Consider the following 70,852-nt stretch of genomic DNA (forward strand, 5'->3'; position numbering starts at 1 on the left):
TGCACCGAGGGCTAGGGTTAGGGTTAAGCCTAGGGTTAGGGTTCAGAAAACTGCAAAGCCCAGAGCTCCAGGGACGCTGACAATGCGAAAGACATGCCCAGGGGAGCGCGGCATTGCCCCAACATTGCATCCGCTGTGGCTTTCTCATTGCAACCCGGCTAAGCCTAATGCTCTTTCTTAGGCTGCGCCTAGAGCTAGGGTTAGGGTTACGCCTAGGGTTAGGGTTCAGAAAACTGCAAAGCCCAAAGCTCCAGGGACACTGACAATGCGAAAGGCATGCCAAGGGGAGCGCCATACTGCCCCAACATTGCAGCCTCAGTGATTTCCTCATTAGAACCCGACTAAGCCCAAGGCTGTTTCTTAGGCTGCGACTAGGGCTAGGGTTAGGGTTACGCCTAGGGTTAGGGTACAGAAAACCTAAAAGCCCAGAACATCAGAAACACTGCCATTGTGAACGGCATGCCAAGCCGATCACAGGAGTCACCCAGTATTGCAGCCTCAGTGATTTCCTCATAAGAACCCAGCTCAGCCCAATGCTCTTTCTTAGGCTGCGCCTAGAGCTAGGGCTAGGGTTAGGGTTATGCCTAGGGTTAGGGTTCAGGAAACCACAAAACCCAGAGCTCCAGGGACGCTGACAATGCGAAAGACATGCTCAGGGGAGCGCTATATTGCCCCAACATTGCAGTCTCAGTGGCTTCCTCATTGGAACCCATCTCAACCCAATGCCCTTCCTTAGGCTGTGCCTAGGGCTAGGGTTAGGGTTACGCCTAGGGTTAGGGTTCAGAAAACCACAAAGCCCAGAGCTCCAGGGACACTGACTATGCGAAAGGCATGCCAAGGGGGGCGCCATGCTGCCCCAACATTGCACCCTCAGTGTCTTCCACATTGGAACCTGACTAAGCCCAACGCTCCTTCTTAGGCTGCGCCGAGGGCTTGGGTTAGGGTTACGCCTAGGGTTAGGGTACAGAAAACCTAAAAGCCCAGAACATCAGAAACACTGCCATTGTGAACGGCATGCCAAGCTGAGAACAGGAGTCACCCAGCATTGCAGCCTCAGTGATTTCCTCATAAGAACCCAGCTCAGCCCAATACTCTTACTTAGGCTGCGCCTAGAGCTAGGGCTAGGGTTAGGGTTATGCCTAGGGTTAGGGTTCAGGAAACCACAAAACCCAGAGCTCCAGGGACGCTGACAATGAGAAAGACATGCCCAGGGGAGCGCAGTACTGCCCCAACATTGCAGCCTCACTGGTTTCCTCATTGGAACCTGCCTCAGCCCAATGCTTTTGCTTAGGCTGCGCCTAGGGCTAGGGTTAGGGTTACGCCTAGGGTTAGGGTTCAGAAAACCACAAAGCCCAGAGCTCCAGGGACACTGACTATGCGAAAGGCATGCCAAGGGGAGCACAGAAGTCACCCAGTATTGCAGCCTCGGTGATTTCCTCATTAGAACCCGACTAAGCCCAAGGCTTTTTCTTAGGCTGCGACTAGGGCTAGGGTTAGGGTTACGCCTAGGGTTAGGGTACAGAAAACCTAAAAGCCCAGAACATCAGAAACACTGCCATTGTGAACGGCATGCCAAGCCGATCACAGGAGTCACCCAGTATTGCAGCCTCAGTGATGTCCTCATAAGAACACAGCTCAGCCCAATGCCCTTACTTAGGCTGCGCCTAGAGCTAGGGCTATGGTTAGGGTTATGCCTAGGGTTAGGGTTCAGGAAACCACAAAGCCCAGAGCTCCAGGGATGCTGACAATGCGAAAGACATGCCCAGGGGAGCGCTATATTGCCCCAACATTGCAGCCTCAGCGTCTTCCTCATTGGAACCCATCTCAACCCAATGCCTTTGCTTAGGCTGCGCCTAGGGCTAGGGTTAGGGTTACGCCTAGGGTTAGGGTTCAGAAAACCAGAAAGCCCAGAGCTCCAGGGACGCTGACAATGAGAAACGCATGCCAATGGGAGCGCCATACTGCCCCAACATTGCAGCCTCAGTGATTTCCTCATTAGAACCCGACTAAGCCCCATTCTCTTTCTTAGGCTGCGCCTAGGGCTAGGGTTAGGGTTAAGCCTAGGGTTAGGGTTCAGAAAACTGCAAAGCCCAAAGCTCCAGGGACACTGACAATGTGAAAGGCATGCCAAAGGGAGCGCCATACTGCCCCAACATTGCAGCCTCAGTGATTTCCTCATTAGAACCCGACTAAGCCCAAGGCTGTTTCTTAGGCTGCGACTAGGGCTAGGGTTAGGGTTACGCCTAGGGTTAGGGTACAGAAAACCTAAATGCCCAGAACATCAGAAACACTGCCATTGTGAACGGCATGCCAAGCCGATCACAGGAGTCACCCAGTATTGCAGCCTCAGTGATTTCCTCATAAGAACCCAGCTCAGCCCAATGCTCTTTCTTAGGCTGCGCCTAGAGCTAGGGTTAGGGTTGTGCCTAGGGTTAGGGTTCAGAAAACGGCAAAGCCCAGAGCTCCAGGGACACTGACAATGAGAAAGGCATGCCAAGGGGAGCGCGGTACTCCCCCAGCATTGCAGCCTCAGCGTCTTCCTCTTTGGAACCCAACTAAGCCCCATTCTCTTTCTTAGGCTGCACCGAGGGCTAGGGTTAGGGTTAAGCCTAGGGTTAGGGTTCAGAAAACTGCAAAGCCCAGAGCTCCAGGGACGCTGACAATGCGAAAGACATGCCCAGGGGAGCGCGGCATTGCCCCAACATAGCATCCGCTGTGGCTTTCTCATTGCAACCCGGCTAAGCCTAATGCTCTTTCTTAGGCTGCGCCTAGAGCTAGGGTTAGGGTTACGCCTAGGGTTAGGGTTCAGAAAACTGCAAAGCCCAAAGCTCCAGGGACACTGACAATGCGAAAGGCATGCCAAGGGGAGCGCCATACTGCCCCAACATTGCAGCCTCAGTGATTTCCTCATTAGAACCCGACTAAGCCCAAGGCTGTTTCTTAGGCTGCGACTAGGGCTAGGGTTAGGGTTACGCCTAGGGTTAGGGTACAGAAAACCTAAAAGCCCAGAACATCAGAAACACTGCCATTGTGAACGGCATGCCAAGCCGATCACAGGAGTCACCCAGTATTGCAGCCTCAGTGATTTCCTCATAAGAACCCAGCTCAGCCCAATGCTCTTTCTTAGGCTGCGCCTAGAGCTAGGGCTAGGGTTAGGGTTATGCCTAGGGTTAGGGTTCAGGAAACCACAAAACCCAGAGCTCCAGGGACGCTGACAATGCGAAAGACATGCTCAGGGGAGCGCTATATTGCCCCAACATTGCAGTCTCAGTGGCTTCCTCATTGGAACCCATCTCAACCCAATGCCCTTCCTTAGGCTGTGCCTAGGGCTAGGGTTAGGGTTACGCCTAGGGTTAGGGTTCAGAAAACCACAAAGCCCAGAGCTCCAGGGACACTGACAATGAGAAAGGCATGCCAAGGGGGGCGCCATGCTGCCCCAACATTGCACCCTCAGTGTCTTCCACATTGGAACCTGACTAAGCCCAACGCTCCTTCTTAGGCTGCGCCGAGGGCTTGGGTTAGGGTTACGCCTAGGGTTAGGGTACAGAAAACCTAAAAGCCCAGAACATCAGAAACACTGCCATTGTGAACGGCATGCCAAGCTGAGAACAGGAGTCACCCAGCATTGCAGCCTCAGTGATTTCCTCATAAGAACCCAGCTCAGCCCAATACTCTTACTTAGGCTGCGCCTAGAGCTAGGGCTAGGGTTAGGGTTATGCCTAGGGTTAGGGTTCAGGAAACCACAAAGCCCAGAGCTCCAGGGACGCTGACAATGAGAAAGACATGCCCAGGGGAGCGCAGTACTGCCCCAACATTGCAGCCTCACTGGTTTCCTCATTGGAACCTGCCTCAGCCCAATGCTTTTGCTTAGGCTGCGCCTAGGGCTAGGGTTAGGGTTACGCCTAGGGTTAGGGTTCAGAAAACCACAAAGCCCAGAGCTCCAGGGACACTGACTATGCGAAAGGCATGCCAAGGGGAGCACAGAAGTCACCCAGTATTGCAGCCTCGGTGATTTCCTCATTAGAACCCGACTAAGCCCAAGGCTTTTTCTTAGGCTGCGACTAGGGCTAGGGTTAGGGTTACGCCTAGGGTTAGGGTACAGAAAACCTAAAAGCCCAGAACATCAGAAACACTGCCATTGTGAACGGCATGCCAAGCCGATCACAGGAGTCACCCAGTATTGCAGCCTCAGTGATGTCCTCATAAGAACACAGCTCAGCCCAATGCCCTTACTTAGGCTGCGCCTAGAGCTAGGGCTATGGTTAGGGTTATGCCTAGGGTTAGGGTTCAGGAAACCACAAAGCCCAGAGCTCCAGGGACGCTGACAATGCGAAAGACATGCCCAGGGGAGCGCTATATTGCCCCAACATTGCAGCCTCAGCGTCTTCCTCATTGGAACCCATCTCAACCCAATGCCTTTGCTTAGGCTGCGCCTAGGGCTAGGGTTAGGGTTACGCCTAGGGTTAGGGTTCAGAAAACCAGAAAGCCCAGAGCTCCAGGGACGCTGACAATGAGAAACGCATGCCAATGGGAGCGCCATACTGCCCCAACATTGCAGCCTCAGCGTCTTCCTCATTGGAACCCAACTCAGCCCCATTCTCTTTCTTAGGCTGCGCCTAGGGCTAGGGTTAGGGTTAAGCCTAGGGTTAGGGTTCAGAAAACTGCAAAGCCCAAAGCTCCAGGGACACTGACAATGTGAAAGGCATGCCAAAGGGAGCGCCATACTGCCCCAACATTGCAGCCTCAGTGATTTCCTCATTAGAACCCGACTAAGCCCAAGGCTGTTTCTTAGGCTGCGACTAGGGCTAGGGTTAGGGTTACGCCTAGGGTTAGGGTACAGAAAACCTAAATGCCCAGAACATCAGAAACACTGCCATTGTGAACGGCATGCCAAGCCGATCACAGGAGTCACCCAGTATTGCAGCCTCAGTGATTTCCTCATAAGAACCCAGCTCAGCCCAATGCTCTTTCTTAGGCTGCGCCTAGAGCTAGGGTTAGGGTTGTGCCTAGGGTTAGGGTTCAGAAAACGGCAAAGCCCAGAGCTCCAGGGACACTGACAATGAGAAAGGCATGCCAAGGGGAGCGCGGTACTCCCCCAGCATTGCAGCCTCAGCGTCTTCCTCTTTGGAACCCAACTAAGCCCCATTCTCTTTCTTAGGCTGCACCGAGGGCTAGGGTTAGGGTTAAGCCTAGGGTTAGGGTTCAGAAAACTGCAAAGCCCAGAGCTCCAGGGACGCTGACAATGCGAAAGACATGCCCAGGGGAGCGCGGCATTGCCCCAACATTGCATCCGCTGTGGCTTTCTCATTGCAACCCGGCTAAGCCTAATGCTCTTTCTTAGGCTGCGCCTAGAGCTAGGGTTAGGGTTACGCCTAGGGTTAGGGTTCAGAAAACTGCAAAGCCCAAAGCTCCAGGGACACTGACAATGCGAAAGGCATGCCAAGGGGAGCGCCATACTGCCCCAACATTGCAGCCTCAGTGATTTCCTCATTAGAACCCGACTAAGCCCAAGGCTGTTTCTTAGGCTGCGACTAGGGCTAGGGTTAGGGTTACGCCTAGGGTTAGGGTACAGAAAACCTAAAAGCCCAGAACATCAGAAACACTGCCATTGTGAACGGCATGCCAAGCCGATCACAGGAGTCACCCAGTATTGCAGCCTCAGTGATTTCCTCATAAGAACCCAGCTCAGCCCAATGCTCTTTCTTAGGCTGCGCCTAGAGCTAGGGCTAGGGTTAGGGTTATGCCTAGGGTTAGGGTTCAGGAAACCACAAAACCCAGAGCTCCAGGGACGCTGACAATGCGAAAGACATGCTCAGGGGAGCGCTATATTGCCCCAACATTGCAGTCTCAGTGGCTTCCTCATTGGAACCCATCTCAACCCAATGCCCTTCCTTAGGCTGTGCCTAGGGCTAGGGTTAGGGTTACGCCTAGGGTTAGGGTTCAGAAAACCACAAAGCCCAGAGCTCCAGGGACACTGACAATGAGAAAGGCATGCCAAGGGGGGCGCCATGCTGCCCCAACATTGCACCCTCAGTGTCTTCCACATTGGAACCTGACTAAGCCCAACGCTCCTTCTTAGGCTGCGCCGAGGGCTTGGGTTAGGGTTACGCCTAGGGTTAGGGTACAGAAAACCTAAAAGCCCAGAACATCAGAAACACTGCCATTGTGAACGGCATGCCAAGCTGAGAACAGGAGTCACCCAGCATTGCAGCCTCAGTAATTTCCTCATAAGAACCCAGCTCAGCCCAATACTCTTACTTAGGCTGCGCCTAGAGCTAGGGCTAGGGTTAGGGTTATGCCTAGGGTTAGGGTTCAGGAAACCACAAAACCCAGAGCTCCAGGGACGCTGACAATGAGAAAGACATGCCCAGGGGAGCGCAGTACTGCCCCAACATTGCAGCCTCACTGGTTTCCTCATTGGAACCTGCCTCAGCCCAATGCTTTTGCTTAGGCTGCGCCTAGGGCTAGGGTTAGGGTTACGCCTAGGGTTAGGGTTCAGAAAACCACAAAGCCCAGAGCTCCAGGGACACTGACTATGCGAAAGGCATGCCAAGGGGAGCACAGAAGTCACCCAGTATTGCAGCCTCGGTGATTTCCTCATTAGAACCCGACTAAGCCCAAGGCTTTTTCTTAGGCTGCGACTAGGGCTAGGGTTAGGGTTACGCCTAGGGTTAGGGTACAGAAAACCTAAAAGCCCAGAACATCAGAAACACTGCCATTGTGAACGGCATGCCAAGCCGATCACAGGAGTCACCCAGTATTGCAGCCTCAGTGATGTCCTCATAAGAACACAGCTCAGCCCAATGCCCTTACTTAGGCTGCGCCTAGAGCTAGGGCTAGGGTTAGGGTTATGCCTAGGGTTAGGGTTCAGGAAACCACAAAGCCCAGAGCTCCAGGGACGCTGACAATGCGAAAGACATGCCCAGGGGAGCGCTATATTGCCCCAACATTGCAGCCTCAGCGTCTTCCTCATTGGAACCCATCTCAACCCAATGCCTTTGCTTAGGCTGCGCCTAGGGCTAGGGTTAGGGTTACGCCTAGGGTTAGGGTTCAGAAAACCAGAAAGCCCAGAGCTCCAGGGACGCTGACAATGAGAAACGCATGCCAATGGGAGCGCCATACTGCCCCAACATTGCAGCCTCAGCGTCTTCCTCATTGGAACCCAACTCAGCCCCATTCTCTTTCTTAGGCTGCGCCTAGGGCTAGGGTTAGGGTTAAGCCTAGGGTTAGGGTTCAGAAAACTGCAAAGCCCAAAGCTCCAGGGACACTGACAATGTGAAAGGCATGCCAAAGGGAGCGCCATACTGCCCCAACATTGCAGCCTCAGTGATTTCCTCATTAGAACCCGACTAAGCCCAAGGCTGTTTCTTAGGCTGCGACTAGGGCTAGGGTTAGGGTTACGCCTAGGGTTAGGGTACAGAAAACCTAAATGCCCAGAACATCAGAAACACTGCCATTGTGAACGGCATGCCAAGCCGATCACAGGAGTCACCCAGTATTGCAGCCTCAGTGATTTCCTCATAAGAACCCAGCTCAGCCCAATGCTCTTTCTTAGGCTGCGCCTAGAGCTAGGGTTAGGGTTGTGCCTAGGGTTAGGGTTCAGAAAACGGCAAAGCCCAGAGCTCCAGGGACACTGACAATGAGAAAGGCATGCCAAGGGGAGCGCGGTACTCCCCCAGCATTGCAGCCTCAGCGTCTTCCTCTTTGGAACCCAACTAAGCCCCATTCTCTTTCTTAGGCTGCACCGAGGGCTAGGGTTAGGGTTAAGCCTAGGGTTAGGGTTCAGAAAACTGCAAAGCCCAGAGCTCCATGGACGCTGACAATGAGAAAGCTATGCCCAGGGAAGCGCAGTACTGCCCCAACATTGCAGCCTCACTGGCTTCCTCATTGGAACCTGCCTCAGCCCCATGCATTTGCTTAGGCTGCGCCAAGGGCAAGGTTAGGGTTACGCCTAGGGTTAGGGTTCAGAAAACCACAAAGCCCAGAGCTCCAGGGACACTGACTATGCGAAAGGCATGCCAAGGGGAGGACAGAAGTCACCCAGTATTGCAGCCTCAGTGATTTCCTCATTAGAACCCGACTAAGCCCAAGGCTTTTTCTTAGGCTGCGACTAGGGCTAGGGTTAGGGTTACGCCTAGGGTTAGGGTACAGAAAACCTAAAAGCCCAGAACATCAGAAACACTGCCATTGTGAACGGCATGCCAAGCCGATCACAGGAGTCACCCAGTATTGCAGCCTCAGTGACTTCCTCATAAGAACCCAGCTAAGCCCAATGCTCTTTCTTAGGCTGCGCCTAGAGCTAGGGCTAGGGTTAGGGTTATGCCTAGGGTTAGGGTTCAGGAAACCACAAAGCCCAGAGCTCCAGGGACGCTGACAATGCGAAAGACATGCCAAGGGGAGCGCGGCATTGCCCCAACATTGCATCCGCTGTGGCTTTCTCATTGCAACCCGGCTAAGCCAAATGCTCTTTCTTAGGCTGCGCCTAGAGCTAGGGTTAGGGTTACGCCTAGGGTTAGGGTTCAGGAAACCACAAAACCCAGAGCTCCAGGGACGCTGACAATGCGAAAGACATGCCAAGGGGAGCGCTATATTGCCCCAACATTGCAGTCTCAGTGGCTTCCTCATTGGAACCCATCTCAACCCAATGCCCTTCCTTAGGCTGTGCCTAGGGCAAGGTTAGGGTTACGCCTAGGGTTAGGGTTCAGAAAACGGCAAAGCCCAGAGCTCCAGGGACACTGACAATGAGAAAGGCATGCCAAGGGGGGCGCCATGCTGCCCCAACATTGCAGCCTCAGTGTCTTCCACATTGGAACCTGACTAAGCCCAATGCTCTTTCTTAGGCTGCGCCGAGGGCTTGGGTTAGGGTTACGCCTAGGGTTAGGGTACAGAAAACCTAAAAGCCCAGAACATCAGAAACACTGCCATTGTGAACGGCATGCCAAGCTGAGAACAGGAGTCACCCGGTATTGCAGCCTCAGTGATTTCCTCATAAGAACCCAGCTCAGCCCAATACTCTTACTTAGGCTGCGCCTAGAGCTAGGGCTAGGGTTAGGGTTATGCCTAGGGTTAGGGTTCAGGAAACCACAAAACCCAGAGCTCCAGGGACGCTGACAATGAGAAAGGCATGCCAAGGGGAGCGCGGTACTCCCCCAGCATTGCAGCCTCAGCGTCTTCCTCATTGGAACCCAACTAAGCCCCATTCTCTTTCTTAGGCTGCACCGAGGGCTAGGGTTAGGGTTAAGCCTAGGGTTAGGGTTCAGAAAACTGCAAAGCCCAGAGCTCCAGGGACGCTGACAATGCGAAAGACATGCCCAGGGGAGCGCGGCATTGCCCCAACATTGCATCCGCTGTGGCTTTCTCATTGCAACCCGGCTAAGCCTAATGCTCTTTCTTAGGCTGCGCCTCGAGCTAGGGTTAGGGTTACGCCTAGGGTTAGGGTTCAGAAAACTGCAAAGCCCAAAGCTCCAGGGACACTGACAATGCGAAAGGCATGCCAAGGGGAGCGCCATACTGCCCCAACATTGCAGCCTCAGTGATTTCCTCATTAGAACCCGACTAAGCCCAAGGCTTTTTCTTAGGCTGCAACTAGGGCTAGGGTTAGGGTTACGCCGAGGGTTAGGGTACAGAAAACCTAAAAGCCCCGAACATCAGAAACACTGCCATTGTGAACGGCATGCCAAGCCGATCACAGGAGTCACCCAGTATTGCAGCCTCAGTGATTTCCTCATAAGAACCCAGCTCAGCCCAATGCTCTTTCTTAGGCTGCGCCTAGAGCTAGGGCTAGGGTTAGGGTTATGCCTAGGGTTAGGGTTCAGGAAACCACAAAACCCAGAGCTCCAGGGACGCTGACAATGCGAAAGACATGCTCAGGGGAGCGCTATATTGCCCCAACATTGCAGTCTCAGTGGCTTCCTCATTGGAACCCATCTCAACCCAATGCCCTTCCTTAGGCTGTGCGTAGGGCTAGGGTTAGGGTTACGCCTAGGGTTAGGGTTCAGAAAACGGCAAAGCCCAGAGCTCCAGGGACACTGACAATGAGAAAGGCATGCCAAGGGGGGCGCCATGCTGCCCCAACATTGCACCCTCAGTGTCTTCCACATTGGAACCTGACTAAGCCCAACGCTCCTTCTTAGGCTGCGCCGAGGGCTTGGGTTAGGGTTACGCCTAGGGTTAGGGTACAGAAAACCTAAAAGCCCAGAACATCAGAAACACTGCCATTGTGAACGGCATGCCAAGCTGAGAACAGGAGTCACCCAGCATTGCAGCCTCAGTGATTTCCTCATAAGAACCCAGCTCAGCCCAATACTCTTACTTAGGCTGCGCCTAGAGCTAGGGCTAGGGTTAGGGTTATGCCTAGGGTTAGGGTTCAGGAAACCACAAAACCCAGAGCTCCAGGGACGCTGACAATGCGAAAGACATGCCCAGGGGAGCGCAGTACTGCCCCAACATTGCAGCCTCACTGGCTTCCTCATTGGAACCTGCCTCAGCCCAATGCTTTTGCTTAGGCTGCGCCTAGGGCTAGGGTTAGGGTTACGCCTAGGGTTAGGGTTCAGAAAACCACAAAGCCCAGAGCTCCAGGGACACTGACTATGCGAAAGGCATGCCAAGGGGAGCACAGAAGTCACCCAGTATTGCAGCCTCGGTGATTTCCTCATTAGAACCCGACTAAGCCCAAGGCTTTTTCTTAGGCTGCGACTAGGGCTAGGGTTAGGGTTACGCCTAGGGTTAGGGTACAGAAAACCTAAAAGCCCAGAACATCAGAAACACTGCCATTGTGAACGGCATGCCAAGCCGATCACAGGAGTCACCCAGTATTGCAGCCTCAGTGATGTCCTCATAAGAACACAGCTCAGCCCAATGCCCTTACTTAGGCTGCGCCTAGAGCTAGGGCTATGGTTAGGGTTATGCCTAGGGTTAGGGTTCAGGAAACCACAAAGCCCAGAGCTCCAGGGACGCTGACAATGCGAAAGACATGCCCAGGGGAGCGCTATATTGCCCCAACATTGCAGCCTCAGCGTCTTCCTCATTGGAACCCATCTCAACCCAATGCCTTTGCTTAGGCTGCGCCTAGGGCTAGGGTTAGGGTTACGCCTAGGGTTAGGGTTCAGAAAACCAGAAAGCCCAGAGCTCCAGGGACGCTGACAATGAGAAACGCATGCCAATGGGAGCGCCATACTGCCCCAACATTGCAGCCTCAGTGATTTCCTCATTAGAACCCGACTAAGCCCCATTCTCTTTCTTAGGCTGCGCCTAGGGCTAGGGTTAGGGTTAAGCCTAGGGTTAGGGTTCAGAAAACTGCAAAGCCCAAAGCTCCAGGGACACTGACAATGTGAAAGGCATGCCAAAGGGAGCGCCATACTGCCCCAACATTGCAGCCTCAGTGATTTCCTCATTAGAACCCGACTAAGCCCAAGGCTGTTTCTTAGGCTGCGACTAGGGCTAGGGTTAGGGTTACGCCTAGGGTTAGGGTACAGAAAACCTAAATGCCCAGAACATCAGAAACACTGCCATTGTGAACGGCATGCCAAGCCGATCACAGGAGTCACCCAGTATTGCAGCCTCAGTGATTTCCTCATAAGAACCCAGCTCAGCCCAATGCTCTTTCTTAGGCTGCGCCTAGAGCTAGGGTTAGGGTTGTGCCTAGGGTTAGGGTTCAGAAAACGGCAAAGCCCAGAGCTCCAGGGACACTGACAATGAGAAAGGCATGCCAAGGGGAGCGCGGTACTCCCCCAGCATTGCAGCCTCAGCGTCTTCCTCTTTGGAACCCAACTAAGCCCCATTCTCTTTCTTAGGCTGCACCGAGGGCTAGGGTTAGGGTTAAGCCTAGGGTTAGGGTTCAGAAAACTGCAAAGCCCAGAGCTCCATGGACGCTGACAATGAGAAAGCTATGCCCAGGGGAGCGCAGTACTGTCCCAACATTGCAGCCTCATTGGCTTCCTCATTGGAACCTGCCTCAGCCCAATGCTTTTGCTTAGGCTGCGCCTAGGGCTATGGTTAGGGTTACGCCTAGGGTTAGGGTTCAGAAAACCACAAAGCCCAGAGCTCCAGGGACACTGACTATGTGAAAGGCATGCCAAGGGGAGCACAGAAGTCACCCAGTATTGCAGCCTCAGTGATTTCCTCATTAGAACCCGACTAAGCCCAAGGCTTTTTCTTAGGCTGCGACTAGGGCTAGGGTTAGGGTTATGCCTAGGGTTAGGGTACAGAAAACCTAAAAGCCCAGAACATCAGAAACACTGCCATTGTGAACGGCATGCCAAGCCGATCACAGGAGTCACCCAGTGTTGCAGCCTCAGTGACTTCCTCATAAGAACCCAGCTCAGCAAAATGCTCTTTCTTAGGCTGTGCCTAGAGCTAGGGCTAGGGTTAGGGTTATGCCTAGGGTTAGGGTTCAGGAAACCACAAAACCCAGAGCTCCAGGGACGCTGACAATGCGAAAGACATGCCCAGGGGAGCGCTATATTGCCCCAACATTGCAGTCTCAGTGGCTTCCTCATTGGAACCCATCTCAACCCAATGCCCTTCCTTAGGCTGTGCGTAGGGCTAGGGTTAGGGTTACGCCTAGGGTTAGGGTTCAGAAAACGGCAAAGCCCAGAGCTCCAGGGACACTGACAATGAGAAAGGCATGCCAAGGGGGGCGCCATGCTGCCCCAACATTGCACCCTCAGTGTCTTCCACATTGGAACCTGACTAAGCCCAACGCTCTTTCTTAGGCTGCGCCGAGGGCTTGGGTTAGGGTTACGCCTAGGGTTAGGGTACAGAAAACCTAAAAGCCCAGAACATCAGAAACTCTGCCATTGTGAACGGCATGCCAAGCTGAGAACAGGAGTCACCCAGTATTGCAGCCTCAGTGATTTCCTCATAAGAACCCAGCTCAGCCCAATACTCTTACTTAGGCTGCGCCTAGAGCTAGGGCTAGGGTTAGGGTTATGCCTAGGGTTAGGGTTCAGGAAACCACAAAACCCAGAGCTCCAGGGACGCTGACAATGAGAAAGGCATGCCAAGGGGAGCGCGGTACTCCCCCAGCATTGCAGCCTCAGCGTCTTCCTCATTGGAACCCAACTAAGCCCCATTCTCTTTCTTAGGCTGCACCGAGGGCTAGGGTTAGGGTTAAGCCTAGGGTTAGGGTTCAGAAAACTGCAAAGCCCAGAGCTCCATGGACGCTGACAATGAGAAAGCTATGCCCAGGGGAGCGCAGTACTGCCCCAACATTGCAGCCTCATTGGCTTCCTCATTGGAACCTGCCTCAGCCCAAGGCTTTTGCTTAGGCTGCGCCAAGGGCTATGGTTAGGGTTACGCCTAGGGTTAGGGTTCAGAAAACCACAAAGCCCAGAGCTCCAGGGACACTGACTATGCGAAAGGCATGCCAAGGGGAGCACAGAAGTCACCCAGTATTGCAGCCTCAGTGATTTCCTCATTAGAACCCGACTAAGCCCAAGGCTTTTTCTTAGGCTGCGACTAGGGCTAGGGTTAGGGTTACGCCTAGGGTTAGGGTACAGAAAACCTAAAAGCCCAGAACATCAGAAACACTGCCATTGTGAACGGCATGCCAAGCCGATCACAGGAGTCACCCAGTATTGCAGCCTCAGTGACTTCCTCATAAGAACCCAGCTCAGCCCAATGCTCTTTCTTAGGCTGCGCCTAGAGCTAGGGCTAGGGTTAGGGTTATGCCTAGGGTTAGGGTTCAGGAAACCACAAAGCCCAGAGCTCCAGGGACGCTGACAATGCGAAAGACATGCCAAGGGGAGCGCGGCATTGCCCCAACATTGCATCCGCTGTGGCTTTCTCATTGCAACCCGGCTAAGCCAAATGCTCTTTCTTAGGCTGCGCCTAGAGCTAGGGTTAGGGTTACGCCTAGGGTTAGGGTTCAGAAAACTGCAAAGCCCAAAGCTCCAGGGACACTGACAATGTGAAAGGCATGCCAAGGGGAGCGCCATACTGCCCCAACATTGCAGCCTCAGTGATTTCCTCATTAGAACCCGACTAAGCCCAAGGCTGTTTCTTAGGCTGCGACTAGGGCTAGGGTTAGGGTTACGCCTAGGGTTAGGGTACAGAAAACCTAAATGCCCAGAACATCAGAAACACTGCCATTGTGAACGGCATGCCAAGCCGATCACAGGAGTCACCCAGTATTGCAGCCTCAGTGATTTCCTCATAAGAACCCAGCTCAGCCCAATGCTCTTTCTTAGGCTGCGCCTAGAGCTAGGGTTAGGGTTATGCCTAGGGTTAGGGTTCAGGAAACCACAAAACCCAGAGCTCCAGGGACGCTGACAATGCGAAAGACATGCCCAGGGGAGCGCTATATTGCCCCAACATTGCAGTCTCAGTGGCTTCCTCATTGGAACCCATCTCAACCCAATGCCCTTCCTTAGGCTGTGCCTAGGGCAAGGTTAGGGTTACGCCTAGGGTTAGGGTTCAGAAAACGGCAAAGCCCAGAGCTCCAGGGACACTGACAATGAGAAAGGCATGCCAAGGGGGGCGCCATGCTGCCCCAACATTGCACCCTCAGTGTCTTCCACATTGGAACCTGACTAAGCCCAATGCTCTTTCTTAGGCTGCGCCGAGGGCTTGGGTTCGGGTTACGCCTAGGGTTAGGGTACAGAAAACCAGAAAGCCCAGAACATCAGAAACTCTGCCATTGTGAACGGCATACCACGCTGAGAACAGGAGTCACCCGGAATTGCAGCCTCAGTGATTTCCTCATAAGAACCCAGCTCAGCCCAATACTCTTACTTAGGCTGCGCCTAGAGCTAGGGCTAGGGTTAGGGTTATGCCTAGGGTTAGGGTTCAGGAAACCACAAAACCCAGAGCTCCAGGGACGCTGACAATGAGAAAGGCATGCCAAGGGGAGCGCGGTACTCCCCCAGCATTGCAGCCTCAGCGTCTTCCTCATTGGAACCCAACTAAGCCCCATTCTCTTTCTTAGGCTGCACCGAGGGCTAGGGTTAGGGTTAAGCCTAGGGTTAGGGTTCAGAAAACTGCAAAGCCCAGAGCTCCATGGACGCTGACAATGAGAAAGCTATGCCCAGGGAAGCGCAGTACTGCCCCAACATTGCAGCCTCACTGGCTTCCTCATTGGAACCTGCCTCAGCCCAATGCATTTGCTTAGGCTGCGCCAAGGGCAAGGTTAGGGTTACGCCTAGGGTTAGGGTTCAGAAAACCACAAAGCCCAGAGCTCCAGGGACACTGACTATGCGAAAGGCATGCCAAGGGGAGCACAGAAGTCACCCAGTATTGCAGCCTCAGTGATTTCCTCATTAGAACCCGACTAAGCCCAAGGCTTTTTCTTAGGCTGCGACTAGGGCTAGGGTTAGGGTTACGCCTAGGGTTAGGGTACAGAAAACCTAAAAGCCCAGAACATCAGAAACTCTGCCATTGTGAACGGCATGCCAAGCCGATCACAGGAGTCACCCAGTATTGCAGCCTCAGTGATTTCCTCATAAGAACCCAGCTCAGCCCAATACTCTTACTTAGGCTGCGCCTAGAGCTAGGGCTAGGGTTAGGGTTATGCCTAGGGTTAGGGTTCAGGAAACCACAAAGCCCAGAGCTCCAGGGACGCTGACAATGCGAAAGACATGCCAAGGAGAGCGCGGCATTGCCCCAACATTGCATCCGCTGTGGCTTTCTCATTGCAACCCGGCTAAGCCAAATGCTCTTTCTTAGGCTGCGCCTAGAGCTAGGGTTAGGGTTACGCCTAGGGTTAGGGTTCAGAAAACTGCAAAGCCCAAACCTCCAGGGACACTGACAATGCGAAAGGCATGCCAAGGGGAGCGCCATACTGCCCCAACATTGCAGCCTCGGTGATTTCCTCATTAGAACCCGACTAAGCCCAAGGCTTTTTCTTAGGCTGCGACTAGGGCTAGGGTTAGGGTTACGCCTAGGGTTAGGGTACAGAAAACCTAAAAGCCCAGAACATCAGAAACACTGCCATTGTGAACGGCATGCCAAGCCGATCACAGGAGTCACCCAGTATTGCAGCCTCAGTGATTTCCTCATAAGAACCCAGCTCAGCCCAATGCTCTTTCTTAGGCTGCGCCTAGAGCTCGGGCTAGGGTTAGGGTTATGCCTAGGGTTAGGGTTCAGGAAACCACAAAACCCAGAGCTCCAGGGACGCTGACAATGCGAAAGACATGCCCAGGGGAGTGCTATATTGCCCCAACATTGCAGTCTCAGTGGCTTCCTCATTGGAACCCATCTCAACCCAATGCCCTTCCTTAGGCTGTGCCTAGGGCTAGGGTTAGGGTTACGCCTAGGGTTAGGGTTCAGAAAACGGCAAAGCCCAGAGCTCCAGGGACACTGACAATGAGAAAGGCATGCCAAAGGGGGCGCCATGCTGCCCCAACATTGCAGCCTCAGTGTCTTCCACATTGGAACCTGACTAAGCCCAACGCTCTTTCTTAGGCTGCGCCGAGGGCTTGGGTTAGGGTTACGCCTAGGGTTAAGGTACAGAAAACCTAAAAGCCCAGAACATCAGAAACTCTGCCATTGTGAACGGCATGCCAAGCTGAGAACAGGAGTCACCCAGTATTGCAGCCTCAGTGATTTCCTCATAAGAACCCAGCTCAGCCCAATACTCTTACTTAGGCTGCGCCTAGAGCTAGGGCTAGGGTTAGGGTTATGCCTAGGGTTAGGGTTCAGGAAACCACAAAACCCAGAGCTCCAGGGACGCTGACAATGAGAAAGGCATGCCCAGGGGAGCGCAGTACTGCCCCAACATTGCAGCCTCACTGGCTTCCTCATTGGAACCTGCCTCAGCCCAATGCTTTTGCTTAGGCTGAGCCTAGGGCTAGGGTTAGGGTTACGCCTAGGGTTAGGGTTCAGAAAACCACAAAGCCCAGAGCTCCAGGGACACTGACTATGCGAAAGGCATGCCAAGGGGAGCACAGCAGTCACCCAGTATTGCAGCCTCGGTGATTTCCTCATTAGAACCCGACTAAGCCCAAGGCTTTTTCTTAGGCTGCGACTAGGGCTAGGGTTAGGGTTATGCCTAGGGTTAGGGTTCAGGAAACCACAAAACCCAGAGCTCCAGGGACACTGACAATGAGAAAGGCATGCCAAGGGGGGCGCCATGCTGCCCCAACATTGCACCCTCAGTGTCTTCCACATTGGAACCTGACTAAGCCCAATGCTCTTTCTTAGGCTGCGCCTAGAGCTAGGGTTAGGGATACGCCTAGGGTTAGGGTTCAGAAAACTGCAAAGCCCAAAGCTCCAGGGACACTGACAATGCGAAAGGCATGCCAAGGGGAGCGCCATACTGCCCCAACATTGCAGCCTCAGTGATTTCCTCATTAGAACCCGACTAAGCCTAAGGCTGTTTCTTAGGCTGTGCCTAGGGCTAGGGTTAGGGTTACGCCTAGGGTTAGGGTTCAGAAAACGGCAAAGCCCAGAGCTCCAGGGACACTGACAATGAGAAAGGCATGCCAAGGGGGGCGCCATGCTGCCCCAACATTGCACCCTCAGTGTCTTCCACATTGGAACCTGACTAAGCCCAATGCTCTTTCTTAGGCTGCGCCGAGGGCTTGGGTTAGGGTTACGCCTAGGGTTAGGGTACAGAAAACCTAAAAGCCCAGAACATCAGAAACTCTGCCATTGTGAACGGCATGCCAAGCCGATCACAGGAGTCACCCAGTATTGCAGCCTCAGTGATTTCCTCATAAGAACCAGGCTCAGCCCAATGCTCTTTCTTAGGCTGCGCCTAGAGCTGGGGTTAGGGTTATGCCTAGGGTTAGGGTTCAGGAAACCACAAAACCCAGAGCTCCAGGGACGCTGACAATGCGAAAGACATGCCCAGGGGAGCGCTATATTGCCCCAACATTGCAGTCTCAGTGGCTTCCTCATTGGAACCCATCTCAACCCAATGCCCTTCCTTAGGCTGTGCCTAGGGCAAGGTTAGGGTTACGCCTAGGGTTAGGGTTCAGAAAACGGCAAAGCCCAGAGCTCCAGGGACACTGACAATGAGAAAGGCATGCCAAGGGGGGCGCCATGCTGCCCCAACATTGCAGCCTCAGTGTCTTCCACATTGGAACCTGACTAAGCCCAATGCTCTTTCTTAGGCTGCGACTAGGGCTTGGGTTAGGGTTACGCCTAGGGTTAGGGTACAGAAAACCTAAAAGCCCAGAACATCAGAAACTCTGCCATTGTGAACGGCATGCCAAGCTGAGAACAGGAGTCACCCGGTATTGCAGCCTCAGTGATTTCCTCATAAGAACCCAGCTCAGCCCAATACTCTTACTTAGGCTGCGCCTAGAGCTAGGGCTAGGGTTAGGGTTATGCCTAGGGTTAGGGTTCAGGAAACCACAAAACCCAGAGCTCCAGGGACGCTGACAATGCGAAAGGCATGCCAAGGGGAGCGCGGTACTCCCCCAGCATTGCAGCCTCAGCGTCTTCCTCATTGGAACCCAACTAAGCCCCATTCTCTTTCTTAGGCTGCACCGCGGGCTAGGGTTAGGGTTAAGCCTAGGTTTAGGGTTCAGAAAACTGCAAAGCCCAGAGCTCCATGGACGCTGACAATGAGAAAGCTTTGCCCAGGGGAGCGCAGTACTGCCCCAACATTGCAGCCTCACTGGCTTCCTCATTGGAACCTGCCTCAGCCCAATGCATTTGCTTAGGCTGCGCCTAGGGCTAGGGTTAGGGTTACGCCTAGGGTTAGGGTTCAGAAAACCACAAAGCCCAGAGCTCCAGGGACACTGATAATGCGAAAGACATGCCAAGGGGAGGACAGAAGTCACCCAGTATTGCAGCCTCAGTGATTTCCTCATAAGAACCCAGCTCAGCCCAATACTCTTACTTAGGCTGCGCCTAGAGCTAGGGCTAGGGTTAGGGTTATGCCTAGGGTTAGGGTTCAGGAAACCACAAAGCCCAGAGCTCCAGGGACGCTGACAATGAGAAAGGCATGCCCAGGGGAGCGCAGTACTGCCCCAACATTGCAGCCTCACTGGCTTCCTCATTGGAACCTGCCTCAGCCCAATGCTTTTGCTTAGGCTGCGCCTAGGGCTAGGGTTAGGGTTAAGCCTAGGGTTAGGGTTCAGAAAACCACAAAGCCCAGAGCTCCAGGGACACTGACTATGCGAAAGGCATGCCAAGGGGAGCACAGAAGTCACCCAGTATTGCAGCCTCGGTGATTTCCTCATTAGAACCCGACTAAGCCCAAGGCTTTTTCTTAGGCTGCGACTAGGGCTAGGGTTAGGGTTACGCCTAGGGTTAGGGTACAGAAAACCTAAAAGCCCAGAACATCAGAAACACTGCCATTGTGAACGGCATGCCAAGCCGATCACAGGAGTCACCCAGTATTGCAGCCTCAGTGATTTCCTCATAAGAACCCAGCTCAGCCCAATGCTCTTTCTTAGGCTGCGCCTAGAGCTAGGGCTAGGGTTAGGGTTATGCCTAGGGTTAGGGTTCAGGAAACCACAAAACCCAGAGCTCCAGGGACGCTGACAATGAGAAAGGCATGCCAAGGGGAGCGCGGTACTCCCCCAGCATTGCAGCCTCAGCGTCTTCCTCATTGGAACCCAACTAAGCCCCATTCTCTTTCTTAGGCTGCACCGCGGGCTAGGGTTAGGGTTAAGCCTAGGTTTAGGGTTCAGAAAACTGCAAAACCCAGAGCTCCAGGGACGCTGACAATGAGAAAGGCATGCCCAGGGGAGCGCAGTACTGCCCCAACATTGCAGCCTCACTGGCTTCCTCATTGGAACCTGCCTCAGCCCAATGCTTTTGCTTAGGCTGCGCCTAGGGCTAGGGTTAGGGTTATGCCTAGGGTTAGGGTTCAGGAAACCACAAAACCCAGAGCTCCAGGGACGCTGACAATGAGAAACGCATGCCAAGGGGAGTGCAGTACTGCCCCAACATTGCAGCCTCACTGGCTTCCTCATTGGAACCTGCCTCAGCCCAATGCTTTTGCTTAGGCTGCGCCTAGGGCTAGGGTTAGGGTTACGCCTAGGGTTAGGGTTCAGAAAACCACAAAGCCCAGAGCTCCAGGGACACTGACTATGCGAAAGGCATGCCAAGGGGAGCACAGAAGTCACCCAGTATTGCAGCCTCGGTGATTTCCTCATTAGAACCCGACTAAGCCCAAGGCTTTTTCTTAGGCTGCGACTAGGGCTAGGGTTAGGGTTACGCCTAGGGTTAGGGTACAGAAAACCTAAAAGCCCAGAACATCAGAAACACTGCCATTGTGAACGGCATGCCAAGCCGATCACAGGAGTCACCCAGTATTGCAGCCTCAGTCATTTCCTCATAAGAACACAGCTCAGCCCAATGCCCTTACTTAGGCTGCTCCTAGAGCTAGGGCTAAGGTTAGGGTTATGCCTAGGGTTAGGGTTCAGGAAACCACAAAGCCCAGAGCTCCAGGGACGCTGACAACGCGAAAGACATGCCCAGGGGAGCGCTATATTGCCCCAACATTGCAGCCTCAGCGTCTTCCTCATTGGAACCCATCTCAACCCAATGCCTTTGCTTAGGCTGCGCCTAGGGCTAGGGTTAGGGTTACGCCTAGGGTTAGGGTTCAGAAAACCAGAAAGCCCAGAGCTCCAGGGACGCTGACAATGAGAAACGCATGCCAAGGGGAGCGCCATACTGCCCCAACATTGCAGCCTCAGCGTCTTCCTCATTGGAACCCAACCCAGCCCCATTCTCTTTCTTAGGCTGTGCCTAGGGCTAGGGTTAGGGTTAAGCCTAGGGTTAGGGTCCAGAAAACTGCAAAGCCCAAAGCTCCAGGGACACTGACAATGTGAAAGGCATGCCAAAGGGAGCGCCATACTGCCCCAACATTGCAGCCTCAGTGATTTCCTCATTAGAACCCGACTAAGCCCAAGGCTGTTTCTTAGGCTGCGACTAGGGCTAGGGTTAGGGTTACGCCTAGGGTTAGGGTACAGAAAACCTAAATGCCCAGAACATCAGAAACACTGCCATTGTGAACGGCATGCCAAGCCGATCACAGGAGTCACCCAGTATTGCAGCCTCAGTGATTTCCTCATAAGAACCCAGCTCAGCCCAATGCTCTTTCTTAGGCTGCGCCTAGAGCTAGGGTTAGGGTTATGCCTAGGGTTAGGGTTCAGGAAACCACAAAACCCAGAGCTCCAGGGACGCTGACAATGCGAAAGACATGCCCAGGGGAGCGCTATATTGCCCCAACATTGCAGTCTCAGTGGCTTCCTCATTGGAACCCATCTCAACCCAATGCCCTTCCTTAGGCTGTGCCTAGGGCAAGGTTAGGGTTACGCCTAGGGTTAGGGTTCAGAAAACGGCAAAGCCCAGAGCTCCAGGGACACTGACAATGAGAAAGGCATGCCAAGGGGGGCGCCATGCTGCCCCAACATTGCACCCTCAGTGTCTTCCACATTGGAACCTGACTAAGCCCAATGCTCTTTCTTAGGCTGCGCCGAGGGCTTGGGTTAGGGTTACGCCTAGGGTTAGGGTACAGAAAACCTAAAAGCCCAGAACATCAGAAACTCTGCCATTGTGAACGGCATGCCAAGCTGAGAACAGGAGTCACCCGGTATTGCAGCCTCAGTGATTTCCTCATAAGAACCCAGCTCAGCCCAATACTCTTACTTAGGCTGCGCCTAGAGCTAGGGCTAGGGTTAGGGTTATGCCTAGGGTTAGGGTTCAGGAAACCACAAAACCCAGAGCTCCAGGGACGCTGACAATGAGAAAGGCATGCCAAGGGGAGCGCGGTACTCCCCCAGCATTGCAGCCTCAGCGTCTTCCTCATTGGAACCCAACTAAGCCCCATTCTCTTTCTTAGGCTGCACCGCGGGCTAGGGTTAGGGTTAAGCCTAGGTTTAGGGTTCAGAAAACTGCAAAGCCCAGAGCTCCATGGACGCTGACAATGAGAAAGCTATGCCCAGGGGAGCGCAGTACTGCCCCAACATTGCAGCCTCACTGGCTTCCTCATTGGAACCTGCCTCAGCCCAATGCATTTGCTTAGGCTGCGCCTAGGGCTATGGTTAGGGTTACGCCTAGGGTTAGGGTTCAGAAAACCACAAAGCCCAGAGCTCCAGGGACACTGATAATGCGAAAGGCATGCCAAGGGGAGCACAGAAGTCACCCAGTATTGCAGCCTCAGTGATTTCCTCATTAGAACCCGACTAAGCCCAAGGCTTTTTCTTAGGCTGCGACTAGGGCTAGGGTTAGGGTTACGCCTAGGGTTAGGGTACAGAAAACCTAAAAGCCCAGAACATCAGAAACACTGCTATTGTGAACGGCATGCCAAGCCGATCACAGGAGTCACCCAGTATTGCAGCCTCAGTGACTTCCTCATAAGAACCCAGCTCAGCCCAATGCTCTTTCTTAGGCTGCGCCTAGAGCTAGGGCTAGGGTTAGGGTTATGCCTAGGGTTAGGGTTCAGGAAACCACAAAGCCCAGAGCTCCAGGGACGCTGACAATGCGAAAGACATGCCAAGGGGAGCGCGGCATTGCCCCAACATTGCATCCGCTGTGGCTTTCTCATTGCAACGCGGCTAGGCCAAATGCTCTTTCTTAGGCTGCGCCTAGAGCTAGGGTTAGGGTTACGCCTAGGGTTAGGGTTCAGAAAACTGCAAAGCCCAAAGCTCCAGGGACACTGACAATGCGAAAGGCATGCCAAGGGGAGCGCCATACTGCCCCAACATTGCAGCCTCAGTGATTTCCTCATTAGAACCCGACTAAGCCCAAGGCTGTTTCTTAGGCTGCGACTAGGGCTAGGGTTAGGGTTACGCCTAGGGTTAGGGTACAGAAAACCTAAAAGCCCAGAACATCAGAAACACTGCCATTGTGAACGGCATGCCAAGCCGATCACAGGAGTCACCCAGTATTGCAGCCTCAGTGATTTCCTCATAAGAACACAGCTCAGCCCAATGCCCTTACTTAGGCTGCTCCTAGAGCTAGGGCTAAGGTTAGGGTTATGCCTAGGGTTAGGGTTCAGGAAACCACAAAGCCCAGAGCTCCAGGGACGCTGACAACGCGAAAGACATGCCCAGGGGAGCGCTATATTGCCCCAACATTGCAGCCTCAGCGTCTTCCTCATTGGAACCCATCTCAACCCAATGCCTTTGCTTAGGCTGCGCCTAGGGCTAGGGTTAGGGTTACGCCTAGGGTTAGGGTTCAGAAAACCAGAAAGCCCAGAGCTCCAGGGACGCTGACAATGAGAAACGCATGCCAAGGGGAGCGCCATACTGCCCCAACATTGCAGCCTCAGCGTCTTCCTCATTGGAACCCAACCCAGCCCCATTCTCTTTCTTAGGCTGTGCCTAGGGCTAGGGTTAGGGTTAAGCCTAGGGTTAGGGTCCAGAAAACTGCAAAGCCCAAAGCTCCAGGGACACTGACAATGTGAAAGGCATGCCAAAGGGAGCGCCATACTGCCCCAACATTGCAGCCTCAGTGATTTCCTCATTAGAACCCGACTAAGCCCAAGGCTGTTTCTTAGGCTGCGACTAGGGCTAGGGTTAGGGTTACGCCTAGGGTTAGGGTACAGAAAACCTAAATGCCCAGAACATCAGAAACACTGCCATTGTGAACGGCATGCCAAGCCGATCACAGGAGTCACCCAGTATTGCAGCCTCAGTGATTTCCTCATAAGAACCCAGCTCAGCCCAATGCTCTTTCTTAGGCTGCGCCTAGAGCTAGGGTTAGGGTTATGCCTAGGGTTAGGGTTCAGGAAACCACAAAACCCAGAGCTCCAGGGACGCTGACAATGCGAAAGACATGCCCAGGGGAGCGCTATATTGCCCCAACATTGCAGTCTCAGTGGCTTCCTCATTGGAACCCATCTCAACCCAATGCCCTTCCTTAGGCTGTGCCTAGGGCAAGGTTAGGGTTACGCCTAGGGTTAGGGTTCAGAAAACGGCAAAGCCCAGAGCTCCAGGGACACTGACAATGAGAAAGGCATGCCAAGGGGGGCGCCATGCTGCCCCAACATTGCACCCTCAGTGTCTTCCACATTGGAACCTGACTAAGCCCAATGCTCTTTCTTAGGCTGCGCCGAGGGCTTGGGTTAGGGTTACGCCTAGGGTTAGGGTACAGAAAACCTAAAAGCCCAGAACATCAGAAACTCTGCCATTGTGAACGGCATGCCAAGCTGAGAACAGGAGTCACCCGGTATTGCAGCCTCAGTGATTTCCTCATAAGAACCCAGCTCAGCCCAATACTCTTACTTAGGCTGCGCCTAGAGCTAGGGCTAGGGTTAGGGTTATGCCTAGGGTTAGGGTTCAGGAAACCACAAAACCCAGAGCTCCAGGGACGCTGACAATGAGAAAGGCATGCCAAGGGGAGCGCGGTACTCCCCCAGCATTGCAGCCTCAGCGTCTTCCTCATTGGAACCCAACTAAGCCCCATTCTCTTTCTTAGGCTGCACCGCGGGCTAGGGTTAGGGTTAAGCCTAGGTTTAGGGTTCAGAAAACTGCAAAGCCCAGAGCTCCATGGACGCTGACAATGAGAAAGCTATGCCCAGGGGAGCGCAGTACTGCCCCAACATTGCAGCCTCACTGGCTTCCTCATTGGAACCTGCCTCAGCCCAATGCATTTGCTTAGGCTGCGCCTAGGGCTATGGTTAGGGTTACGCCTAGGGTTAGGGTTCAGAAAACCACAAAGCCCAGAGCTCCAGGGACACTGATAATGCGAAAGGCATGCCAAGGGGAGCACAGAAGTCACCCAGTATTGCAGCCTCGGTGATTTCCTCATTAGAACCCGACTAAGCCCAAGGCTTTTTCTTAGGCTGCGACTAGGGCTAGGGTTAGGGTTACGCCTAGGGTTAGGGTACAGAAAACCTAAAAGCCCAGAACATCAGAAACACTGCTATTGTGAACGGCATGCCAAGCCGATCACAGGAGTCACCCAGTATTGCAGCCTCAGTGACTTCCTCATAAGAACCCAGCTCAGCCCAATGCTCTTTCTTAGGCTGCGCCTAGAGCTAGGGCTAGGGTTAGGGTTATGCCTAGGGTTAGGGTTCAGGAAACCACAAAGCCCAGAGCTCCAGGGACGCTGACAATGCGAAAGACATGCCAAGGGGAGCGCGGCATTGCCCCAACATTGCATCCGCTGTGGCTTTCTCATTGCAACGCGGCTAGGCCAAATGCTCTTTCTTAGGCTGCGCCTAGAGCTAGGGTTAGGGTTACGCCTAGGGTTAGGGTTCAGAAAACTGCAAAGCCCAAAGCTCCAGGGACACTGACAATGCGAAAGGCATGCCAAGGGGAGCGCCATACTGCCCCAACATTGCAGCCTCAGTGATTTCCTCATTAGAACCCGACTAAGCCCAAGGCTGTTTCTTAGGCTGCGACTAGGGCTAGGGTTAGGGTTACGCCTAGGGTTAGGGTACAGAAAACCTAAAAGCCCAGAACATCAGAAACACTGCCATTGTGAACGGCATGCCAAGCCGATCACAGGAGTCACCCAGTATTGCAGCCTCAGTGATTTCCTCATAAGAACCCAGCTCAGCCCAATGCTCTTTCTTAGGCTGCGCCTAGAGCTAGGGCTAGGGTTAGGGTTATGCCTAGGGTTAGGGTTCAGGAAACCACAAAACCCAGAGCTCCAGGGACGCTGACAATGCGAAAGACATGCCCAGGGGAGCGCTATATTGCCCCAACATTGCAGTCTCACTGGCTTCCTCATTGGAACCCATCTCAACCCAATGCCCTTCCTTAGGCTGTGCCTAGGGCTAGGGTTAGGGTTACGCCTAGGGTTAGGGTTCAGAAAACGGCAAAGCCCAGAGCTCCAGGGACACTGACAATGAGAAAGGCATGCCAAGGGGGGCGCCATGCTGCCCCAACATTGCAGCCTCAGCGTCTTCCACATTGGAACCTGTTTCAGCCCAACGCTCTTTCTTAGGCTGCGCCGAGGGCTTGGGTTCGGGTTACGCCTAGGGTTAGGGTACAGAAAACCTAAAAGCCCAGAACATCAGAAACTCTGCCATTGTGAACAGCATGCCAAGCTGAGAACAGGAGTCACCCGGTATTGCAGCCTCAGTGATTTCCTCATAAGAACCCAGCTCAGCCCAATACTCTTACTTAGGCTGCGCCTAGAGCTAGGGCTAGGGTTAGGGTTATGCCTAGGGTTAGGGTTCAGGAAACCACAAAACCCAGAGCTCCAGGGACGCTGACAATGAGAAAGGCATGCCCAGGGGAGCGCAGTACTGCCCCAACATTGCAGCCTCAGTTGCTTCCTCATTGGAACCTGCCTCAGCCCAATGCTTTTGCTTAGGCTGCGCCTAGGGCTAGGGTTAGGGTTACGCCTAGGGTTAGGGTTCAGAAAACCACAAAGCCCAGAGCTCCAGGGACACTGACTATGCGAAAGGCATGCCAAGGGGAGCACAGAAGTCACCCAGTATTGCAGCCTCGGTGATTTCCTCATCAGAACCCGACTAAGCCCAAGGCTTTTTCTTAGGCTGCGACTAGGGCTAGGGTTAGGGTTACGCCTAGGGTTAGGGTACAGAAAACCTAAAAGCCCAGAACATCAGAAACACTGCCATTGTGAACGGCATGCCAAGCCGATCACAGGAGTCACCTAGTATTGCAGCCTCAGTGATTTCCTCATAAGAACACAGCTCAGCCCAATGCTCTTTCTTAGGCTGCGCCTAGAGCTAGGGCTAGGGTTAGGGTTATGCCTAGGGTTAGGGTTCAGGAAACCACAAAACCCAGAGCTCCAGGGACGCTGACAATGAGAAAGACATGCCCAGGGGAGCGCTATATTGCCCCAACATTGCAGTCTCAGTGGCTTCCTCATTGGAACCCATCTCAACCCAATGCCCTTCCTTAGGCTGTGCCTAGGGCTAGGGTTAGGGTTACGCCTAGGTTTAGGGTTCAGAAAACTGCAAAGCCCAGAGTTCCAGGGACACTGACAATGAGAAAGGCATGCCAAGGGGGGCGCCATGCTGCCCCAACATTGCAGCCTCAGTGTCTTCCACATTGGAACCTGACTAAGCCCAACGCTCTTTCTTAGGCTGCGCCGAGGGCTTGGGTTAGGGTTACGCCTAGGGTTAGGGTACAGAAAACCTAAAAGCCCAGAACATCAGAAACTCTGCCATTGTGAACGGCATGCCAAGCTGAGAACAGGAGTCACCCGGAATTGCAGCCTCAGTGATTTCCTCATAAGAACACAGCTCAGCCCAATGCCCTTACTTAGGCTGCTCCTAGAGCTAGGGCTAGGGTTAGGGTTATGCCTAGGGTTAGGGTTCAGGAAACCACAAAGCCCAGAGCTCCAGGGACGCTGACAATGCGAAAGACATGCCCAGGGGAGCGCTATATTGCCCCAACATTGCAGCCTCAGCGTCTTCCTCATTGGAACCCATCTCAACCCAATGCCTTTGCTTAGGCTGCGCCTAGGGCTAGGGTTAGGGTTAAGCCTAGGGTTAGGGTCCAGAAAACTGCAAAGCCCAAAGCTCCAGGGACACTGACAATGCGAAAGGCATGCCAAAGGGAGTGCCATACTGCCCCAACATTGCAGCCTCAGTGATTTCCTCATTAGAACCCGACTAAGCCCAAGGCTGTTTCTTAGGCTGCGACTAGGGCTAGGGTTAGGGTTACGCCTAGGGTTAGGGCACAGAAAACCTAAATGCCCAGAACATCAGAAACACTGCCATTGTGAACGGCATGCCAAGCCGATCACAGGAGTCACCCAGTATTGCAGCCTCAGTGATTTCCTCATAAGAACCCAGCTCAGCCCAATGCTCTTTCTTAGGCTGCGCCTAGAGCTAGGGTTAGGGTTATGCCTAGGGTTAGGGTTCAGGAAACCACAAAACCCAGAGCTCCAGGGACGCTGACAATGCGAAAGACATGCCCAGGGGAGCGCGGTACTCCCCCAGCATTGCAGCCTCAGCGTCTTCCTCATTGGAACCCAACTAAGCCCCATTCTCTTTCTTAGGCTGCACCGAGGGCTAGGGTTAGGGTTAAGCCTAGGGTTAGGGTTCAGAAAACTGCAAAGCCCAAAGCTCCAGGGACACTGACAATGCGAAAGGCATGCCAAGGGGAGCGCCATACTGCCCCAACATTGCGGCCTCACTGGCTTCCTCATTGGAACCTGCCTCAGCCCAATGCATTTGCTTTGGCTGCGCGTAGGGCTAGGGTTAGGGTTATGCCTAGGGTTAGGGTTCAGAAAACCACAAAGCCCAGAGCTCCAGGGACACTGACTATGCGAAAGGCATGCCAAGGGGAGCACAGAAGTCACCCAGTATTGCAGCCTCAGTGATTTCCTCATTAGAACCCGACTAAGCCCAAGGCTTTTTCTTAGGCTGCGACTAGGGCTAGGGTTAGGGTTATGCCTAGGGTTAGGGTACAGAAAACCTAAAAGCCCAGAACATCAGAAACACTGCCATTGTGAACGGCATGCCAAGCCGATCACAGGAGTCACCCAGTATTGCAGCCTCAGTGATTTCCTCATAAGAACACAGCTCAGCCCAATGCCCTTACTTAGGCTGCTCCTAGAGCTAGGGCTAAGGTTAGGGTTATGCCTAGGGTTAGGGTTCAGGAAACCACAAAGCCCAGAGCTCCAGGGACGCTGACAATGCGAAAGACATGCCCAGGGGAGCGCTATATTGCCCCAACATTGCAGCCTCAGCGTCTTCCTCATTGAAACCCATCTCAACCCAATGCCTTTGCTTAGGCTGCGCCTAGGGCTAGGGTTAGGGTTACGCCTAGGGTTAGGGTTCAGAAAACCAGAAAGCCCAGAGCTCCAGGGACGCTGACAATGAGAAACGCATGACAAGGGGAGCGCCATACTGCCCCAACATTGCAGCCTCAGCGTCTTCCTCATTGGAACCCAACCCAGCCCCATTCTCTTTCTTAGGCTGTGCCTAGGGCTAGGGTTAGGGTTAAGCCTAGGGTTAGGGTCCAGAAAACTGCAAAGCCCAAAGCTCCAGGGACACTGACAATGTGAAAGGCACGCCAAAGGGAGCGCCATACTGCCCCAACATTGCAGCCTCAGTGATTTCCTCATTAGAACCCGACTAAGCCCAAGGCTGTTTCTTAGGCTGCGACTAGGGCTAGGGTTAGGGTTACGCCTAGGGTTAGGGTACAGAAAACCTAAATGCCCAGAACATCAGAAACACTGCCATTGTGAACGGCATGCCAAGCCGATCACAGGAGTCACCCAGTATTGCAGCCTCAGTGATTTCCTCATAAGAACCCAGCTCAGCCCAATGCTCTTTCTTAGGCTGCGCCTAGAGCTAGGGTTAGGGTTATGCCTAGGGTTAGGGTTCAGGAAACCACAAAACCCAGAGCTCCAGGGACGCTGACAATGAGAAAGGCATGCCAAGGGGAGCGCGGTACTCCCCCAGCATTGCAGCCTCAGCGTCTTCCTCATTGGAACCCAACTAAGCCCCATTCTCTTTCTTAGGCTGCACCGCGGGCTAGGGTAAGGGTTAAGCCTAGGTTTAGGGTTCAGAAAACTGCAAAGCCCAGAGCTCCAGGGACACTGACAATGAGAAAGCTATGCCCAGGGGAGCGCAGTACTGCCCCAACATTGCAGCCTCACTGGCTTCCTCATTGGAACCTGCCTCAGCCCAATGCATTTGCTTAGGCTGCGCCTAGGGCTAGGGTTAGGGTTACGCCTAGGGTTAGGGTTCAGAAAACCACAAAGCCCAGAGCTCCAGGGACACTGATAATGCGAAAGACATGCCAAGGGGAGCACAGAAGTCACCCAGTATTGCAGCCTCAGTGATTTCCTCATTAGAACCCGACTAAGCCCAAGGCTTTTTCTTAGGCTGCGACTAGGGCTAGGGTTAGGGTTACGCCTAGGGTTAGGGTACAGAAAACCTAAAAGCCCGGAACATCAGAAACTCTGCCATTGTGAACGGCATGCCAAGCCGATCACAGGAGTCACCCAGTATTGCAGCCTCAGTGACTTCCTCATAAGAACCCAGCTCAGCCCAATGCTCTTTCTTAGGCTGCGCCTAGAGCTAAGGGCTAGGGTTAGGGTTATGCCTAGGGTTAGGGTTCAGGAAACCACAAAACCCAGAGCTCCAGGGACGCTGACAATGCGAAAGACATGCCCAGGGGAGCGCTATATTGCCCCAACATTGCAGTCTCAGTTGCTTCCTCATTGGAACCCATCTCAACCCAATGCCCTTCCTTAGGCTGTGCCTAGGGCAAGGTTAGGGTTACGCCTAGGGTTAGGGTTCAGAAAACGGCAAAGCCCAGAGCTCCAGGGACACTGACAATGAGAAAGGCATGCCAAGGGGGGCGCCATGCTGCCCCAACATTGCAGCCTCAGTGTCTTCCACATTGGAACCTGTTTCAGCCCAACGCTCTTTCTTAGGCTGCGCCGAGGGCTTGGGTTCGGGTTACGCCTAGGGTTAGGGTACAGAAAACCTAAAAGCCCAGAACATCAGAAACTCTGCCATTGTGAACGGCATGCCAAGCTGAGAACAGGAGTCACCCAGTATTGCAGCCTCAGTGATTTCCTCATAAGAACCCAGCTCAGCCCAATACTCTTACTTAGGCTGCGCCTAGAGCTAGGGCTAGGGTTAGGGTTATGCCTAGGGTTAGGGTTCAGGAAACCACAAAACCCAGAGCTCCAGGGACGCTGACAATGAGAAAGGCATGCCAAGGGGAGCGCGGTACTCCCCCAGCATTGCAGCCTCAGCGTCTTCCTCTTTGGAACCCAACTAAGCCCCATTCTCTTTCTTAGGCTGCACCGAGGGCTAGGGTTAGGGTTAAGCCTAGGGTTAGGGTTCAGAAAACTGCAAAGCCCAGAGCTCCATGGACGCTGACAATGAGAAAGCTATGCCCAGGGGAGCGCAGTACTGCCCCAACATTGCACCCTCACTGGCTTCCTCATTAGAACCTGCCTTAGCCCAATGCATTTGCTTAGGCTGCGCCTAGGGCTAGGGTTAGGGTTACGCCTAGGGTTAGGGTTCAGAAAACCACAAAGCCCAGAGCTCCAGGGACAGTGACTATGCGAAAGACATGCCGAGGGGAGCACAGAAGTCACCCAGTATTGCAGCCTCAGTGATTTCCTCATTAGAACCCGACTAAGCCCAAGGCTTTTCCTTAGGCTGCGACTAGGGCTAGGGTTAGGGTTACGCCTAGGGTTAGGGTACAGAAAACCTAAAAGCCCAGAACATCAGAAACACTGCCATTGTGAATGGCATGCCAAGCCGATCACAGGAGTCACCCAGTATTGCAGCCTCAGTGTCTTCCTCATAAGAACCCAGCTCAGCCCAATGCTCTTTCTTAGGCTGCGCCTAGAGCTAGGGCTAGGGTTATGCCTAGGGTTAGGGTTCAGGAAACCACAAAACCCAGAGCTCCAGGGACGCTGACAATGCGAAAGACATGCCCAGGGGAGTGCTATATTGCCCCAACATTGCAGTCTCAGTGGCTTCCTCATTGGAACCCATCTCAACCCAATGCCCTTCCTTAGGCTGTGCCTAGGGCTAGGGTTAGGGTTACGCCTAGGGTTAGGGTTCAGAAAACGGCAAAGCCCAGAGCTCCAGGGACACTGACAATGAGAAAGGCATGCCAAGGGGGGCGCCATGCTGCCCCAACATTGCAGCCTCAGTGTCTTCCACATTGGAACCTGACTAAGCCCAACGCTCTTTCTTAGGCTGCGCCGAGGGCTTGGGTTAGGGTTACGCCTAGGGTTAGGGTACAGAAAACCTAAAAGCCCAGAACATCAGAAACTCTGCCATTGTGAACGGCATGCCAAGCTGAGAACAGGAGTCACCCAGTATTGCAGCCTCAGTGATTTCCTCATAAGAACCCAGCTCAGCCCAATACTCTTACTTAGGCTGCGCCTAGAGCTAGGGCTAGGGTTAGGGTTATGCCTAGGGTTAGGGTTCAGGAAACCACAAAACCCAGAGCTCCAGGGACGCTGACAATGAGAAAGCTATGCCCAGGGGAGCGCAGTACTGCCCCAACATTGCAGCCTCACTGGCTTCCTCATTGGAACCTGCCTCAGCCCAATGCATTTGCTTAGGCTGCGCCTAGGGCTAGGGTTAGGGTTACGCCTAGGGTTAGGGTTCAGAAAACCACAAAGCCCAGAGCTCCAGGGACACTGATAATGCGAAAGGCATGCCAAGGGGAGCACAGAAGTCACCCAGTATTGCAGCCTCAGTGATTTCCTCATTAGAACCCGACTAAGCCCAAGGCTTTTTCTTAGGCTGCGACTAGGGCTACGGTTAGGGTTACGCCTAGGGTTAGGGTACAGAAAACCTAAAAGCCCAGAACATCAGAAACACTGCTATTGTGAACGGCATGCCAAGCCGATCACAGGAGTCACCCAGTATTGCAGCCTCAGTGACTTCCTCATAAGAACCCAGCTCAGCCCAATGCTCTTTCTTAGGCTGCGCCTAGAGCTAGGGCTAGGGTTAGGGTTATGCCTAGGGTTAGGGTTCAGGAAACCACAAAGCCCAGAGCTCCAGGGACGCTGACAATGCGAAAGACATGCCAAGGGGAGCGCGGCATTGCCCCAACATTGCATCCGCTGTGGCTTTCTCATTGCAACGCGGCTAGGCCAAATGCTCTTTCTTAGGCTGCGCCTAGAGCTAGGGTTAGGGTTACGCCTAGGGTTAGGGTTCAGAAAACTGCAAAGCCCAAAGCTCCACGGACACTGACAATGCGCAAGGCATGCCAAGGGGAGCGCCATACTGCCCCAACATTGCAGCCTCAGTGATTTCCTCATTAGAACCCGACTAAGCCCAAGGCTTTTTCTTAGGCTGCGACTAGGGCTAGGGTTAGGGTTACGCCTAGGGTTAGGGTACAGAAAACCTAAAAGCCCGGAACATCAGAAACCCTGCCATTGTGAACGGCATGCCAAGCCGATCACAGGAGTCACCCAGTATTGCAGCCTCAGTGACTTCCTCATAAGAACCCAGCTCAGCCCAATGCTCTTTCTTAGGCTGCGCCTAGAGCTAGGGCTAGGGTTAGGGTTATGCCTAGGGTTAGGGTTCAGGAAACCACAAAACCCAGAGCTCCAGGGACGCTGACAATGCGAAAGACATGCCCAGGGGAGTGCTATATTGCCCCAACATTGCAGTCTCAGTGGCTTCCTCATTGGAACCTGCCTCAGCCCAATGCTTTTGCTTAGGCTGCGCCTAGGGCTAGGGTTAGGGTTACGCCTAGGGTTAGGGTTCAGAAAACGGCAAAGCCCAGAGCTCCAGGGACACTGACAATGAGAAAGGCATGCCAAGGGGGGCGCCATGCTGCCCCAACATTGCAGCCTCAGTGTCTTCCACATTGGATCGTGACTAAGCCCAACGCTCTTTCTTAGGCTGCGCCGAGGGCTTGGGTTAGGGTTACGCCTAGGGTTAGGGTACAGAAAACCTAAAAGCCCAGAACATCAGAAACTCTGCCATTGTGAACGGCATGCCAAGCTGAGAACAGGAGTCACCCAGTATTGCAGCCTCAGTGATTTCCTCATAAGAACCCAGCTCAGCCCAATACTCTTACTTAGGCTGCGCCTAGAGCTAGGGCTAGGGTTAGGGTTATGCCTAGGGTTAGGGTTCAGGAAACCACAAAACCCAGAGCTCCAGGGACGCTGACAATGAGAAAGGCATGCCCAGGGGAGCGCAGTACTGCCCCAACATTGCAGCCTCACTGGCTTCCTCATTGGAACCTGCCTCAGCCCAATGCTTTTGCTTAGGCTGCGCCTAGGGCTAGGGTTAGGGTTACGCCTAGGGTTAGGGTTCAGAAAACCACAAAGCCCAGAGCTCCAGGGACACTGACAATGAGAAAGGCATGCCAAGGGGAGCACAGAAGTCACCCAGTATTGCAGCCTCGGTGATTTCCTCATTAGAACCCGACTAAGCCCAAGGCTTTTTCTTAGGCTGCGACTAGGGCTAGGGTTAGGGTTACGCCTAGGGTTAGGGTACAGAAAACCTAAAAGCCCAGAACATCAGAAACACTGCCATTGTGAACGGCATGCCAAGCCGATCACAGGAGTCACCCAGTATTGCAGCCTCAGTGATTTCCTCATAAGAACACAGCTCAGCCCAATGCCCTTACTTAGGCTGCTCCTAGAGCTAGGGCTAGGGTTAGGGTTATGCCTAGGGTTAGGGTTCAGGAAACCACAAAGCCCAGAGCTCCAGGGACGCTGACAATGCGAAAGACATGCCCAGGGGAGCGCTATATTGCCCCAACATTGCAGCCTCAGCGTCTTCCTCATTGGAACCCATCTCAACCCAATGCCTTTGCTTAGGCTGCGCCTAGGGCTAGGGTTAGGGTTAAGCCTAGGGTTAGGGTCCAGAAAACTGCAAAGCCCAAAGCTCCAGGGACACTGACAATGCGAAAGGCATGCCAAAGGGAGCGTCATACTGCCCCAACATTGCAGCCTCAGTGATTTCCTCATTAGAACCCGACTAAGCCCAAGGCTGTTTCTTAGGCTGCGCCTAGGGCTAGGGTTAGGGTTACGCCTAGGGTTAGGGCACAGAAAACCTAAATGCCCAGAACATCAGAAACACTGCCATTGTGAACGGCATGCCAAGCCGATCACAGGAGTCACCCAGTATTGCAGCCTCAGTGATTTCCTCATAAGAACCCAGCTCAGCCCAATCCTCTTTCTTAGGCTGCGCCTAGAGCTAGGGTTAGGGTTATGCCTAGGGGTAGGGTTCAGGAAACCACAAATGCCAGAGCTCCAGGGACGCTGACAATGCGAAAGACATGCCCAGGGGAGCGCTATATTGCCCCAACATTGCATCCGCTGTGGCTTTCTCATTGCAACCCGGCTAAGCCAAATGCTCTTTCTTAGGCTGCGCCTAGAGCTAGGGTTAGGGTTACGCCTAGGGTTAGGGTACAGAAAACCTAAAAGCCCAGAACATCAGAAACACTGCCATTGTGAACGGCATGCCAAGCCGATCACAGGAGTCACCCAGTATTGCAGCCTCAGTCATTTCCTCATAAGAACACAGCTCAGCCCAATGCCCTTACTTAGGCTGCTCCTAGAGCTAGGGCTAGGGTTAGGGTTATGCCTAGGTTTAGGGTTCAGGAAACCACAAATGCCAGAGCTCCAGGGACGCTGACAATGCGAAAGACATGCCCAGGGGAGCGCTATATTGCCCCAACATTGCAGCCTCTGCGTCTTCCTCATTGGAACCCATCTCAACCCAATGCCTTTGCTTAGGCTGCGCCTAGGGCTAGGGTTAGGGTTACGCCTAGGGTTAGGGTTCAGAAAACGGCAAAGCCCAGAGCTCCAGGGACGCTGACAATGAGAAACGCATGCCAAGGGGAGCGCCATACTGCCCCAACATTGCAGCCTCACTGGCTTCCTCATTGGAACTCAACTCAGCCCCATTCTCTTTCTTAGGCTGCGCCTAGGGCTAGGGTTAGGGTTAAGCCTAGGGTTAGGGTTCAGAAAACTGCAAAGCCCAAAGCTCCAGGGACACTGACTATGCGAAAGGCATGCCAAAGGGAGCGCCATACTGCCCCAACATTGCAGCCTCAGTGATTTCCTCATTAGAACCCGACTAAGCCCAAGGCTGTTTCTTAGGCTGCGACTAGGGCTAGGGTTAGGGTTACGCCTAGGTTTAGGGTTCAGAAAACTGCAAAGCCCAGAGCTCCAGGGACACTGACAATGAGAAAGGCATGCCAAGGGGGGCGCCATGCTGCCCCAACATTGCAGCCTCAGTGTCTTCCACATTGGAACCTGACTAAGCCCAACGCTCTTTCTTAGGCTGCGCCGAGGGCTTGGGTTAGGGTTACGCCTAGGGTTAGGGTACAGAAAACCTAAAAGCCCAGAACATCAGAAACTCTGCCATTGTGAACGGCATGCCAAGCTGAGAACAGGAGTCACCCGGAATTGCAGCCTCAGTGATTTCCTCATAAGAACCCAGCTCAGCCCAATACTCTTACTTAGGCTGCGCCTAGAGCTAGGGCTAGGGTTAGGGTTATGCCTAGGGTTAGGGTTCAGGAAACCACAAAACCCAGAGCTCCAGGGACGCTGACAATGAGAAAGGCATGCCAAGGGGAGCGCGGTACTCCCCCAGCATTGCAGCCTCAGCGTCTTCCTCATTGGAACCCAACTAAGCCCCATTCTCTTTCTTAGGCTGCACCGAGGGCTAGGGTTAGGGTTAAGCCTAGGGTTAGGGTTCAGAAAACTGCAAAGCCCAGAGCTCCATGGACGCTGACAATGAGAAAGCTATGCCCAGGGGAGCGCAGTACTGCCCCAACATTGCAGCCTCACTGGCTTCCTCATTAGAACCTGCCTCAGCCCAATGCATTTGCTTAGGCTGCGCCTAGGGCTAGGGTTAGGGTTACGCCTAGGGTTAGGGTTCAGAAAACCACAAAGCCCAGAGCTCCAGGGACATTGACTATGCGAAAGGCATGCCAAGGGGAGCACAGAAGTCACCCAGTATTGCAGCCTCAGTGATTTCCTCATTAGAACCCGACTAAGCCCAAGGCTTTTTCTTAGGCTGCGACTAGGGCTAGGGTTAGGGTTACGCCTAGGGTTAGGGTACAGAAAACCTAAAAGCCCAGAACATCAGAAACTCTGCCATTGTGAACGGCATGCCAAGCTGAGAACAGGAGTCACCCGGAATTGCAGCCTCAGTGATTTCCTCATAAGAACCCAGCTCAGCCCAATACTCTTACTTAGGCTGCGCCTAGACCTCGGGCTAAAGTTAGGGTTATGCCTAGGGTTAGGGTTCAGGAAACCACAAAACCCAGAGCTCCAGGGACGCTGACAATGAGAAAGGCATGCCCAGGGGAGCGCAGTACTGCCCCAACATTGCAGCCTCACTGGCTTCCTCATTGGAACCTGCCTCAGCCCAATGCTTTTGCTTAGGCTGCGCCTAGGGCTAGGGTTAGGGTTACGCCTAGGGGTAGGGTTCAGAAAACCACAAAGCCCAGAGCTCCAGGGACACTGACTATGCGAAAGGCATGCCAAGGGGAGCACAGAAGTCACCCAGTATTGCAGCCTCGGTGATTTCCTCATTAGAACCCGACTAAGCCCAAGGCTTTTTCTTAGGCTGCGACTAGGGCTAGGGTTAGGGTTACGCCTAGGGTTAGGGTACAGAAAACCTAAAAGCCCAGAACATCAGAAACACTGCCATTGTGAACGGCATGCCAAGCCGATCACAGGAGTCACCCAGTATTGCAGCCTCAGTGATTTCCTCATAAGAACACAGCTCAGCCCAATGCCCTTACTTAGGCTGCTCCTAGAGCTAGGGCTAGGGTTAGGGTTATGCCTAGGGTTAGGGTTCAGGAAACCACAAAGCCCAGAGCTCCAGGGACGCTGACAATGCGAAAGACATGCCCAGGGGAGCGCTATATTGCCCCAACATTGCAGCCTCAGCGTCTTCCTCATTGGAACCCATCTCAACCCAATGCCTTTGCTTAGGCTGCGCCTAGGGCTAGGGTTAGGGTTAAGCCTAGGGTTAGGGTCCAGAAAACTGCAAAGCCCAAAGCTCCAGGGACACTGACAATGCGAAAGGCATGCCAAAGGGAGCGCCATACTGCCCCAACATTGCAGCCTCAGTGATTTCCTCATTAGAACCCGACTAAGCCCAAGGCTGTTTCTTAGGCTGCGCCTAGGGCTAGGGTTAGGGTTACGCCTAGGGTTAGGGCACAGAAAACCTAAATGCCCAGAACATCAGAAACACTGCCATTGTGAACGGCATGCCAAGCCGATCACAGGAGTCACCCAGTATTGCAGCCTCAGTGATTTCCTCATAAGAACCCAGCTCAGCCCAATCCTCTTTCTTAGGCTGCGCCTAGAGCTAGGGTTAGGGTTATGCCTAGGGGTAGGGTTCAGGAAACCACAAATGCCAGAGCTCCAGGGACGCTGACAATGCGAAAGACATGCCCAGGGGAGCGCTATATTGCCCCAACATTGCATCCGCTGTGGCTTTCTCATTGCAACCCGGCTAAGCCAAATGCTCTTTCTTAGGCTGCGCCTAGAGCTAGGGTTAGGGTTACGCCTAGGGTTAGGGTACAGAAAACCTAAAAGCCCAGAACATCAGAAACACTGCCATTGTGAACGGCATGCCAAGCCGATCACAGGAGTCACCCAGTATTGCAGCCTCAGTCATTTCCTCATAAGAACACAGCTCAGCCCAATGCCCTTACTTAGGCTGCTCCTAGAGCTAGGGCTAGGGTTAGGGTTATGCCTAGGTTTAGGGTTCAGGAAACCACAAATGCCAGAGCTCCAGGGACGCTGACAATGCGAAAGACATGCCCAGGGGAGCGCTATATTGCCCCAACATTGCAGCCTCTGCGTCTTCCTCATTGGAACCCATCTCAACCCAATGCCTTTGCTTAGGCTGCGCCTAGGGCTAGGGTTAGGGTTACGCCTAGGGTTAGGGTTCAGAAAACGGCAAAGCCCAGAGCTCCAGGGACGCTGACAATGAGAAACGCATGCCAAGGGGAGCGCCATACTGCCCCAACATTGCAGCCTCACTGGCTTCCTCATTGGAACTCAACTCAGCCCCATTCTCTTTCTTAGGCTGCGCCTAGGGCTAGGGTTAGGGTTAAGCCTAGGGTTAGGGTCCAGAAAACTGCAAAGCCCAAAGCTCCAGGGACACTGACTATGCGAAAGGCATGCCAAAGGGAGCGCCATACTGCCCCAACATTGCAGCCTCAGTGATTTCCTCATTAGAACCCGACTAAGCCCAAGGCTGTTTCTTAGGCTGCGACTAGGGCTAGGGTTAGGGTTACGCCTAGGGTTAGGGTACAGAAAACCTAAATGCCCAGAACATCAGAAACACTGCCATTGTGAACGGCATGCCAAGCCGATCACAGGAGTCACCCAGTATTGCAGCCTCAGTGATTTCCTCATAAGAACACAGCTCAGCCCAATGCTCTTTCTTAGGCTGCGCCTAGAGCTAGGGCTAGGGTTAGGGTTATGCCTAGGGTTAGGGTTCAGGAAACCACAAAACCCAGAGCTCCAGGGACGCTGACAATGAGAAAGACATGCCCAGGGGAGCGCTATATTGCCCCAACATTGCAGTCTCAGTGGCTTCCTCATTGGAACCCATCTCAACCCAATGCCCTTCCTTAGGCTGTGCCTAGGGCTAGGGTTAGGGTTACGCCTAGGTTTAGGGTTCAGAAAACTGCAAAGCCCAGAGCTCCAGGGACACTGACAATGAGAAAGGCATGCCAAGGGGGGCGCCATGCTGCCCCAACATTGCAGCCTCAGTGTCTTCCACATTGGAACCTGACTAAGCCCAACGCTCTTTCTTAGGCTGCGCCGAGGGCTTGGGTTAGGGTTACGCCTAGGGTTAGGGTACAGAAAACCTAAAAGCCCAGAACATCAGAAACTCTGCCATTGTGAACGGCATGCCAAGCTGAGAACAGGAGTCACCCGGAATTGCAGCCTCAGTGATTTCCTCATAAGAACCCAGCTCAGCCCAATACTCTTACTTAGGCTGCGCCTAGAGCTAGGGCTAGGGTTAGGGTTATGCCTAGGGTTAGGGTTCAGGAAACCACAAAACCCAGAGCTCCAGGGACGCTGACAATGAGAAAGGCATGCCAAGGGGAGCGCGGTACTCCCCCAGCATTGCAGCCTCAGCGTCTTCCTCATTGGAACCCAACTAAGCCCCATTCTCTTTCTTAGGCTGCACCGAGGGCTAGGGTTAGGGTTAAGCCTAGGGTTAGGGTTCAGAAAACTGCAAAGCCCAGAGCTCCATGGACGCTGACAATGAGAAAGCTATGCCCAGGGGAGCGCAGTACTGCCCCAACATTGCAGCCTCACTGGCTTCCTCATTAGAACCTGCCTCAGCCCAATGCATTTGCTTAGGCTGCGCCTAGGGCTAGGGTTAGGGTTACGCCTAGGGTTAGGGTTCAGAAAACCACAAAGCCCAGAGCTCCAGGGACATTGACTATGCGAAAGGCATGCCAAGGGGAGCACAGAAGTCACCCAGTATTGCAGCCTCAGTGATTTCCTCATTAGAACCCGACTAAGCCCAAGGCTTTTTCTTAGGCTGCGACTAGGGCTAGGGTTAGGGTTACGCCTAGGGTTAGGGTACAGAAAACCTAAAAGCCCAGAACATCAGAAACTCTGCCATTGTGAACGGCATGCCAAGCTGAGAACAGGAGTCACCCGGAATTGCAGCCTCAGTGATTTCCTCATAAGAACCCAGCTCAGCCCAATACTCTTACTTAGGCTGCGCCTAGAGCTCGGGCTAAAGTTAGGGTTATGCCTAGGGTTAGGGTTCAGGAAACCACAAAACCCAGAGCTCCAGGGACGCTGACAATGCGAAAGACATGCCAAGGGGAGCGCGGTACTCCCCCAGCATTGCAGCCTCAGCGTCTTCCTCATTGGAACCCAATTAAGCCCCATTCTCTTTCTTAGGCTGCACCGAGGGCTAGGGTTAGGGTTAAGCCTAGGGTTAGGGTTCAGAAAACTGCAAAGCCCAAAGCTCCAGGGACACTGACAATGCGAAAGGCATGCCCAGGGGAGCGCCATACTGCCCCAACATTGCAGCCTCACTGGCTTCCTCATTGGAACCTGCCTCAGCCCAATGCATTTGCTTAGGCTGCGCCAAGGGCTATGGTTAGGGTTACGCCTAGGGTTAGGGTTCAGAAAACCACAAAGCCCAGAGCTCCAGGGACACTGATAATGCGAAAGACATGCCAAGGGGAGGACAGAAGTCACCCAGTATTGCAGCCTCAGTGATTTCCTCATTAGAACCTGACTAAGCCCAAGGCTTTTTCTTAGGCTGCGACTAGGGCTAGGGTTAGGGTTACGCCTAGGGTTAGGGTACAGAAAACCTAAAAGCCCAGAACATCAGAAACACTGCCATTGTGAACGGCATGCCAAGCCGATCACAGGAGTCACCCAGTATTGCAGCCTCAGTGACTTCCTCATAAGAACCCAGCTCAGCCCAATGCTCTTTCTTAGGCTGCGCCTAGAGCTAGGGCTAGGGTTAGGGTTATGCCTAGGGTTAGGGTTCAGGAAACCACAAAGCCCAGAGCTCCAGGGACGCTGACAATGCGAAAGACATGCCAAGGGGAGCGCGGCATTGCCCCAACATTGCATCCGCTGTGGCTTTCTCATTGCAACGCGGCTAGGCCAAATGCTCTTTCTTAGGCTGCGCCTAGAGCTAGGGTTAGGGTTACGCCTAGGGTTAGGGTTCAGAAAACTGCAAAGCCCAAAGCTCCAGGGACACTGACAATGCGCAAGGCATGCCAAGGGGAGCGCCATACTGCCCCAACATTGCAGCCTCAGTGATTTCCTCATTAGAACCCGACTAAGCCCAAGGCTTTTTCTTAGGCTGTGACTAGGGCTAGGGTTAGGGTTACGCCTAGGGTTAGGGTACAGAAAACCTAAAAGCCCAGAACATCAGAAACACTGCCATTGTGAACGGCATGCCAAGCCGATCACAGGAGTCACCCAGTATTGCAGCCTCAGTGTCTTCCTCATAAGAACCCAGCTCAGCCCAATGCTCTTTCTTAGGCTGCGCCTAGAGCTAGGGCTAGGGTTATGCCTAGGGTTAGGGTTCAGGAAACCACAAAACCCAGAGCTCCAGGGACGCTGACAATGCGAAAGACATGCCCAGGGGAGTGCTATATTGCCCCAACATTGCAGTCTCAGTGGCTTCCTCATTGGAACCCATCTCAACCCAATGCCCTTCCTTAGGCTGTTCCTAGGGCTAGGGTTAGGGTTACGCCTAGGGTTAGGGTTCAGAAAACGGCAAAGCCCAGAGCTCCAGGGACGCTGACAATGAGAAACGCATGCCAAGGGGAGCGCCATACTGCCCCAACATTGCAGCCTCAGCGTCTTCCTCATTGGAACCCAACCCAGCCCCATTCTCTTTCTTAGGCTGTGCCTAGGGCTAGGGTTAGGGTTAAGCCTAGGGTTAGGGTCCAGAAAACTGCAAAGCCCAAAGCTCCAGGGACACTGACAATGTGAAAGGCATGCCAAAGGGAGCGCCATACTGCCCCAACATTGCAGCCTCAGTGATTTCCTCATTAGAACCCGACTAAGCCCAAGGCTGTTTCTTAGGCTGCGACTAGGGCTAGGGTTAGGGTTACGCCTAGGGTTAGGGTACAGAAAACCTAAATGCCCAGAACATCAGAAACACTGCCATTGTGAACGGCATGCCAAGCCGATCACAGGAGTCACCCAGTATTGCAGCCTCAGTGATTTCCTCATAAGAACCCAGCTCAGCCCAATGCTCTTTCTTAGGCTGCGCCTAGAGCTAGGGTTAGGGTTATGCCTAGGGTTAGGGTTCAGGAAACCACAAAACCCAGAGCTCCAGGGACGCTGACAATGCGAAAGACATGCCCAGGGGAGCGCTATATTGCCCCAACATTGCAGTCTCAGTGGCTTCCTCATTGGAACCCATCTCAACCCAATGCCCTTCCTTAGGCTGTGCCTAGGGCAAGGTTAGGGTTACGCCTAGGGTTAGGGTTCAGAAAACGGCAAAGCCCAGAGCTCCAGGGACACTGACAATGAGAAAGGCATGCCAAGGGGGGCGCCATGCTGCCCCAACATGGCACCCTCAGTGTCTTCCACATTGGAACCTGACTAAGCCCAATGCTCTTTCTTAGGCTGCGCCGAGGGCTTGGGTTAGGGTTACGCCTAGGGTTAGGGTACAGAAAACCTAAAAGCCCAGAACATCAGAAACTCTGCCATTGTGAACGGCATGCCAAGCTGAGAACAGGAGTCACCCGGTATTGCAGCCTCAGTGATTTCCTCCTAAGAACCCAGCTCAGCCCAATACTCTTACTTAGGCTGCGCCTAGAGCTAGGGCTAGGGTTAGGGTTATGCCTAGGGTTAGGGTTCAGGAAACCACAAAACCCAGAGCTCCAGGGACGCTGACAATGAGAAAGGCATGCCAAGGGGAGCGTGGTACTCCCCCAGCATTGCAGCCTCAGCGTCTTCCTCATTGGAACCCAACTAAGCCCCATTCTCTTTCTTAGGCTGCACCGCGGGCTAGGGTTAGGGTTAAGCCTAGGTTTAGGGTTCAGAAAACTGCAAAGCCCAGAGCTCCATGGACGCTGACAATGAGAAAGCTATGCCCAGGGGAGCGCAGTACTGCCCCAACATTGCAGCCTCACTGGCTTCCTCATTGGAACCTGCCTCAGCCCAATGCATTTGCTTAGGCTGCGCCTAGGGCTAGGGTTAGGGTTACGCCTAGGGTTAGGGTTCAGAAAACCACAAAGCCCAGAGCTCCAGGGACACTGATAATGCGAAAGACATGCCAAGGGGAGCACAGAAGTCACCCAGTATTGCAGCCTCAGTGATTTCCTCATTAGAACCCGACTAAGCCCAAGGCTTTTTCTTAGGCTGCGACTAGGGCTAGGGTTAGGGTTACGCCTAGGGTTAGGGTACAGAAAACCTAAAAGCCCAGAACATCAGAAACACTGCCATTGTGAACGGCATGCCAAGCTGATCACAGGAGTCACCCAGTATTGCAGCCTCAGTGACTTCCTCATAAGAACCCAGCTCAGCCCAATGCTCTTTCTTAGGCTGCGCCTAGAGCTAGGGCTAGGGTTAGGGTTATGCCTAGGGTTAGGGTTCAGGAAACCACAAAGCCCAGAGCTCCAGGGACGCTGACAATGCGAAAGACATGCCAAGGGGAGCGCGGCATTGCCCCAACATTGCATCCGCTGTGGCTTTCTCATTGCAACGCGGCTAGGCCAAATGCTCTTTCTTAGGCTGCGCCTAGAGCTAGGGTTAGGGTTACGCCTAGGGTTAGGGTTCAGAAAACTGCAAAGCCCAAAGCTCCAGGGACACTGACAATGCGCAAGGCATGCCAAGGGGAGCGCCATACTGCCCCAACATTGCAGCCTCAGTGATTTCCTCATTAGAACCCGACTAAGCCCAAGGCTTTTTCTTAGGCTGCGACTAGGGCTAGGGTTAGGGTTACGCCTAGGGTTAGGGTACAGAAAACCTAAAAGCCCAGAACATCAGAAACACTGCCATTGTGAACGGCATGCCAAGCCGATCACAGGAGTCACCCAGTATTGCAGCCTCAGTGACTTCCTCATAAGAACCCAGCTCAGCCCAATGCTCTTTCTTAGGCTGCGCCTAGAGCTAGGGCTAGGGTTAGGGTTATGCCTAGGGTTAGGGTTCAGGAAACCACAAAACCCAGAGCTCCAGGGACGCTGACAATGCGAAAGACATGCCCAGGGGAGCGCTATATTGCCCCAACATTGCAGTCTCAGTTGCTTCCTCATTGGAACCCATCTCAACCCAATGCCCTTCCTTAGGCTGTGCCTAGGGCTAGGGTTAGGGTTACGCCTAGGGTTAGGGTACAGAAAACCTAAAAGCCCAGAACATCAGAAACTCTGCCATTGTGAACGGCATGCCAAGCTGAGAACAGGAGTCACCCAGTATTGCAGCCTCAGTGATTTCCTCATAAGAACCCAGCTCAGCCCAATACTCTTACTTAGGCTGCGCCTAGAGCTAGGGCTAGGGTTAGGGTTATGCCTAGGGTTAGGGTTCAGGAAACCACAAAACCCAGAGCTCCAGGGACGCTGACAATGAGAAAGGCATGCCCAGGGGAGCGCAGTACTGCCCCAACATTGCAGCCTCACTGGCTTCCTCATTGGAACCTGCCTCAGCCCAATGCTTTTGCTTAGGCTGCGCCTAGGGCTAGGGTTAGGGTTACGCCTAGGGTTAGGGTTCAGAAAACCACAAAGCCCAGAGCTCCAGGGACACTGACTATGCGAAAGGCATGCCAAGGGGAGCACAGAAGTCACCCAGTATTGCAGCCTCGGTGATTTCCTCATTAGAACCCGACTAAGCCCAAGGCTTTTTCTTAGGCTGCGACTAGGGCTAGGGTTAGGGTTACGCCTAGGGTTAGGGTACAGAAAACCTAAAAGCCCAGAACATCAGAAACACTGTCATTGTGAACGGCATGCCAAGCCGATCACAGGAGTCACCCAGTATTGCAGCCTCAGTCATTTCCTCATAAGAACACAGCTCAGCCCAATGCTCTTTCTTAGGCTGCGCCTAGAGCTAGGGCTAGGGTTAGGGTTATGCCTAGGGTTAGGGTTCAGGAAACCACAAAACCCAGAGCTCCAGGGACGCTGACAATGAGAAAGACATGCCCAGGGGAGCGCTATATTGCCCCAACATTGCAGTCTCAGTGGCTTCCTCATTGGAACCCATCTCAACCCAATGCCCTTCCTTAGGCTGTGCCTAGGGCTAGGGTTAGGGTTACGCCTAGGTTTAGGGTTCAGAAAACTGCAAAGCCCAGAGCTCCAGGGACACTGACAATGAGAAAGGCATGCCAAGGGGGGCGCCATGCTGCCCCAACATTGCAGCCTCAGTGTCTTCCACATTGGAACCTGACTAAGCCCAACGCTCTTTCTTAGGCTGCGCCAAGGGCTTGGGTTCGGGTTACGCCTAGGGTTAGGGCACAGAAAACCTAAAAGCCCAGAACATCAGAAACTCTGCCATTGTGAACGGCATGCCAAGCTGAGAACAGGAGTCACCCGGAATTGCAGCCTCAGTGATTTCCTCCTAAGAACCCAGCTCAGCCCAATACTCTTACTTAGGCTGCGCCTAGAGCTAGGGCTAGGGTTAGGGTTATGCCTAGGGTTAGGGTTCAGGAAACCACAAAACCCAGAGCTCCAGGGACGCTGACAATGAGAAAGGCATGCCCAGGGGAGCGCAGTACTGCCCCAACATTGCAGCCTCACTGGCTTCCTCATTAGAACCTGCCTCAGCCCAATGCATTTGCTTAGGCTGCGCCTAGGGCTAGGGTTAGGGTTACGCCTAGGGTTAGGGTTCAGAAAACCACAAAGCCCAGAGCTCCAGGGACACTGACTATGCGAAAGGCATGCCAAGGAGAGCACAGAAGTCACCCAGTATTGCAGCCTCAGTGATTTCCTCATTAGAACCCGACTAAGCCCAAGGCTTTTTCTTAGGCTGCGACTAGGGCTAGGGTTAGGGTTACGCCTAGGGTTAGGGTACAGAAAACCTAAAAGCCCAGAACATCAGAAACTCTGCCATTGTGAACGGCATGCCAAGCTGAGAACAGGAGTCACCCGGAATTGCAGCCTCAGTGATTTCCTCATAAGAACCCAGCTCAGCCCAATACTCTTACTTAGGCTGCGCCTAGAGCTCGGGCTAAAGTTAGGGTTATGCCTAGGGTTAGGGTTCAGGAAACCACAAAACCCAGAGCTCCAGGGACGCTGACAATGCGAAAGACATGCCAAGGGGAGCGCGGTACTCCCCCAGCATTGCAGCCTCAGCGTCTTCCTCATTGGAACCCAACTAAGCCCCATTCTCTTTCTTAGGCTGCACCGAGGGCTAGGGTTAGGGTTAAGCCTAGGGTTAGGGTTCAGAAAACTGCAAAGCCCAAAGCTCCAGGGACACTGACAATGCGAAAGGCATGCTAAGGGGAGCGCCATACTGCCCCAACATTGCAGCCTCACTGGCTTCCTCATTGGAACCTGCCTCAGCCCAATGCATTTGCTTAGGCTGCGCCTAGGGCTAGGGTTAGGGTTACGCCTAGGGTTAGGGTTCAGAAAACCACAAAGCCCAGAGCTCCAGGGACACTGACTATGCGAAAGGCATGCCAAGGGGAGCACAGAAGTCACCCAGTATTGCAGCCTCGGTGATTTCCTCATTAGAACCCGACTAAGCCCAAGGCTTTTTCTTAGGCTGCAACTAGGGCTAGGGTTAGGGTTACGCCTAGGGTTAGGGTACAGAAAACCTAAAAGCCCAGAACATCAGAAACTCTGCCATTGTGAACAGCATGCAAAGCTGAGAACAGGAGTCACCCAGTATTGCAGCCTCAGTGATTTCCTCATAAGAACCCAGCTCAGCCCAATGCTCTTTCTTAGGCTGCGCCTAGAGCTAGGGCTAGGGTTAGGGTTATGCCTAGGGTTAGGGTTCAGGAAACCACAAAACCCAGAGCTCCAGGGACGCTGACAATGCGAAAGACATGCCCAGGGGAGCGCTATATTGCCCCAACATTGCAGTCTCAGTTGCTTCCTCATTGGAACCCATCTCAACCCAATGCCCTTCCTTAGGCTGTGCCTAGGGCTAGGGTTAGGGTTACGCCTAGGTTTAGGGTTCAGAAAACGGCAAAGCCCAGAGCTCCAGGGACACTGACAATGAGAAAGGCATGCCAAGGGGGGCGCCATGCTGCCCCAACATTGCAGCCTCAGTGTCTTCCACATTGGAACCTGACTAAGCCCAACGCTCTTTCTTAGGCTGCGCCGAGGGCTTGGGTTCGGGTTACGCCTAGGGTTAGGGTACAGAAAACCTAAAAGCCCAGAACATCAGAAACTCTGCCATTGTGAACGGCATGCCAAGCTGAGAACAGGAGTCACCCAGTATTGCAGCCTCAGTGATTTCCTCATAAGAACCCAGCTCAGCCCAATACTCTTACTTAGGCTGCGCCTAGAGCTAGGGCTAGGGTTAGGGTTATGCCTAGGGTTAGGGTTCAGGAAACCACAAAACCCAGAGCTCCAGGGACGCTGACAATGAGAAAGGCATGCCCAGGGGAGCGCAGTACTGCCCCAACATTGCAGCCTCACTGGCTTCCTCATTGGAACCTGCCTCAGCCCAATGCTTTTGCTTAGGCTGCGCCTAGGGCTAGGGTTAGGGTTACGCCTAGGGTTAGGGTTCAGAAAACCACAAAGCCCAGAGCTCCAGGGACACTGACTATGCGAAAGGCATGCAGAGGGGAGCACAGAAGTCACCCAGTATTGCAGCCTCGGTGATTTCCTCATTAGAACCCGACTAAGCCCAAGGCTTTTTCTTAGGCTGCGACTAGGGCTAGGGTTAGGGTTACGCCTAGGGTTAGGGTACAGAAAACCTAAAAGCCCAGAACATCAGAAACACTGCCATTGTGAACGGCATGCCAAGCCGATCACAGGAGTCACCCAGTATTGCAGCCTCAGTGATTTCCTCATAAGAACACAGCTCAGCCCAATGCTCTTTCTTAGGCTGCGCCTAGAGCTAGGGCTAGGGTTAGGGTTATGCCTAGGGTTAGGGTTCAGGAAACCACAAAACCCAGAGCTCCAGGGACGCTGACAATGAGAAAGACATGCCCAGGGGAGCGCTATATTGCCCCAACATTGCAGTCTCAGTGGCTTCCTCATTGGAACCCATCTCAACCCAATGCCCTTCCTTAGGCTGTGCCTAGGGCTAGGGTTAGGGTTACGCCTAGGTTTAGGGTTCAGAAAACTGCAAAGCCCAGAGCTCCAGGGACACTGACAATGAGAAAGGCATGCCAAGGGGGGCGCCATGCTGCCCCAACATTGCAGCCTCAGTGTCTTCCACATTGGAACCTGACTAAGCCCAACGCTCTTTCTTAGGCTGCGCCGAGGGCTTGGGTTAGGGTTATGCCTAGGGTTAGGGTACAGAAAACCTAAAAGCCCAGAACATCAGAAACTCTGCCATTGTGAACGGCATGCCAAGCTGAGAACAGGAGTCACCCGGAATTGCAGCCTCAGTGATTTCCTCATAAGAACCCAGCTCAGCCCAATACTCTTACTTAGGCTGCGCCTAGAGCTAGGGCTAGGGTTAGGGTTATGCCTAGGGTTAGGGTTCAGGAAACCACAAAACCCAGAGCTCCAGGGACGCTGACAATGAGAAAGGCATGCCAAGGGGAGCGCGGTACTCCCCCAGCATTGCAGCCTCAGCGTCTTCCTCATTGGAACCCAACTAAGCCCCATTCTCTTTCTTAGGCTGCACCGAGGGCTAGGGTTAGGGTTAAGCCTAGGGTTAGGGTTCCGAAAACTGCAAAGCCCAGAGCTCCATGGACGCTGACAATGAGAAAGCTATGCCCAGGGGAGCGCAGTACTGCCCCAACATTGCAGCCTCACTGGCTTCCTCATTAGAACCTGCCTCAGCCCAATGCATTTGCTTAGGCTGCGCCTAGGGCTAGGGTTAGGGTTACGCCTAGGGTTAGGGTTCAGAAAACCACAAAGCCCAGAGCTCCAGGGACATTGACTATGCGAAAGGCATGCCAAGGGGAGCACAGAAGTCACCCAGTATTGCAGCCTCAGTGATTTCCTCATTAGAACCCGACTAAGCCCAAGGCTTTTTCTTAGGCTGCGACTAGGGCTAGGGTTAGGGTTACGCCTAGGGTTAGGGTACAGAAAACCTAAAAGCCCAGAACATCAGAAACACTGCCATTGTGAACGGCATGCCAAGCCGATCACAGGAGTCACCCAGTATTGCAGCCTCAGTGACTTCCTCATAAGAACCCAGCTCAGCCCAATGCTCTTTCTTAGGCTGCGCCTAGAGCTAGGGCTAGGGTTAGGGTTATGCCTAGGGTTAGGGTTCAGGAAACCACAAAACCCAGAGCTCCAGGGACGCTGACAATGCGAAAGACATGCCCAGGGGAGCGCTATATTGCCCCAACATTGCAGTCTCAGTTGCTTCCTCATTGGAACCCATCTCAACCCAATGCCCTTCCTTAGGCTGTGCCTAGGGCTAGGGTTAGGGTTACGCCTAGGGTTAGGGTACAGAAAACCTAAAAGCCCAGAACATCAGAAACTCTGCCATTGTGAACGGCATGCCAAGCTGAGAACAGGAGTCACCCAGTATTGCAGCCTCAGTGATTTCCTCATAAGAACCCAGCTCAGCCCAATACTCTTACTTAGGCTGCGCCTAGAGCTAGGGCTAGGGTTAGGGTTATGCCTAGGGTTAGGGTTCAGGAAACCACAAAACCCAGAGCTCCAGGGACGCTGACAATGAGAAAGGCATGCCCAGGGGAGCGCAGTACTGCCCCAACATTGCAGCCTCACTGGCTTCCTCATTGGAACCTGCCTCAGCCCAATGCTTTTGCTTAGGCTGCGCCTAGGGCTAGGGTTAGGGTTACGCCTAGGGTTAGGGTTCAGAAAACCACAAAGCCCAGAGCTCCAGGGACACTGACTATGCGAAAGGCATGCCAAGGGGAGCACAGAAGTCACCCAGTATTGCAGCCTCGGTGATTTCCTCATTAGAACCCGACTAAGCCCAAGGCTTTTTCTTAGGCTGCGACTAGGGCTAGGGTTAGGGTTACGCCTAGGGTTAGGGTACAGAAAACCTAAAAGCCCAGAACATCAGAAACACTGTCATTGTGAACGGCATGCCAAGCCGATCACAGGAGTCACCCAGTATTGCAGCCTCAGTCATTTCCTCATAAGAACACAGCTCAGCCCAATGCTCTTTCTTAGGCTGCGCCTAGAGCTAGGGCTAGGGTTAGGGTTATGCCTAGGGTTAGGGTTCAGGAAACCACAAAACCCAGAGCTCCAGGGACGCTGACAATGAGAAAGACATGCCCAGGGGAGCGCTATATTGCCCCAACATTGCAGTCTCAGTGGCTTCCTCATTGGAACCCATCTCAACCCAATGCCCTTCCTTAGGCTGTGCCTAGGGCTAGGGTTAGGGTTACGCCTAGGTTTAGGGTTCAGAAAACTGCAAAGCCCAGAGCTCCAGGGACACTGACAATGAGAAAGGCATGCCAAGGGGGGCGCCATGCTGCCCCAACATTGCAGCCTCAGTGTCTTCCACATTGGAACCTGACTAAGCCCAACGCTCTTTCTTAGGCTGCGCCGAGGGCTTGGGTTAGGGTTACGCCTAGGGTTAGGGTACAGAAAACCTAAAAGCCCAGAACATCAGAAACTCTGCCATTGTGAACGGCATGCCAAGCTGAGAACAGGAGTCACCCGGAATTGCAGCCTCAGTGATTTCCTCCTAAGAACCCAGCTCAGCCCAGTACTCTTACTTAGGCTGCGCCTAGAGCTAGGGCTAGGGTTAGGGTTATGCCTAGGGTTAGGGTTCAGGAAACCACAAAACCCAGAGCTCCAGGGACGCTGACAATGAGAAAGGCATGCCCAGGGGAGCGCAGTACTGCCCCAACATTGCAGCCTCACTGGCTTCCTCATTAGAACCTGCCTCAGCCCAATGCATTTGCTTAGGCTGCGCCTAGGGCTAGGGTTAGGGTTACGCCTAGGGTTAGGGTTCAGAAAACCACAAAGCCCAGAGCTCCAGGGACACTGACTATGCGAAAGGCATGCCAAGGAGAGCACAGAAGTCACCCAGTATTGCAGCCTCAGTGATTTCCTCATTAGAACCCGACTAAGCCCAAGGCTTTTTCTTAGGCTGCGACTAGGGCTAGGGTTAGGGTTACGCCTAGGGTTAGGGTACAGAAAACCTAAAAGCCCAGAACATCAGAAACTCTGCCATTGTGAACGGCATGCCAAGCTGAGAACAGGAGTCACCCGGAATTGCAGCCTCAGTGATTTCCTCATAAGAACCCAGCTCAGCCCAATACTCTTACTTAGGCTGCGCCTAGAGCTCGGGCTAAAGTTAGGGTTATGCCTAGGGTTAGGGTTCAGGAAACCACAAAACCCAGAGCTCCAGGGACGCTGCCAATGCGAAAGACATGCCAAGGGGAGCGTGGTACTCCCCCAGCATTGCAGCCTCAGCGTCTTCCTCATTGGAACCCAACTAAGCCCCATTCTCTTTCTTAGGCTGCACCGAGGGCTAGGGTTAGGGTTAAGCCTAGGGTTAGGGTTCAGAAAACTGCAAAGCCCAAAGCTCCAGGGACACTGACAATGCGAAAGGCATGCTAAGGGGAGCGCCATACTGCCCCAACATTGCAGCCTCACTGGCTTCCTCATTGGAACCTGCCTCAGCCCAATGCATTTGCTTAGGCTGCGCCTAGGGCTAGGGTTAGGGTTACGCCTAGGGTTAGGGTTCAGAAAACCACAAAGCCCAGAGCTCCAGGGACACTGACTATGCGAAAGGCATGCCAAGGGGAGCACAGAAGTCACCCAGTATTGCAGCCTCGGTGATTTCCTCATTAGAACCCGACTAAGCCCAAGGCTTTTTCTTAGGCTGCGACTAGGGCTAGGGTTAGGGTTACGCCTAGGGTTAGGGTACAGAAAACCTAAAAGCCCAGAACATCAGAAACACTGCCATTGTGAACGGCATGCCAAGCCGATCACAGGAGTCACCCAGTATTGCAGCCTCAGTGATTTCCTCATAAGAACCCAGCTCAGCCCAATGCTCTTTCTTAGGCTGCGCCTAGAGCTAGGGCTAGGGTTAGGGTTATGCCTAGGGTTAGGGTTCAGGAAACCACAAAACCCAGAGCTCCAGGGACGCTGACAATGAGAAAGACATGCCCAGGGGAGCGCTATATTGCCCCAACATTGCAGTCTCAGTGGCTTCCTCATTGGAACCCATCTCAACCCAATGCCCTTCCTTAGGCTGTGCCTAGGGCTAGGGTTAGGGTTACGCCTAGGTTTAGGGTTCAGAAAACGGCAAAGCCCAGAGCTCCAGGGACACTGACAATGAGAAAGGCATGCCAAGGGGGGCGCCATGCTGCCCCAACATTGCAGCCTCAGTGTCTTCCACATTGGAACCTGACTAAGCCCAACGCTCTTTCTTAGGCTGCGCCGAGGGCTTGGGTTAGGGTTATGCCTAGGGTTAGGGTACAGAAAACCTAAAAGCCCAGAACATCAGAAACTCTGCCATTGTGAACGGCATGCCAAGCTGAGAACAGGAGTCACCCGGAATTGCAGCCTCAGTGATTTCCTCATAAGAACCCAGCTCAGCCCAATACTCTTACTTAGGCTGCGCCTAGAGCTAGGGCTAGGGTTAGGGTTATGCCTAGGGTTAGGGTTCAGGAAACCACAAAACCCAGAGCTCCAGGGACGCTGACAATGAGAAAGGCATGCCAAGGGGAGCGCGGTACTCCCCCAGCATTGCAGCCTCAGCGTCTTCGTCATTGGAACCCAACTAAGCCCCATTCTCTTTCTTAGGCTGCACCGAGGGCTAGGGTTAGGGTTAAGCCTAGGGTTAGGGTTCAGAAAACTGCAAAGCCCAGAGCTCCATGGACGCTGACAATGAGAAAGCTATGCCCAGGGGAGCGCAGTACTGCCCCAACATTGCAGCCTCACTGGCTTCCTCATTAGAACCTGCCTCAGCCCAATGCATTTGCTTAGGCTGCGCCTAGGGCTAGGGTTAGGGTTACGCCTAGGGTTAGGGTTCAGAAAACCACAAAGCCCAGAGCTCCAGGGACATTGACTATGCGAAAGGCATGCCAAGGGGAGCACAGAAGTCACCCAGTATTGCAGCCTCAGTGATTTCCTCATTAGAACCCGACTAAGCCCAAGGCTTTTTCTTAGGCTGCGACTAGGGCTAGGGTTAGGGTTACGCCTAGGGTTAGGGTACAGAAAACCTAAAAGCCCAGAACATCAGAAACTCTGCCATTGTGAACGGCATGCCAAGCTGAGAACAGGAGTCACCCGGAATTGCAGCCTCAGTGATTTCCTCATAAGAACCCAGCTCAGCCCAATACTCTTACTTAGGCTGCGCCTAGAGCTCGGGCTAAAGTTAGGGTTATGCCTAGGGTTAGGGTTCAGGAAACCACAAAACCCAGAGCTCCAGGGACGCTGACAATGCGAAAGACATGCCAAGGGGAGCGCGGTACTCCCCCAGCATTGCAGCCTCAGCGTCTTCCTCATTGGAACCCAACTAAGCCCCATTCTCTTTCTTAGGCTGCACCGAGGGCTAGGGTTAGGGTTAAGCCTAGGGTTAGGGTTCAGAAAACTGCAAAGCCCAAAGCTCCAGGGACACTGACAATGCGAAAGGCATGCCCAGGGGAGCGCCATACTGCCCCAACATTGCAGCCTCACTGGCTTCCTCATTGGAACCTGCCTCAGCCCAATGCATTTGCTTAGGCTGCGCCTAGGGCTAGGGTTAGGGTTACGCCTAGGGTTAGGGTTCAGAAAACCACAAAGCCCAGAGCTCCAGGGACACTGACTATGCGAAAGGCATGCCAAGGGGAGCACAGAAGTCACCCAGTATTGCAGCCTCGGTGATTTCCTCATTAGAACCCGACTAAGCCCAAGGCTTTTTCTTAGGCTGCGACTAGGGCTAGGGTTAGGGTTACGCCTAGGGTTAGGGTACAGAAAACCTAAAAGCCCAGAACATCAGAAACTCTGCCATTGTGAACGGCATGCCAAGCCGATCACAGGAGTCACCCAGTATTGCAGCCTCAGTGATTTCCTCATAAGAACCCAGCTCAGCCCAATGCCCTTACTTAGGCTGCTCCTAGAGCTAGGGCTAAGGTTAGGGTTATGCCTAGGGTTAGGGTTCAGGAAACCACAAAGCCCAGAGCTCCAGGGACGCTGACAATGCGAAAGACATGCCCAGGGGAGCGCTATATTGCCCCAACATTGCAGCCTCAGCGTCTTCCTCATTGGAACCCATCTCAACCCAATGCCTTTGCTTAGGCTGCGCCTAGGGCTAGGGTTAGGGTTACGCCTAGGGTTAGGGTTCAGAAAACCAGAAAGCCCAGAGCTCCAGGGACGCTGACAATGAGAAACGCATGCCAAGGGGAGCGCCATACTGCCCCAACATTGCAGCCTCAGCGTCTTCCTCATTGGAACCCAACCCAGCCCCATTCTCTTTCTTAGGCTGTGCCTAGGGCTAGGGTTAGGGTTAAGCCTAGGGTTAGGGTCCAGAAAACTGCAAAGCCCAAAGCTCCAGGGACACTGACAATGTGAAAGGCATGCCAAAGGGAGCGCCATACTGCCCCAACATTGCAGCCTCAGTGATTTCCTCATTAGAACCCGACTAAGCCCAAGGCTGTTTCTTAGGCTGCGACTAGGGCTAGGGTTAGGGTTACGCCTAGGGTTAGGGTACAGAAAACCTAAATGCCCAGAACATCAGAAACACTGCCATTGTGAACGGCATGCCAAGCCGATCACAGGAGTCACCCAGTATTGCAGCCTCAGTGATTTCCTCATAAGAACCCAGCTCAGCCCAATGCTCTTTCTTAGGCTGCGCCTAGAGCTAGGGTTAGGGTTATGCCTAGGGTTAGGGTTCAGGAAACCACAAAACCCAGAGCTCCAGGGACGCTGACAATGCGAAAGACATGCCCAGGGGAGCGCTATATTGCCCCAACATTGCAGTCTCAGTGGCTTCCTCATTGGAACCCATCTCAACCCAATGCCCTTCCTTAGGCTGTGCCTAGGGCAAGGTTAGGGTTACGCCTAGGGTTAGGGTTCAGAAAACGGCAAAGCCCAGAGCTCCAGGGACACTGACAATGAGAAAGGCATGCCAAGGGGGGCGCCATGCTGCCCCAACATTGCACCCTCAGTGTCTTCCACATTGGAACCTGACTAAGCCCAATGCTCTTTCTTAGGCTGCGCCGAGGGCTTGGGTTAGGGTTACGCCTAGGGTTAGGGTACAGAAAACCTAAAAGCCCAGAACATCAGAAACTCTGCCATTGTGAACGGCATGCCAAGCTGAGAACAGGAGTCACCCGGAATTGCAGCCTCAGTGATTTCCTCATAAGAACCCAGCTCAGCCCAATACTCTTACTTAGGCTGCGCCTAGAGCTCGGGCTAAAGTTAGGGTTATGCCTAGGGTTAGGGTTCAGGAAACCACAAAACCCAGAGCTCCAGGGACGCTGACAATGCGAAAGACATGCCAAGGGGAGCGCGGTACTCCCCCAGCATTGCAGCCTCAGCGTCTTCCTCATTGGAACCCAACTAAGCCCCATTCTCTTTCTTAGGCTGCACCGCGGGCTAGGGTTAGGGTTAAGCCTAGGGTTAGGGTTCAGAAAACTGCAAAGCCCAAAGCTCCAGGGACACTGACAATGCGAAAGGCATGGTAAGGGGAGCGCCATACTGCCCCAACATTGCAGCCTCACTGGCTTCCTCATTGGAACCTGCCTCAGCCCAATGCATTTGCTTAGGCTGCGCCTAGGGCTAGGGTTAGGGTTACGCCTAGGGTTAGGGTTCAGAAAACCACAAAGCCCAGAGCTCCAGGGACACTGACTATGCGAAAGGCATGCCAAGGGGAGCACAGAAGTCACCCAGTATTGCAGCCTCGGTGATTTCCTCATTAGAACCCGACTAAGCCCAAGGCTTTTTCTTAGGCTGCGACTAGGGCTAGGGTTAGGGTTACGCCTAGGGTTAGGGTACAGAAAACCTAAAAGCCCAGAACATCAGAAACTCTGCCATTGTGAACGGCATGCCAAGCCGATCACAGGAGTCACCCAGTATTGCAGCCTCAGTGATTTCCTCATAAGAACCCAGCTCAGCCCAATGCTCTTTCTTAGGCTGCGCCTAGAGCTAGGGCTAGGGTTAGGGTTATGCCTAGGGTTAGGGTTCAGGAAACCACAAAACCCAGAGCTCCAAGGACGCTGACAATGCGAAAGACATGCCCAGGGGAGCGCTATATTGCCCCAACATTGCAGTCTCAGTGGCTTCCTCATTGGAACCCATCTCAACCCAATGCCCTTCCTTAGGCTGTGCCTAGGGCTAGGGTTAGGGTTACGCCTAGGGTTAGGGTTCAGAAAACGGCAAAGCCCAGAGCTCCAGGGACACTGACAATGAGAAAGGCATGCCAAGGGGGGCGCCATGCTGCCCCAACATTGCAGCCTCAGTGTCTTCCACATTGGAACCTGACTAAGCCCAACGCTCTTTCTTAGGCTGCGCCGAGGGCTTGGGTTCGGGTTACGCCTAGGGTTAGGGTACAGAAAACCTAAAAGCCCAGAACATCAGAAACTCTGCCATTGTGAACGGCATGCCAAGCTGAGAACAGGAGTCACCCAGTATTGCAGCCTCAGTGATTTCCTCATAAGAACCCAGCTCAGCCCAATACTCTTACTTAGGCTGCGCCTAGAGCTAGGGCTAGGGTTAGGGTTATGCCTAGGGTTAGGGTTCAGGAAACCACAAAACCCAGAGCTCCAGGGACGCTGACAATGAGAAAGGCATGCCCAGGGGAGCGCAGTACTGCCCCAACATTGCAGCCTCACTGGCTTCCTCATTGGAACCTGCCTCAGCCCAATGCTTTTGCTTAGGCTGCGCCTAGGGCTAGGGTTAGGGTTACGCCTAGGGTTAGGGTTCAGAAAACCACAAAGCCCAGAGCTCCAGGGACACTGACTATGCGAAAGGCATGCCAAGGGGAGCACAGAAGTCACCCAGTATTGCAGCCTCGGTGATTTCCTCATTAGAACCCGACTAAGCCCAAGGCTTTTTCTTAGGCTGCGACTAGGGCTAGGGTTAGGGTTACGCCTAGGGTTAGGGTACAGAAAACCTAAAAGCCCAGAACATCAGAAACACTGCCATTGTGAACGGCATGCCAAGCCGATCACAGGAGTCACCCAGTATTGCAGCCTCAGTCATTTCCTCATAAGAACACAGCTCAGCCCAATGCTCTTTCTTAGGCTGCGCCTAGAGCTAGGGCTAGGGTTAGGGTTATGCCTAGGGTTAGGGTTCAGGAAACCACAAAACCCAGAGCTCCAGGGACGCTGACAATGAGAAAGACATGCCCAGGGGAGCGCTATATTGCCCCAACATTGCAGTCTCAGTGGCTTCCTCATTGGAACCCATCTCAACCCAATGCCCTTCCTTAGGCTGTGCCTAGGGCTAGGGTTAGGGTTACGCCTAGGTTTAGGGTTCAGAAAACTGCAAAGCCCAGAGCTCCAGGGACACTGACAATGAGAAAGGCATGCCAAGGGGGGCGCCATGCTGCCCCAACATTGCAGCCTCAGTGTCTTCCACATTGGAACCTGACTAAGCCCAACGCTCTTTCTTAGGCTGCGCCGAGGGCTTGGGTTAGGGTTACGCCTAGGGTTAGGGTACAGAAAACCTAAAAGCCCAGAACATCAGAAACTCTGCCATTGTGAACGGCATGCCAAGCTGAGAACAGGAGTCACCCGGAATTGCAGCCTCAGTGATTTCCTCATAAGAACCCAGCTCAGCCCAATACTCTTACTTAGGCTGCGCCTAGAGCTAGGGCTAGGGTTAGGGTTATGCCTAGGGTTAGGGTTCAGGAAACCACAAAACCCAGAGCTCCAGGGACGCTGACAATGCGAAAGGCATGCCAAGGGGAGCGCGGTACTCCCCCAGCATTGCAGCCTCAGCGTCTTCCTCTTTGGAACCCAACTAAGCCCCATTCTCTTTCTTAGGCTGCACCGAGGGCTAGGGTTAGGGTTAAGCCTAGGGTTAGGGTTCAGAAAACTGCAAAGCCCAGAGCTCCATGGACGCTGACAATGAGAAAGCTATGCCCAGGGGAGCGCAGTACTGCCCCAACATTGCAGCCTCACTGGCTTCCTCATTAGAACCTGCCTCAGCCCAATGCATTTGCTTAGGCTGCGCCTAGGGCTAGGGTTAGGGTTACGCCTAGGGTTAGGGTTCAGAAAACCACAAAGCCCAGAGCTCCAGGGACATTGACTATGCGAAAGGCATGCCAAGGGGAGCACAGAAGTCACCCAGTATTGCAGCCTCAGTGATTTCCTCATTAGAACCCGACTAAGCCCAAGGCTTTTTCTTAGGCTGCGACTAGGGCTAGGGTTAGGGTTACGCCTAGGGTTAGGGTACAGAAAACCTAAAAGCCCAGAACATCAGAAACTCTGCCATTGTGAACGGCATGCCAAGCTGAGAACAGGAGTCACCCGGAATTGCAGCCTCAGTGATTTCCTCATAAGAACCCAGCTCAGCCCAATACTCTTACTTAGGCTGCGCCTAGAGCTAGGGCTAAAGTTAGGGTTATGCCTAGGGTTAGGGTTCAGGAAACCACAAAGCCCAGAGCTCCAGGGACGCTGACAATGCGAAAGACATGCCCAGGGGAGCGCTATATTGCCCCAACATTGCAGCCTCAGCGTCTTCCTCATTGGAACCCATCTCAACCCAATGCCTTTGCTTAGGCTGCGCCTAGGGCTAGGGTTAGGGTTACGCCTAGGGTTAGGGTTCAGAAAACCAGAAAGCCCAGAGCTCCAGGGACGCTGACAATGAGAAACGCATGCCAAGGGGAGCGCCATACTGCCCCAACATTGCAGCCTCAGCGTCTTCCTCATTGGAACCCAACTCAGCCCCATTCTCTTTCTTAGGCTGCGCCTAGGGCTAGGGTTAGGGTTAAGCCTAGGGTTAGGGTTCAGAAAACTGCAAAGCCCAAAGCTCCAGGGACACTGACAATGTGAAAGGCATGCCAAAGGGAGCGCCATACTGCCCCAACATTGCAGCCTCAGTGATTTCCTCATTAGAACCCGACTAAGCCCAAGGCTGTTTCTTAGGCTGCGACTAGGGCTAGGGTTAGGGTTACGCCTAGGGTTAGGGTACAGAAAACCTAAATGCCCAGAACATCAGAAACACTGCCATTGTGAACGGCATGCCAAGCCGATCACAGGAGTCACCCAGTATTGCAGCCTCAGTGATTTCCTCATAAGAACCCAGCTCAGCCCAATGCTCTTTCTTAGGCTGCGCCTAGAGCTAGGGTTAGGGTTATGCCTAGGGTTAGGGTTCAGGAAACCACAAAACCCAGAGCTCCAGGGACGCTGACAATGCGAAAGACATGCCCAGGGGAGCGCTATATTGCCCCAACATTGCAGTCTCAGTGGCTTCCTCATTGGAACCCATCTCAACCCAATGCCCTTCCTTAGGCTGTGCCTAGGGCAAGGTTAGGGTTACGCCTAGGGTTAGGGTTCAGAAAACGGCAAAGCCCAGAGCTCCAGGGACACTGACAATGAGAAAGGCATGCCAAGGGGGGCGCCATGCTGCCCCAACATTGCACCCTCAGTGTCTTCCACATTGGAACCTGCCTCAGCCCAATGCTCTTTCTTAGGCTGCGCCGAGGGCTTGGGTTAGGGTTACGCCTAGGGTTAGGGTACAGAAAACCTAAAAGCCCAGAACATCAGAAACTCTGCCATTGTGAACGGCATGCCAAGCTGAGAACAGGAGTCACCCGGAATTGCAGCCTCAGTGATTTCCTCATAAGAACCCAGCTCAGCCCAATACTCTTACTTAGGCTGCGCCTAGAGCTCGGGCTAAAGTTAGGGTTATGCCTAGGGTTAGGGTTCAGGAAACCACAAAACCCAGAGCTCCAGGGACGCTGACAATGCGAAAGACATGCCAAGGGGAGCGCGGTACTCCCCCAGCATTGCAGCCTCAGCGTCTTCCTCATTGGAACCCAACTAAGCCCCATTCTCTTTCTTAGGCTGCACCGCGGGCTAGGGTTAGGGTTAAGCCTAGGGTTAGGGTTCAGAAAACTGCAAAGCCCAGAGCTCCATGGACGCTGACAATGAGAAAGCTATGCCCAGGGGAGCGCAGTACTGCCCCAACATTGCAGCCTCACTGGCTTCCTCATTGGAACCTGCCTCAGCCCAATGCATTTGCTTAGGCTGCGCCTAGGGCTAGGGTTAGGGTTACGCCTAGGGTTAGGGTTCAGAAAACCACAAAGCCCAGAGCTCCAGGGACACTGATAATGCGAAAGACATGCCAAGGGGAGCACAGAAGTCACCCAGTATTGCAGCCTCAGTGATTTCCTCATTAGAACCCGACTAAGCCCAAGGCTTTTTCTTAGGCTGCGACTAGGGCTAGGGTTAGGGTTACGCCTAGGGTTAGGGTACAGAAAACCTAAAAGCCCAGAACATCAGAAACACTGCCATTGTGAACGGCATGCCAAGCCGATCACAGGAGTCACCCAGTATTGCAGCCTCAGTGACTTCCTCATAAGAACCCAGCTCAGCCCAATGCTCTTTCTTAGGCTGCGCCTAGAGCTAGGGCTAGGGTTAGGGTTATGCCTAGGGTTAGGGTTCAGGAAACCACAAAGCCCAGAGCTCCAGGGACGCTGACAATGCGAAAGACATGCCAAGGGGAGCGCGGCATTGCCCCAACATTGCATCCGCTGTGGCTTTCTCATTGCAACGCGGCTAGGCCAAATGCTCTTTCTTAGGCTGCGCCTAGAGCTAGGGTTAGGGTTACGCCTAGGGTTAGGGTTCAGAAAACTGCAAAGCCCAAAGCTCCAGGGACACTGACAATGCGCAAGGCATGCCAAGGGGAGCGCCATACTGCCCCAACATTGCAGCCTCAGTGATTTCCTCATTAGAACCCGACTAAGCCCAAGGCTTTTTCTTAGGCTGCGACTAGGGCTAGGGTTAGGGTTACGCCTAGGGTTAGGGTACAGAAAACCTAAAAGCCCGGAACATCAGAAACTCTGCCATTGTGAACGGCATGCCAAGCCGATCACAGGAGTCACCCAGTATTGCAGCCTCAGTGACTTCCTCATAAGAACCCAGCTCAGCCCAATGCTCTTTCTTAGGCTGCGCCTAGAGCTAGGGCTAGGGTTAGGGTTATGCCTAGGGTTAGGGTTCAGGAAACCACAAAACCCAGAGCTCCAGGGACGCTGACAATGCGAAAGACATGCCCAGGGGAGCGCTATATTGCCCCAACATTGCAGTCTCAGTTGCTTCCTCATTGGAACCCATCTCAACCCAATGCCCTTCCTTAGGCTGCACCGCGGGCTAGGGTTAGGGTTAAGCCTAGGGTTAGGGTTCAGAAAACTGCAAAGCCCAAAGCTCCAGGGACACTGACAATGCGAAAGGCATGCTAAGGGGAGCGCCATACTGCCCCAACATTGCAGCCTCACTGGCTTCCTCATTGGAACCTGCCTCAGCCCAATGCATTTGCTTAGGCTGCGCCTAGGGCTAGGGTTAGGGTTACGCCTAGGGTTAGGGTTCAGAAAACCACAAAGCCCAGAGCTCCAGGGACACTGACTATGCGAAAGGCATGCCAAGGGGAGCACAGAAGTCACCCAGTATTGCAGCCTCGGTGATTTCCTCATTAGAACCCGACTAAGCCCAAGGCTTTTTCTTAGGCTGCGACTAGGGCTAGGGTTAGGGTTACGCCTAGGGTTAGGGTACAGAAAACCTAAAAGCCCAGAACATCAGAAACTCTGCCATTGTGAACGGCATGCCAAGCCGATCACAGGAGTCACCCAGTATTGCAGCCTCAGTGATTTCCTCATAAGAACCCAGCTCAGCCCAATGCTCTTTCTTAGGCTGCGCCTAGAGCTAGGGCTAGGGTTAGGGTTATGCCTAGGGTTAGGGTTCAGGAAACCACAAAACCCAGAGCTCCAAGGACGCTGACAATGCGAAAGACATGCCCAGGGGAGCGCTATATTGCCCCAACATTGCAGTCTCAGTGGCTTCCTCATTGGAACCCATCTCAACCCAATGCCCTTCCTTAGGCTGTGCCTAGGGCTAGGGTTAGGGTTACGCCTAGGGTTAGGGTTCAGAAAACGGCAAAGCCCAGAGCTCCAGGGACACTGACAATGAGAAAGGCATGCCAAGGGGGGCGCCATGCTGCCCCAACATTGCAGCCTCAGTGTCTTCCACATTGGAACCTGACTAAGCCCAACGCTCTTTCTTAGGCTGCGCCGAGGGCTTGGGTTCGGGTTACGCCTAGGGTTAGGGTACAGAAAACCTAAAAGCCCAGAACATCAGAAACTCTGCCATTGTGAACGGCATGCCAAGCTGAGAACAGGAGTCACCCAGTATTGCAGCCTCAGTGATTTCCTCATAAGAACCCAGCTCAGCCCAATACTCTTACTTAGGCTGCGCCTAGAGCTAGGGCTAGGGTTAGGGTTATGCCTAGGGTTAGGGTTCAGGAAACCACAAAACCCAGAGCTCCAGGGACGCTGACAATGAGAAAGGCATGCCCAGGGGAGCGCAGTACTGCCCCAACATTGCAGCCTCACTGGCTTCCTCATTGGAACCTGCCTCAGCCCAATGCTTTTGCTTAGGCTGCGCCTAGGGCTAGGGTTAGGGTTACGCCTAGGGTTAGGGTTCAGAAAACCACAAAGCCCAGAGCTCCAGGGACACTGACTATGCGAAAGGCATGCCAAGGGGAGCACAGAAGTCACCCAGTATTGCAGCCTCGGTGATTTCCTCATTAGAACCCGACTAAGCCCAAGGCTTTTTCTTAGGCTGCGACTAGGGCTAGGGTTAGGGTTACGCCTAGGGTTAGGGTACAGAAAACCTAAAAGCCCAGAACATCAGAAACACTGCCATTGTGAACGGCATGCCAAGCCGATCACAGGAGTCACCCAGTATTGCAGCCTCAGTCATTTCCTCATAAGAACACAGCTCAGCCCAATGCTCTTTCTTAGGCTGCGCCTAGAGCTAGGGCTAGGGTTAGGGTTATGCCTAGGGTTAGGGTTCAGGAAACCACAAAACCCAGAGCTCCAGGGACGCTGACAATGAGAAAGACATGCCCAGGGGAGCGCTATATTGCCCCAACATTGCAGTCTCAGTGGCTTCCTCATTGGAACCCATCTCAACCCAATGCCCTTCCTTAGGCTGTGCCTAGGGCTAGGGTTAGGGTTACGCCTAGGTTTAGGGTTCAGAAAACTGCAAAGCCCAGAGCTCCAGGGACACTGACAATGAGAAAGGCATGCCAAGGGGGGCGCCATGCTGCCCCAACATTGCAGCCTCAGTGTCTTCCACATTGGAACCTGACTAAGCCCAACGCTCTTTCTTAGGCTGCGCCGAGGGCTTGGGTTAGGGTTACGCCTAGGGTTAGGGTACAGAAAACCTAAAAGCCCAGAACATCAGAAACTCTGCCATTGTGAACGGCATGCCAAGCTGAGAACAGGAGTCACCCGGAATTGCAGCCTCAGTGATTTCCTCATAAGAACCCAGCTCAGCCCAATACTCTTACTTAGGCTGCGCCTAGAGCTAGGGCTAGGGTTAGGGTTATGCCTAGGGTTAGGGTTCAGGAAACCACAAAACCCAGAGCTCCAGGGACGCTGACAATGCGAAAGGCATGCCAAGGGGAGCGCGGTACTCCCCCAGCATTGCAGCCTCAGCGTCTTCCTCATTGGAACCCAACTAAGCCCCATTCTCTTTCTTAGGCTGCACCGCGGGCTAGGGTTAGGGTTAAGCCTAGGGTTAGGGTTCAGAAAACTGCAAAGCCCAGAGCTCCATGGACGCTGACAATGAGAAAGCTATGCCCAGGGGAGCGCAGTACTGCCCCAACATTGCAGCCTCACTGGCTTCCTCATTAGAACCTGCCTCAACCCAATGCCCTTCCTTAGGCTGTGCCTAGGGCTAGGGTTAGGGTTACGCCTAGGTTTAGGGTTCAGAAAACTGCAAAGCCCAGAGCTCCAGGGACACTGACAATGAGAAAGGCATGCCAAGGGGGGCGCCATGCTGCCCCAACATTGCAGCCTCAGTGTCTTCCACATTGGAACCTGACTAAGCCCAACGCTCTTTCTTAGGCTGCGCCGAGGGCTTGGGTTAGGGTTACGCCTAGGGTTAGGGTACAGAAAACCTAAAAGCCCAGAACATCAGAAACTCTGCCATTGTGAACGGCATGCCAAGCTGAGAACAGGAGTCACCCGGAATTGCAGCCTCAGTGATTTCCTCATAAGAACCCAGCTCAGCCCAATACTCTTACTTAGGCTGCGCCTAGAGCTAGGGCTAGGGTTAGGGTTATGCCTAGGGTTAGGGTTCAGGAAACCACAAAACCCAGAGCTCCAGGGACGCTGACAATGCGAAAGGCATGCCAAGGGGAGCGCGGTACTCCCCCAGCATTGCAGCCTCAGCGTCTTCCTCATTGGAACCCAACTAAGCCCCATTCTCTTTCTTAGGCTGCACCGCGGGCTAGGGTTAGGGTTAAGCCTAGGGTTAGGGTTCAGAAAACTGCAAAGCCCAGAGCTCCATGGACGCTGACAATGAGAAAGCTATGCCCAGGGGAGCGCAGTACTGCCCCAACATTGCAGCCTCACTGGCTTCCTCATTAGAACCTGCCTCAGCCCAATGCATTTGCTTAGGCTGCGCCTAGGGCTAGGGTTAGGGTTACGCCTAGGGTTAGGGTTCAGAAAACCACAAAGCCCAGAGCTCCAGGGACACTGATAATGCGAAAGACATGCCAAGGGGAGCACAGAAGTCACCCAGTATTGCAGCCTCAGTGATTTCCTCATTAGAACCCGACTAAGCCCAAGGCTTTTTCTTAGGCTGCGACTAGGGCTAGGGTTAGGGTTACGCCTAGGGTTAGGGTACAGAAAACCTAAAAGCCCAGAACATCAGAAACACTGCCATTGTGAACGGCATGCCAAGCCGATCACAGGAGTCACCCGGAATTGCAGCCTCAGTGACTTCCTCATAAGAACCCAGCTCAGCCCAATGCTCTTTCTTAGGCTGCGCCTAGAGCTAGGGCTAGGGTTAGGGTTATGCCTAGGGTTAGGGTTCAGGAAACCACAAAGCCCAGAGCTCCAGGGACGCTGACAATGCGAAAGACATGCCAAGGGGAGCGCGGCATTGCCCCAACATTGCATCCGCTGTGGCTTTCTCATTGCAACGCGGCTAGGCCAAATGCTCTTTCTTAGGCTGCGCCTAGAGCTAGGGTTAGGGTTACGCCTAGGGTTAGGGTTCAGAAAACTGCAAAGCCCAAAGCTCCAGGGACACTGACAATGCGCAAGGCATGCCAAGGGGAGCGCCATACTGCCCCAACATTGCAGCCTCAGTGATTTCCTCATTAGAACCCGACTAAGCCCAAGGCTTTTTCTTAGGCTGCGACTAGGGCTAGGGTTAGGGTTACGCCTAGGGTTAGGGTACAGAAAACCTAAAAGCCCGGAACATCAGAAACTCTGCCATTGTGAACGGCATGCCAAGCCGATCACAGGAGTCACCCAGTATTGCAGCCTCAGTGACTTCCTCATAAGAACCCAGCTCAGCCCAATGCTCTTTCTTAGGCTGCGCCTAGAGCTAGGGCTAGGGTTAGGGTTATGCCTAGGGTTAGGGTTCAGGAAACCACAAAACCCAGAGCTCCAGGGACGCTGACAATGCGAAAGACATGCCCAGGGGAGCGCTATATTGCCCCAACATTGCAGTCTCAGTGGCTTCCTCATTGGAACCCATCTCAACCCAATGCCCTTCCTTAGGCTGCACCGCGGGCTAGGGTTAGGGTTAAGCCTAGGGTTAGGGTTCAGAAAACTGCAAAGCCCAAAGCTCCAGGGACACTGACAATGCGAAAGGCATGCTAAGGGGAGCGCCATACTGCCCCAACATTGCAGCCTCACTGGCTTCCTCATTGGAACCTGCCTCAGCCCAATGCATTTGCTTAGGCTGCGCCTAGGGCTAGGGTTAGGGTTACGCCTAGGGTTAGGGTTCAGAAAACCACAAAGCCCAGAGCTCCAGGGACACTGACTATGCGAAAGGCATGCCAAGGGGAGCACAGAAGTCACCCAGTATTGCAGCCTCGGTGATTTCCTCATTAGAACCCGACTAAGCCCAAGGCTTTTTCTTAGGCTGCGACTAGGGCTACGGTTAGGGTTACGCCTAGGGTTAGGGTACAGAAAACCTAAAAGCCCAGAACATCAGAAACTCTGCCATTGTGAACGGCATGCCAAGCCGATCACAGGAGTCACCCAGTATTGCAGCCTCAGTGATTTCCTCATAAGAACCCAGCTCAGCCCAATGCTCTTTCTTAGGCTGCGCCTAGAGCTAGGGCTAGGGTTAGGGTTATGCCTAGGGTTAGGGTTCAGGAAACCACAAAACCCAGAGCTCCAAGGACGCTGACAATGCGAAAGACATGCCCAGGGGAGCGCTATATTGCCCCAACATTGCAGTCTCAGTGGCTTCCTCATTGGAACCCATCTCAACCCAATGCCCTTCCTTAGGCTGTGCCTAGGGCTAGGGTTAGGGTTACGCCTAGGGTTAGGGTTCAGAAAACGGCAAAGCCCAGAGCTCCAGGGACACTGACAATGAGAAAGGCATGCCAAGGGGGGCGCCATGCTGCCCCAACATTGCAGCCTCAGTGTCTTCCACATTGGAACCTGACTAAGCCCAACGCTCTTTCTTAGGCTGCGCCGAGGGCTTGGGTTCGGGTTACGCCTAGGGTTAGGGTACAGAAAACCTAAAAGCCCAGAACATCAGAAACTCTGCCATTGTGAACGGCATGCCAAGCTGAGAACAGGAGTCACCCAGTATTGCAGCCTCAGTGATTTCCTCCTAAGAACCCAGCTCAGCCCAATACTCTTACTTAGGCTGCGCCTAGAGCTAGGGCTAGGGTTAGGGTTATGCCTAGGGTTAGGGTTCAGGAAACCACAAAACCCAGAGCTCCAGGGACGCTGACAATGAGAAAGGCATGCCCAGGGGAGCGCAGTACTGCCCCAACATTGCAGCCTCACTGGCTTCCTCATTGGAACCTGCCTCAGCCCAATGCTTTTGCTTAGGCTGCGCCTAGGGCTAGGGTTAGGGTTACGCCTAGGGTTAGGGTTCAGAAAACCACAAAGCCCAGAGCTCCAGGGACACTGACTATGCGAAAGGCATGCCAAGGGGAGCACAGAAGTCACCCAGTATTGCAGCCTCGGTGATTTCCTCATTAGAACCCGACTAAGCCCAAGGCTTTTTCTTAGGCTGCGACTAGGGCTAGGGTTAGGGTTACGCCTAGGGTTAGGGTACAGAAAACCTAAAAGCCCAGAACATCAGAAACACTGCCATTGTGAACGGCATGCCAAGCCGATCACAGGAGTCACCCAGTATTGCAGCCTCAGTGATTTCCTCATAAGAACACAGCTCAGCCCAATGCTCTTTCTTAGGCTGCGCCTAGAGCTAGGGCTAGGGTTAGGGTTATGCCTAGGGTTAGGGTTCAGGAAACCACAAAACCCAGAGCTCCAGGGACGCTGACAATGAGAAAGACATGCCCAGGGGAGCGCTATATTGCCCCAACATTGCAGTCTCAGTGGCTTCCTCATTGGAACCCATCTCAACCCAATGCCCTTCCTTAGGCTGTGCCTAGGGCTAGGGTTAGGGTTACGCCTAGGTTTAGGGTTCAGAAAACTGCAAAGCCCAGAGCTCCAGGGACACTGACAATGAGAAAGGCATGCCAAGGGGGGCGCCATGCTGCCCCAACATTGCAGCCTCAGTGTCTTCCACATTGGAACCTGACTAAGCCCAACGCTCTTTCTTAGGCTGCGCCGAGGGCTTGGGTTAGGGTTACGCCTAGGGTTAGGGTACAGAAAACCTAAAAGCCCAGAACATCAGAAACTCTGCCATTGTGAACGGCATGCCAAGCTGAGAACAGGAGTCACCCGGAATTGCAGCCTCAGTGATTTCCTCATAAGAACCCAGCTCAGCCCAATACTCTTACTTAGGCTGCGCCTAGAGCTAGGGCTAGGGTTAGGGTTATGCCTAGGGTTAGGGTTCAGGAAACCACAAAACCCAGAGCTCCAGGGACGCTGACAATGCGAAAGGCATGCCAAGGGGAGCGCGGTACTCCCCCAGCATTGCAGCCTCAGCGTCTTCCTCATTGGAACCCAACTAAGCCCCATTCTCTTTCTTAGGCTGCACCGAGGGCTAGGGTTAGGGTTAAGCCTAGGGTTAGGGTTCAGAAAACTGCAAAGCCCAGAGCTCCATGGACGCTGACAATGAGAAAGCTATGCCCAGGGGAGCGCAGTACTGCCCCAACATTGCAGCCTCACTGGCTTCCTCATTAGAACCTGCCTCAGCCCAATGCATTTGCTTAGGCTGCGCCTAGGGCTAGGGTTAGGGTTACGCCTAGGGTTAGGGTTCAGAAAACCACAAAGCCCAGAGCTCCAGGGACATTGACTATGCGAAAGGCATGCCAAGGGGAGCACAGAAGTCACCCAGTATTGCAGCCTCAGTGATTTCCTCATTAGAACCCGACTAAGCCCAAGGCTTTTTCTTAGGCTGCGACTAGGGCTAGGGTTAGGGTTACGCCTAGGGTTAGGGTACAGAAAACCTAAAAGCCCAGAACATCAGAAACTCTGCCATTGTGAACGGCATGCCAAGCTGAGAACAGGAGTCACCCGGAATTGCAGCCTCAGTGATTTCCTCATAAGAACCCAGCTCAGCCCAATACTCTTACTTAGGCTGCGCCTAGAGCTAGGGCTAAAGTTAGGGTTATGCCTAGGGTTAGGGTTCAGGAAACCACAAAGCCCAGAGCTCCAGGGACGCTGACAATGCGAAAGACATGCCCAGGGGAGCGCTATATTGCCCCAACATTGCAGCCTCAGCGTCTTCCTCATTGGAACCCATCTCAACCCAATGCCTTTGCTTAGGCTGCGCCTAGGGCTAGGGTTAGGGTTACGCCTAGGGTTAGGGTTCAGAAAACCAGAAAGCCCAGAGCTCCAGGGACGCTGACAATGAGAAACGCATGCCAAGGGGAGCGCCATACTGCCCCAACATTGCAGCCTCAGCGTCTTCCTCATTGGAACCCAACCCAGCCCCATTCTCTTTCTTAGGCTGTGCCTAGGGCTAGGGTTAGGGTTAAGCCTAGGGTTAGGGTCCAGAAAACTGCAAAGCCCAAAGCTCCAGGGACACTGACAATGTGAAAGGCATGCCAAAGGGAGCGCCATACTGCCCCAACATTGCAGCCTCAGTGATTTCCTCATTAGAACCCGACTAAGCCCAAGGCTGTTTCTTAGGCTGCGACTAGGGCTAGGGTTAGGGTTACGCCTAGGGTTAGGGTACAGAAAACCTAAATGCCCAGAACATCAGAAACACTGCCATTGTGAACGGCATGCCAAGCCGATCACAGGAGTCACCCAGTATTGCAGCCTCAGTGATTTCCTCATAAGAACCCAGCTCAGCCCAATGCTCTTTCTTAGGCTGCGCCTAGAGCTAGGGTTAGGGTTATGCCTAGGGTTAGGGTTCAGGAAACCACAAAACCCAGAGCTCCAGGGACGCTGACAATGCGAAAGACATGCCCAGGGGAGCGCTATATTGCCCCAACATTGCAGTCTCAGTGGCTTCCTCATTGGAACCCATCTCAACCCAATGCCCTTCCTTAGGCTGTGCCTAGGGCAAGGTTAGGGTTACGCCTAGGGTTAGGGTTCAGAAAACGGCAAAGCCCAGAGCTCCAGGGACACTGACAATGAGAAAGGCATGCCAAGGGGGGCGCCATGCTGCCCCAACATTGCACCCTCAGTGTCTTCCACATTGGAACCTGCCTCAGCCCAATGCTCTTTCTTAGGCTGCGCCGAGGGCTTGGGTTAGGGTTACGCCTAGGGTTAGGGTACAGAAAACCTAAAAGCCCAGAACATCAGAAACTCTGCCATTGTGAACGGCATGCCAAGCTGAGAACAGGAGTCACCCGGAATTGCAGCCTCAGTGATTTCCTCATAAGAACCCAGCTCAGCCCAATACTCTTACTTAGGCTGCGCCTAGAGCTCGGGCTAAAGTTAGGGTTATGCCTAGGGTTAGGGTTCAGGAAACCACAAAACCCAGAGCTCCAGGGACGCTGACAATGCGAAAGACATGCCAAGGGGAGCGCGGTACTCCCCCAGCATTGCAGCCTCAGCGTCTTCCTCATTGGAACCCAACTAAGCCCCATTCTCTTTCTTAGGCTGCACCGCGGGCTAGGGTTAGGGTTAAGCCTAGGGTTAGGGTTCAGAAAACTGCAAAGCCCAGAGCTCCATGGACGCTGACAATGAGAAAGCTATGCCCAGGGGAGCGCAGTACTGCCCCAACATTGCAGCCTCACTGGCTTCCTCATTGGAACCTGCCTCAGCCCAATGCATTTGCTTAGGCTGCGCCTAGGGCTAGGGTTAGGGTTACGCCTAGGGTTAGGGTTCAGAAAACCACAAAGCCCAGAGCTCCAGGGACACTGATAATGCGAAAGACATGCCAAGGGGAGCACAGAAGTCACCCAGTATTGCAGCCTCAGTGATTTCCTCATTAGAACCCGACTAAGCCCAAGGCTTTTTCTTAGGCTGCGACTAGGGCTAGGGTTAGGGTTACGCCTAGGGTTAGGGTACAGAAAACCTAAAAGCCCAGAACATCAGAAACACTGCCATTGTGAACGGCATGCCAAGCCGATCACAGGAGTCACCCAGTATTGCAGCCTCAGTGACTTCCTCATAAGAACCCAGCTCAGCCCAATGCTCTTTCTTAGGCTGCGCCTAGAGCTAGGGCTAGGGTTAGGGTTATGCCTAGGGTTAGGGTTCAGGAAACCACAAAGCCCAGAGCTCCAGGGACGCTGACAATGCGAAAGACATGCCAAGGGGAGCGCGGCATTGCCCCAACATTGCATCCGCTGTGGCTTTCTCATTGCAACGCGGCTAGGCCAAATGCTCTTTCTTAGGCTGCGCCTAGAGCTAGGGTTAGGGTTACGCCTAGGGTTAGGGTTCAGAAAACTGCAAAGCCCAAAGCTCCAGGGACACTGACAATGCGCAAGGCATGCCAAGGGGAGCGCCATACTGCCCCAACATTGCAGCCTCAGTGATTTCCTCATTAGAACCCGACTAAGCCCAAGGCTTTTTCTTAGGCTGCGACTAGGGCTAGGGTTAGGGTTAC

The sequence above is a fragment of the Aphelocoma coerulescens genome, chromosome 1 (assembly GCF_041296385.1).
Source record: "Aphelocoma coerulescens isolate FSJ_1873_10779 chromosome 1, UR_Acoe_1.0, whole genome shotgun sequence".
Classification (NCBI taxonomy): Eukaryota; Metazoa; Chordata; class Aves; order Passeriformes; family Corvidae; genus Aphelocoma; species Aphelocoma coerulescens.